Source organism: Hesperophylax consimilis, chromosome 6, assembly GCF_061612785.1.
Source record: "Hesperophylax consimilis isolate HC1 chromosome 6, BYU_Hcon_1.0, whole genome shotgun sequence".
NCBI classification, from domain to species: domain Eukaryota; kingdom Metazoa; phylum Arthropoda; class Insecta; order Trichoptera; family Limnephilidae; genus Hesperophylax; species Hesperophylax consimilis.
In genome coordinates this window covers 23169140-23241228 of record NC_142841.1, presented here as the reverse complement: position 1 = coordinate 23241228, position 72089 = coordinate 23169140, and positions in this window count along the sequence as shown.

Genomic DNA, 72089 nt, shown 5'->3' with positions numbered 1-72089 from the left:
GCGTACTCACAGGTTTGAGAAAAGGTAGCTTGAGATAGATTACGTTTCGCTTTTCATTTTTCCCATTTCTTTAGGAGAAAACAAAAAGATATTTCATCCAATAAATTGCGTTGAAAGAAAAGTGGGAACTGTACATCTTTTTTAACTGATAAAAAATGAGTGCAAATTCATATTTTTTCTACGTTCTTACTTTCTGGCTTAAATGGTCATCAAAATAATTCTCAACATATTCCAATAAATTTTCTAATTTAATAAAGGTTTTTTTCTCAGTACTTAAATAAACTCTTAAATGTTTTATTTTATTAAGATATTTCTAATAATGTATGCTTATAAACAGCTTTAAAATGTCTCGATTAAAAAATATTTATAAACCCTGCTTGCAATTAATAGAAATATTTTTTTCTTATGCAGCATAAGAAAATAATAATGGAGAAAAGAATGCTCTTCCTTAATTATTGAGTGATGAAAATATGATTTAAAACCTCGAATTTCATGATGGAACATACGTTACGAGCTGATTATTAGCTGAGTAGAAATTCGAAAAAGAAAAACTGTGTAACTTTTAAGACGCCAACATTAACAGTTCGCTAGTTTTCAGTCAGACAAACGAGAAAAAAAAGTTACGTTTCAAACATTCTTTTACTATCCCGCAGCCGAGTGGGGGAGTAGGTAGTACCCAAAATTACTATCTTCCTTATATTAGCTTAAATACTTGTCATATCATTTTAGTATTTTACGCATTTCTCCGCAAATACATAAGTTACTATTAATAATTGATTGAATAATTGGAATTTCTATAGTTTAAAAGCCCATAAGACAGAAAAATGCATGAGGTCGTCGGAAGACCTACTTGGTTACAGACGTTTTATTTGGCATCTTGGCCTGTCATTTCTTTGGCATCTTCATTAAATAAAAAAAAAGTTAATAATTGATAGATGACTACAACAAAGTCATAACATAACAATAAAGTCCTCGATCATAAATCCACATTACACAGTTTCCCGATAAACAGAAGATTCCTTCAGCCTAAAGCCTCCCCGAAGCATTTAGTCAGGACTGGACGTGATCAATAATGTAATGACAGCCTCCACCAATAAATGAAATAGGTTAATCTCGTTATCGGGAAAACTTTTACAAACTTGATTACATCTACAAAATTATTTTTCTCTGCGCCCTCCACAGAGGAATGAATCGCAAATTTACGGGACAAAAATATTAATTACATTTAAAAAAATTTTAAAATACCTTTCAGTGATAATTATTTATTCATTCAATTATTTATTTCTTCAAGTTCTGTGTAAAACGGCTATAGACCAGTATATTAAGGAGAAAATTACAAATTTGAGGTACATTTTAGTATAAAAAGGTCATGGTTTTACTTAATTTGTGACATGCGTCAAAATATAGTCACTGAACAGTCTGTAAGTAACGTTGAAAATGTCGATGTTCAATGCAGAATCTTTAAGCAGTTGAGTCGCTCTGTTGTTGGCGCGTTCTGGTAGGCAGAAGTCTTTGCTTTTAAGTATAAAAATGCATGGGATCTCCAACGAGTGTACTTGTTGGCATATTATGGCAAATTTGCAAAAACATTTTGAGCGATAGCTTTAATAATGTGCCAAAATTATAGAAACTAAAAATAAAATATAAGCGTTGAAATTTTGGTGGATTCATTGGCTTTAAACCGCAGTAGCAGTGCATATGTTTCAATATGAATATTTTGAGTAATGATACTAATTGAAGAATGTGGTAAATATAATAATATAAGGGGATTTAAGTAAATCTTTTTAAAAATTGGTAGAATAAGGAAAGCTCGAAATATTAATTTAAAACGAAAATATTTTTCGGCGTCCTTCTAAGGTTTTGATATCAAGCATTCCTGTTGATATCAAAACCTTAGAAGAACAAGAATTGACAGAATGTATAATATATATATTTACTCATATGCAAGTAACGCTTACACTTATTTATAGGATGCAGTTTTGTTCTGGAGGGCCCCAAATAATGGATCAATTTTCTAGGATACTGCGAACAAGTGCTTTACATGTTTTATTTAGTTTTACGCCCAGCTGGGCCTTAATACACAGTGAAACGATCTCTGTGTGATTTCACTAAACCGTATTTTTGACCACTTAATGGTGCAATTTGGACCTCTGTGCCTTGACTATTCACTTCTGGAAAACTGAGCCGGCCTTGTTATTACGATGAATGCTTTGTTTTCATGGGATTTGATTTTTACCTCTGAACTAATCGCATGAGATAAGTACCTTGTTATTCGGAATACTCAGATTGCTTTACTGATTCAGACAAGCGCCATTATTTCGAAACTCGGAGGGTAAAAGTTGTCGATAAGTTTCGATGTGTATTTTTATGCCCAACGAATTAGTAATGTTGAAAGATAAGTTGAAAAGTTCGACAAACAAAATTTACGATGAATCAATAATGATAGTCGTGGTAGAGGTTTGTTATTAATTTATTTACTTCTTAATTTTATTAATTAAACTAAATATGGATTTCTTCCTTGCGAAATAACAACATAATAAAAGAAATATATAAACAACAACAAAAAATGCTCGTAAAAAGTAAGTAAAACGTTAATTTTATGGAACTTATTCTATTATAGTCATTTATTTATGGGGTATTATAGCGTTTTTACCTGCCACATTCTTTAGCCAACATTCCGGATAGCATTACAGTGCTCATCATGACAGAAGTGTACACTGTAATACTTTCGGAAACGTTGGCTAAAGCAGGAGGTAGCGCAACTCGGCATAGTACCTCAAAAATAAATCACAGTGTACTTTTGGCCGTGAAAATCTCAAATCATATCCGAGCTTTTTCTGGTTTAATTGAGGATGTCGTATTAAGACAAGATTTCGTATTATAATATATATAAGACAGGATATAATATCTAAGTCCGATTCAGAATTATGTAAAACAACAATGACAAAAACTCACTCACGATAATTATACTTTTGGCCGTAAAAATCTCAAAACATATCCGAGCTTATTAAGGTTATTTGAAGATGTCATACTAAAACAAGATATCATATTATAATATATAAGACAATATATAATATTAAAGTCCAATTCAGAATTATATAAAAGAAAAACAATGACAAAAACTCACTCGTGATAATAATTCTTTTGGCCGTGAAAATCTCAAAACATATCCGAGCTTATTAAGGTTATTTGAAGATGTCATATTAAGACAAGATATCATATTATTTTATACATAAGACAGGTTATAATATTAAATTTCGATTCTGAATTATATAAAAAAAAAACAATGTCACTCTTTTTCAGTGTTTATGCTTATATTCACGGTTGTCATTTATTGGTAGCCATAAGTAGATAGGATGTACGTAAACCAAATTTAATTCTTGGAAGAATTACAAATATACATCAACGATCTCGTTGAATGTGCACCAATTCACTGCTACGCTGATGACAGCACCGTTCACGAGAGTTATCTTTTTGACAGGCCCCCTTCCACCTATGATGTCCGAACAGCTCGGGAAGTTTTGAAGCAAAAAATTGACCACCACCTCGAGATGGTTCGTGCCTGGGGTAAGGCCAACTTGGTCAGTTTCTACGTCTCAAAAACCCAAGCGTGTCTGATTTCGGCAAAGAGGGAGATCAATGACTGTCTGGTGCAATTTGATGGGAGCACTCTCCCCAATAAAGACTCCATTGAAATGCTTGGAGTTACTATATCAGACCAGCTCAAGTATCGGGGATCCATAGAAGCCCGAGTAAATCAGGCCTCCAAAAAGTTGGGCGTCTTGTACAGGGCTAGGAGATTCTTCAACAGTTACCAGCTGCTGACCCTGTACAAGTCTCAAGTCCGCCCAACTATTGAATTTGGGAGCCACCTTTGGGCTGGTGCCCCAAAATACTTGATAAACCTGCTTGAATCTGTGCAAAGAAGAGCGATCCGTTTGATTGACAATCCGTTGTTAACAGACCGATTGCCTTCTCTAATGCATAGACGCAATGTAGGCATGCTGTGTCTGTTCTACAGGTATTTCAATGGAGCCTGCTCCAAGGAGCTAGCAGCATTGATTCCTGATGCACCGATGCACGTGCGCGAAACTCGACGGACACGAACTGAACACCCGTTCACGGTTGACGTTGGCTTCATGAGAACGGGCCGTTTTTACGACTCGTTTTTGTGTAAGTCGGCTCGTATGTGGAACGAGCTACCGGCATTTGTTTTTCCTCCCTCCTATAATCCGAGCCTCTTCAAGGCCCGCATTAACAAATCCCTTCCTACAGCCCCTACCTTATTCCGCCTCACAACGCCACCCAACCGGGTGGTGACATAGTTCCCCTGTCTGTACACTGCACAGGCAGGGACACTCTTGTGAGGTGTCACATAAAAAAAAATAAAAAAAAGCAATAATTTTTTTTATAGTTTGTAGAATTTTGTTGATAATGTGACATTAATTAGGTTCTGAATGAAACAACGAGCTTGGCTAGGCTGACAAAACGGAAGAAGTTTATTACATATCATAGACAATTAAGTACAAGTACCTAAAGACTTGGTATTTTGAGCATATGATAATAGTTTGATTTGCATTTAGACTGAAGGACAGAAGAAGATATGAAGCGCGCAGTATATTGTATTGAATCTTATTTAGCAACTCCGGGCATTGAATATTATTGTTAACTATTTTAAACATGAATAATTCCCTTATGTGATGCCTTCATACACTCAATTAGTCTATTTTAAAGCATCAATCTTTTTAAATCTTACAAATAACCTATTAGTAAGTTGTTTTCGCCGGACCTTGTTAGTATCTACAGTGTAGATGTTTCTGTGTAGATTCTACACAGAAACATCGATATAATTGACCATAACATTATTTTTATGATTTTTATAATTAGAATAAGCAACGCCCCGATTTCACTTTTTTAGAAATGAATAAATTCAAATCTTGGCAGCAGATCCTAACCTACTTCCCGACATCCGATCGAGCTGTAACTCACGACAGATAGACTCGTTGTGAATGACAATTTATTGCATCAACATATTTCTCATTTTGATGGAATAAATTGTCACTTGACATGTACGCATTTCTCTGAAACCGGAAAACATTACAGCAGTTAATATTTTTTTTAAATATTGGTCCTACCCGATTGCCGAGCCTGGTAGAGTTGTCGACTCCAATTCCTGGGTAGGAAGATTCAACACTCAGGCAAATCAATTTATTTTTATATTTTAAAAGTCATTTTAAAATAGATGTATTGTGTAAAAAAGCTTTATTTTTCTATTTTTGAGTTTCACTACTGATGCACTAAACTGCCGCCTAAATACGTTCAACGAACTCAATTTCCAGCTTTTGACAAATGGCCAGCTTCCGGACACTTCCGTGTTGTTTGAAATTTACTTCACGCATCACCCGTGAGTGAAATTAACTAAACCTCAACATCTGGAATCGCAATAGTGTGCTACGCGAGATCTCGAGCAACTGGAACCAAAAACTACACTAATTTCTATGACCAACCAAAATAAAAGCATTGCCATTTAAACAACAAAATGGCAATCTAAGTTTTTCTATGTGAATATAAGCAATTGTAATATTTTACCTCATCTGCTGTCGACGCGACGGTTGATTACAATCAGGCCAATCCTGATCCTTCATAGTGCAGCCTAGAACTGAAACCAGTTACATTGATTTGGAAGCCATTAAAAGCAGCGTTTTCCTTTGCTCCCTTCTTCGTATTTCTATAAAGCGTTCATAGTAAATAATCTTAACCGCTTTTCTGTTTTTCTTCTTCTTTTTGGGCCTTCTCCAATCGACAATCGATTGCAATTTAATGTGCAATCTTCATTTAGCAACTGCCGCCTAAAGCTAAGCGAAACTCCACATTGTTTTATATCTACTTTAGATCACTTCGCATCTTTTGTCCATTCGGTTAAGAATTTCCTACAAGTCACCCAACGTATTAAGGATATGTTGGAGGAGTTGAAGGAACGTTGAAGCTGAAATAAGCGGAAGAGAGAAAGATTTGAAAAAAAAGTGCCTTGCTATTCATATATATATTAATTTAACTAAAGCGTCAAAAAGTATATATTATCATATTAATTACTTAATGTTGGTAATATGCAGTGCCTGTCTCAATAAGAAATCATGTGTTGAGAACAGACGCAGTTTATAAAACAATCAGTTTAAAGCTAAATTAAAAAGTAAATCAAGTTTACAAAACAATCACAGTTTACGACACAATTAGTTTACAACAAAAATATAAATTTAATCAAGTTTATAAAACAATAGCAGTTTATAACACGATCAATTTACGAAAAAACGGTAAATCAGTTTACAAAAAATAATAAAGTAAAAGGTAAATCAAGTTTACAACACAATTGAACACAATTGAAGTTAACTACATAATATTTTATTCAAGATAAAAGAAAATCAACATCGTACCATTGGTAATATATACTTTTTTAACACATTAGTAAGTACCATTTTGTTGTCTGGCTTAAAACCTCCACTAATGATGTAATTTTTGTTCTTTTCATTTCATCTATTGTTTCTACTTTTAGAACTTAATTTTGTATTATTTATCATCAACCAAAACGTCAACATTGATTTTTTGTTTTATTAATGCCACGGAATTGTTATAACATGTACTAAATACTCACACACAGGTATCGTCTTTGTGGGATTTTTTTATACACATTGCATCGTAATTTTATTTGTATAACTGTCAATTATGTAAATATGTATCAAAACATTCAATAATTAACAAAAATCAATTAATTACTGGTTTTAAAATCGTTGGTGGCTGATGCTGCTTGGCTGGTGATCCAAGATTTGGTCTCAAATTTATATTTAGAATAAAATTGTGTTCTGAATGATAACCAGTGGAAGTGCATTGGATAGCTTTGTGGCAAAGTATCTAAAATGTATTTGGCGAAAAGTTGTTTTAGCGAAAGGGATTAGCTTTGTAAGCAAACTTTCGAATCTTAAAGCAACGTGACGTCCACCAGTTTTAACAGCGTTGCCAACGAATCTGCCTCTAGAGAAACTGATAGTTTGCTGGTATTTTATACATTTACTCGTACATAATATCTATAAAAGCGTTCATTCCACCGGTTGCCGTGTCATATTATAATGACTCTCAAGATTATAGGTCGGACGAAATTAATTTTAAACTTTTCCCATCGACAAGCCAGAGTTTGTAGAAGCCATTACGTGAAAGAAAACTGGTACGTGACAGAAGCTTTTAGAACTGGCGGATAATGATGGAATATGTAATTTTGTGCCGTAATGGAAGAGGCGGCGGAACCGTGTTTCATAGTTTAATTAATTAATTTAACATAAAAGTTATTTTAAGATCGGTCTTACAACTTGTTGACCTACTTTGATCAAAGTACGTGGAATGAAATAATATTTCGTACGGCATGATACCAAAATCAATGTTATTTCTTCGCAAGGTATAATACTTAAATCACTTTTCAACTATAAATTAACCATATTGTTTATGAAGAGTTTTATTTTACAACTAACTGTACCTTTTTGTGCAGATAGAGACACAATAGCGCGTGTTGCTTTTACAACCAAAAGTTGGCGCCGTTTTTCAAAATAAAATGTTTTTACCTGTCACAGGTGACGTCTATATAAAACATGTGAAAAAGCAAGCGTATTCGAATGCAGTGTTCTTCGAAGAACTTTTGGAGATTTAAGATATTGAACAAATAAATTTTTTATTTGTACATATTGTTTACACTTGTTTATGTTTATTCTTGTCTATTTTTATTTGAATTCACTATTCGATAAGACTAACTTTAATTTATACAAGTACCGAAATAATTTGATGTCGTTAAGTCGGGGTAATTTTTCGATCACCTTAATACGGGCATAATATGCTTAGAGTCTGGTAGTCAAAAAAGGCTTGTTAACTTTTCTAGAAAAACATTTATATGGATAAATAAATATTTGATATAGTTAAATATTTCGAATGGTGGGTGAGAGTGGGAGAAGTCAAAATAAGAAAATCTATTTTTGATAGGTGATTCGCTTTGTACTATTTTTTTGTAAACTATATTCACTTGTGAATGACAATTTAAAAAACATGTGTATCATAATATTAGGATATTTAAACGTTGTTGTTTTCTCCTTCTAATCTATGTTCTTTTTCCAACAAAAAATTAGCAAACTCTGAATAGTTATTATTCTATAAACTGTGTTCATGTTCCTTGATCCTAATTTTATAGTTTCTAGTTATCATTCCTCCTATGTTATAAAAAAAACTCTTCTCGTGTGATTATATCTAAAATTAACAATGTTTGTTGGTTTGTTTCATTCAATAGTACCATTCCTCGTGTCATGATACGTTGTTCTAGAACATCTGTTCTGCCGTGTGGTATCTTAAACTAGTCACGGCGACGACTACGGCTGACATTTTCGGGCACGTATAAACCATAGCATTCCAAAAGGAATGGACTATCAATAGAATTATGAATTATGTTAAAACTAAAAACGGGTTTTTTTACAGAATTTGAACAAGTCATCAAATTTTAAACGTGATTTTCAAGTTCTGTGAACGTTCTATTCAACTTCTATTATTATTTTAGTCCTGTAAAACAGCTGGCTAGTAGTGATATAATAACAGAACATGAATAGAACCTTCATAGAACTTAAAAATCAACTTTAAAATTTGATTAATTTTTCAAATTCTTTGAAACGAACCGTCATTAGTATTGCAAGATTTGCATAAAGTATCTAGTTTCTGGGCTAAATCTATGTGTTGCCTCAAGTAATTTGATATGGTACATGAATCTTGGATAAGTTTAAAATACATACTTTGAAAGAAGTTTGAAAGGCTTGAGGCAAACCAATTTTTTTAATATCATAAATTCCACAAATTTAAAATCTCATGATTTGTACGTAAATATTATGTATGAAAGCTCCTATTATATTGATTATTTTTTATCCAGGATTTCAACCATCGTCCTCAGGGTCAAGGCCAAGGCAAAGGTTGTTGTCACTCAGCCACAGAGGTTTTGAAGATGATATGAACACAAATGAAGGATATTTGTTGTTTTTTCACGTAATTTGTTTTTTTTTTAATTCCTTTATTTTTCCCAATTTTTACATTAATTACATAATATAATGTTATATAAATCAATACGAATAATAGGAACCCAGTAAGGCGTAGCCTGTGCATAGGTAATAAGTTATTATATTATTGTACCTAGAAATAAAAAAAAACTGTGGGCATATAAAACAAAAACAAGATTACATTTTGTCTAAGCGGTTTGTATAAAAAGTGTTTACAATAGTTTATAGTGAAGTTATAAGTCTTTAGTGTAATATATGGTGAATATTTTATGAGAAACATAAATTGATATAAATTAAATAAAAAAAAATTAACTGCTGTATTGAAAAGCCATAATTTTAACTCTTTTAAATATTGAGGAAGTTTAGTAATCACTTGAATATTTTTCGGTAAAAGATTGAAAGTACGAGGTCCAATGAAACTGCAGTGTGTTTGCATTTGTTTTGTGTTCGTTTGGTGAGTATAAAATACATAATTATTTCTAATGTTGACTCTATTTTCAAATATTTCGAATTTATTTTTCGGAATAACTTTTTTGAGTAAAACCTTAAATTATAATATTTAATTATTGAAGACAATATTAGCGATTTCTAAACGAAAATCTGAAATAGAAAAACCAGAAAAGGATATGGTCACATCTAGGACACGAACCCTTCATTTTTTCACCACACATTTTTATTGGCAACTATCTTTATGTATGATCGCAAGATTCAACCAGAACTAAATGCAATCTAGACAGCGTCTTTTTAGATAAACCTATCATATATTTATCATCTATTGACTTTTCTGCAAGTCTAGAATGAATATTTATTTTTCAGAATAACCTAGATGTATCCTTTTCTGATTTTTTTGTTTCAGATTTTCGTTTAGAAATCGCTAATATTGTCTTCAATAATTGAATTTATTTTTGTTTTTAAAGATGTATTTCATAGTTTGCAAAATGAATAGCTTACGGAGACAGAATAGTTTAGATTATTTGTATAACTCATCTGTTGAAAATATTCTTTTCCGACTGTACATAACTTTGATGGTATAATTTTGAATTATTTGTAAAGGTTTTATAAGTGCATGAAGCGCACCGCCCCATCCTATTATTCCGTATATGAGTGAAGATTGCACCAAAGAAAAATAAATAATTTTTCTATCTGTAGTCTGTAAAATTTATATGTAAGATATCTTTATTTACAGACGGTATTATTAATTTGTGATGCGGTGTTATTATGACGGTATTATTAACTTTTACATGCGTAAAAGCGTTTCTAAAATTAACGCACGAAGAACGATATTTCGATGCGATGTATCACGTATATTATGCAGATTGTTTTGGCGGACTTTGATAAAATTACTAATAAGACTTTGTTAAGTGGTTGCGTAGGTGTACTAATAGTCACAATATGCCATTTCCACGGCTATTAAGTCTTAGATACAACGCACTACTTTGAAGTATGCTTTAATATTAAATATCAAATTTGTAATGATGATATTAAGAAATGGGGATGTTGAATGGATTAGCATTTTAAGTCACGTTGCGTTGTAAAATAGTCAAAAGATGAAAATGTGTATATAAGTTTATTTTGTTTTTATTCCGGACTTAACAGCCTTAATTATTAATACATACAGTTTTGACATTCTTATCCGAAAATTTGTTTAAAATGTGAAACATATTACGAAAAAAGAATTTTTTAATTATTTAAAAAATATATATATGTATTTTTATTTATTTTCGGAATAACTTCATGAGTAAATCCTCAAAATGTAATATTAAATCATTGAATACAGTACTTGCAATTCTCAAACGAAAATTTGAAACAAAAAAATCGGAAAAAGATAGGTCGCATCTAGGACTTGAACTCATCACCTTAGCCTTGCTAGGGATCCACTTTACCACTATGTTGGTAGTTCTTAAGTTGGTAATTCTTAAGTTGGTACTTCGAAGTATGATTCATTTAAATATGATCTAAGGCAATAGGGTAGGATTATCTCAAAGGTAGAACAGCGCCCCGGCAAGGCTAAGGTCGTGGGTTCAATTCCAAGATGCGACCTTGTCTTTTAACTTTTTTTCTTATTTTTCTGTTTCAAATTTATTTATTATTGTCATCTATGATTTAAAATTAAATTTACATTTCGATGCTCCATAAGATCACGATGGAAATTACTTTACTATCAGAAAAAAATTGATTGCCTAGAAGTTCTAGACAGAAAAGTTCTGAGCTGTTTTATGAAACCTGTTTTTTTAATCTCTATATCTATTGAGAAAGTATCATTAAAATCATATCCCTAGTGGAACTGGGCGGACTTAAGTAGCTTCTTTATTTATAGCTTTGTTTGTGAAAATCGGAAAATCAGTAAGGGTTAGTCTGACATTTAGCCGCGATTTATGCGATTTAAGTTTTGACTTGCGGAACTCAATACTTCGAGTATGGAAGAAATATGTAACAATTCAATACAATCACGCGATTAATGCACGTTTGCAAACATTAGTAAGAAGTCAACTTGAGTACAATTCTCCTGTCTGGAACCCACAAAAGAATATACATGTACATACAAGCTATTGAAAGAATACAAAACAAATTCTTACGTTTTGTAAATTTTAAAATGGGTATTCCAGCAATTATCTTGAAACAATTATACCAAGTCAGAGGACATCTTCAATTTATCTTTAAACAAATATAAATATTGTTAATGAAGCAATTCAGTTATGTACAATAAATAATATAGATTTCTTAATATTCTCATGTAAAAGCCCCGAAAAAGGGCGTTAATAAATAAATAAATCATACATCACATCGTAGACATGATTTCGAACACGGTTTTGACAGTGTTTGCTATCAGCATCATCACGGAAGTCAAGAAAGCGAGAAAAATAAAAAAGACAAATTAGAATAGAATAGATCACATGCATCTTTAAAAAAAGGTTAACATGTATAATACACGTGTGGTGATGATACTACAGGATTTTCCAATAAGAGGTCTTATTTTGAATAGCCCGCTATTTCGGTAGATGTTACTATTGAAGCTATCATTTTTTGACATTTGAATAGTAAAAACTACGAAATTAATAAAAATGGGACGATACACGCTTCAACAACGCATTGAAATGATTAAAATTCACTTGAGTGAATAAAATGCAAATCTTCTTGAGTAATAAAGCCCATTTCCACCTCATTGGCTTCGTCAACAAGCAAAATTGTCGCATCTGAGGCTCGGAAAACCCAAGAGTTATTGTTGAAAAGCCTCTCTATCCTTAATGTGTGACTTTTTGGTGCTGTTTATGTCCGGCGGAGTCATTGGACCTTACTTTTCGAAAATGAGGCTGAAGCAACAGTTACGGTGAATGGATTGCGCTATCGAGAAATGATTAATGCTTTTTTATGGCCGGAATTGGATGGTATTGATCTGGACAACGTTTACTTTCAACAAAACGGCGCTACGTGCCACACAATCAACGAAACCATAGATCTTTTACGATTGAATATCAAAATAACACTTCTTATTGGAAAACCCTGTATATCCGATGTTGAAGGATAACGAAGTATTTTAAATGATTTAAATGTTTCACGCAAAACGCGCGATTACAAGTAACACCTATTACAGGGACTTCTCTCACCATCATATTCGTCGCATAGGTATAATTCTTTAACAAAGCACGTTTAGAATCGTTCCTCATTAACACGGTCTAAAACTTAAATTGTAATGCAACTACTGTTTGACATTCGTATGGCTGAGGTCTCACAATACCAGCTCTTTTAGTACTGATAAGCAACTCATCAAGTAACTATGCGCTGGGTAATTAAGTATGTGTTATTTAAACGTGTATTACAATCTCTGGGGTAATTAATGGTAATAATGTTAGTCACAAGGTTCTAGTAACCTGTTTCCTGGCAAAGCTGCATCGTAAGTTGCCGAGGGGATTGTCACCCGGTTATTGCAATAAAAGTTTACATACATTGCACTGGTTAGTGTCATTAAGGTTAAAAACAGAATTTCAGAATCAGGAACTTGAGTAAAAAATAATTTGGCCTAAAAAAATAGAACATCTACCTACCTAGATCAAAAAACGCTGGCTCATAATATACATGGGTTTTATTGTATTGTTATGGGTATAATAAGTATACGTTCGATCAATAAATTGTCTTAAACTCCCTGTAATTGGTCGGCGGGTACTGATCTGACAGAACCTAGACCTCACGGATCGACTCCCTGGTCGGTCGACCACGTGGTAATGCAGACAATTTTGCGCGATGCGTCCTCTTTTCGACAGACTTTGAAAAGTATTTTAACTTTGAAAACGACATTTATAGTATTATTTTTAAAAAATTGGATTTAAGTTAGATAGTAAAAAATAAATTGAGTGGAATTTCTTATTGACTTGAAAAGTCTTAAGGCGATGCCATAAGTAGTAATGCAAAATCATGTGTTTTTGGTTTGAAAATTTGGTCGCCTAGAAATGTTTCAGATGCTTTAATTAAATACTGCGAGTAGAATACATCTTGGCCTTTCAAATAATCGAGTATTTTTTAGATAAGTCTTTTTATAAGCCCAGAAAAAAATAATGTATAAGGTCTATGAAAACTGCTTTAAAGTTCAAAATATCCTAGTTACGAACCCATTTTCGGGATTTATTATTAATGATTTTATTGTATAATGTGGCAAATTAAGGTATTTATAAAATGATCGAAAAAAATTAAATATTTATTTCTGAAAATCCACAAAATAAAATAAAAGGCACTTTATTGCCATGTTTTTTTCTTGCATAAATCAAAACAGGCGGATGGTGTTCAGCGGGAATTTAAACCTTATCGCCATCTACGTAAGGGTCGTTATTGATAGCGGCTCAATTTAAAATATTACACGACGTGGTGCATCGCCTTAAGCCATGTTGAGCGAACCATTAAAGCACACAGGTATTCACATTATTTTTTAGTAAATATATTTAATAAAATGTTTTTTTTAAATTTTATATTTCAAGTTTGATAATAAGATTTACCTGTTCATCTTACGATCAACCCTCGATCGTAATGCGTACGTTCGATTATTAATATGAGAGTATGGAAGGTATCGGGAGCATCTCCTATCCCCTTCCTATTTTCCTCTTCCTCTCCCCTTCCTTTAACATAATAAACTTCTGTGGCTTGATTTCAGTTAACTTGTATATTTATTTTTTTAGCTGTTTGTTTCTTACAAAATAAATAAATAAATCTCTCCCATTCCATCATGCCTCAATTCTTTTCCCAGCGGTTCGGTGTATTCAATAACTCCGGACATATCGGTCGGTGGCCGAGTTGACATCGTGTTTGGGTCCCACCCAGGCGTAGTGTGTTCAATTCCTCGGCTAGCTGAGTCCTCCATCAGAACACAAGCAACATTTTCAGCTTACTGTGGTGGTAGTAGGAGATTGTCAGGTTATTCGTGACCCGGGAATGTTTGTCTTTCTTTAAAAAAAAATATCTGAAACATAAACACACGGGTGAAATAATATATTAAAATGGATGTTTAGAATACAAAAGATTAACAAATTTTACATACAATGTACAAAACAGATTAATTTTTATCTAAAAAACTATGAACAAACTTAATGAAGTCAATATATAGGTATTTGTTCACAAAGTTGATATTGCCTGGAAGCATATTTTTTACATTAACTCTACACAGGAGGGCCTAGAGAAAATAATATAGAAATCTCATATTTAGGGATGTTGTTATTAAAGTATTTTTAAGAGAAGAGAGGAGAGGAAGTTCTGGGAAAGAAAAGGGTATGGGGAGTGGGTAGGAATCTCTGGGACTCTTTGTGTTCAGGAGTGACGTTTGAATCCATCCAGCCTACTGCGATGCAAGGCGTTGGGGTCGAAAGAGTGGGGCTAGAGAGGTCAAAGGGTCACCCAGCTGGCGCGCAGACGCATCCACCACCGAGACCTGCACAAACCTCACTCCATGAATCCGAACACCTGTGGTAAGTCATCAAACGTTGCTAACCTCTTGAGGTGACATATGGCTGAGGTATGAACATTTTATTTTTAAAAACAATCAAATCACTAAATTCAGTATCGTTTTTCCTAAGTAAGTCCTTCTCGGAATTAATAAATGCAATGGTTACATCCACACAAAGCCCGCAGAACGAGCTAAGCCGCTCCCATCTTCCAAAAGGTCAAAATAAAGTGTACGGGTCTTCCCGTCGATGTTAAAGCATGTATTACTTACTTGCTAGTATAGTTGTGCGAACGAAACCAATAAAGTTGTATCGTGTCGCGCAATATTTTTTATACATATATTTTTTAAATATTTTATTTTGGAATCTACATCGGGAGGAGGTGAAGATGTAAAAGATCCTGATACAATTGAGGCAATACGCTTTTCTCGTTCTTTATTGCCTTTATTTCCTGAAAACATCTACGAAGAACAGACTCGTGCTCCATCAATTCGCGCATTGTTCTGTTCCTATTAAATCACTATTTCAATTCCGTCCCTGACAACAACTGGTGTTGTTGCGTGTTTTCTGTCCGTTTCTTTTGGATTTAATTAATGATTAGGATCTTATTAACTTCTTATTTATTATTCAATGAATAAATTACCAAATATTTTTTTACGAAAACACGCCTGTCGTCCATTGAAATCTTAAAACGAACCATTTTAAGATTTTATCTATACACTATGAAAATAATTTTGCTCTAAGCTGGAAAAAAAATCATTCCTACCGCTTTACCATACACACTAGAATAATACGCCACACATCGCCAGATGTCGAGTAGATATAAACTTCTAGAAAATTCTAGAAGTAGTTCTAGGAACAGTAGACCTAGCGTCCAAAATAGTACCTTTATTTCTAATTTTCTCTTTTTTAATAAATAGAACTAAATTTTTTTCCGCAATCAAAAGATTTATAAGTAATTACTGAATAACCTACCTACTTAGTTATAAACTAAAAAAATAATAAATGAATGTTGAATTATACAATTTGTCAAAAGAATTGTCACTATCTCAATGACAATGTAGGTAATAATATTGATTATTCCGATTTGACAGCTCGTAGTAGGAACCAGTGGCGTGGCGTATGGTGACTTTGGATGTACTAGAGTTCTAATATTTAAAAAAAAAAGGCATCGGTTATCTTGTTGTAGCCGAAAATGTTTTTTTTTTCAAAAATTTCTGTTTTTGTATGATGATTTTCAGTAAATTTCCTGAAAATCTTTCCTGAAAAAAAAAACACTATCGGCTACAACATCAATAATGCGATTTTTATGATTACCACTCTAGTACACCCAAAAGTCACAAGCAGCCACTGGTAGGAACCACGATTACGTAAACTGTAGCGGGATAAAAAGGTAGTATCCAACAAGGTCACCATCTTGAAACGGAACCAAAACGTAACAAACAAATCTACAGACAGATGAAATGCCGGATGGTCGATTTAAAACAAAACATCGCATCGTTCAGTCAACAATTGAACCTGACGGCGCGAATGGGACTATGGCTTTCTCATTAAATTGGGATATGTTTTGAGGTTGAAGGAAGTGAAAAACAAAACACATCGAAATAAATAAAAATGTTTACATATTTACATCAAACATATGCAAACACCACACGTAGAAATGATAACACAATTGCGATGTGATTCATAATGAACAGTTTGATTTATTTTTATATATATAATGTATTATGCATTCTTTTTAATACGAAATGTGTTGGACTGCAGTCTGCACCAGCCTCCCCGCAAACGGGAATTAAGACCGCCCTTACCAAGTACATATTGAATATCATCTCCGTCCGCAACGATTGTATGTCATGGCGATATTTTATTCATACTGTAAATACAAAAACTTTTTGGACGCCGCTACGTTTGTAATTGAATTTAGGTTAATTTAACTCTTAATGAAGCTTTTGTCAAAGTGATACAAGGTCGGTAACAAAAGCACGAATTAAAAATAGTAGTTCTTAACAAAGTTACTCAAATTTATTTGTCATACCGCAACATTGATTTACGCGAAAATATAAAATTACACCATGGTGATAGAATTGTTTGTTGTTGTTTTTAATTTCAATTTTTGTATTTCAAGTACAAAATTTTTAATTTTACGTTCTAAGAACGAACAGGGGTTGGAATAGCCGCACTTTAAAGGGCTATTCCACACAGATAAAGTATAAATGAATTATATGGCTTGTGACAGGCGATGCAAAAACACAATACATAACGTTAATTCACAATCAACTTACCGGGAGGAGATGGTGAAATCTGCATAGTGAGCATCATCTGTCAGCACTGGGACGTTTAGCGTGATTGTTAGTACTCGTTATTTTAGATTAAATTGCGATAAAAATACGTCTTATGATTATTCCGATTAGACAACCGGCGATCGAGAGTTGACAGGACGAACCGTTTTTGTGCAACTGCTCGGCCCACGGCCTCCGTGGATCCAGCTGACATGTGCAAAATTTAAACTATACAGTTTAAATTCTGACGGTACGATTGGCTAGTACACAGCCTGTCAAAAGCAATCAGCGTTACGGAACATTCCGCCCACCAAAATACAACAACGTGTATTTTAAAGAAAATTTAGAAACCAAACGGGCAATGCTGTGGAACGTTGCGTGAATGAAGAACAGTGAAAAGAAATAAGAAAAAAGAAAAAAAATATATATTAATAATAATAATGAAAATGATAAGAAAGAATGCGTCGCGGAAGCGAAGATGATTAGTCACATTGACTAGGCAATGGACATAATTTGGTTAATGTAGAGCGATGTAGAGCGTCTATCACAAGAGAAGTAAGCTTAGATTCGCGAGGAAGTAGGGCAGGATGTTTATACTCGAATTCGAGCCCAGATCGAGATAACCTGCCACCCACCCTGAGCACACCGTGGTCGTCAATGAAGGGATTAAGCTTCCGCATTTGTTTCGACATAAGGTTGCCCTCTTTCAAGCGCGTGATATCATCATAAAATGTACATGTTGAGTACGTTTAACTACTGTCAAAAGTGGAGTGTGAATTTCGGCACGGTTTAATGGAAGATACAAACGACGAGATTCTTTATTCTGTAGGTTGTAGATGAATCTAAGACAGTAACCGAGAATGCGTTGGATCTTCTGGATCGAAGAAAATTTAATTAGTAATAGGTCCACCAGATTTTCGTCCTGTTGGACAAATAACGATCGAACTCGTTCCTCAGAGGGAAGTTCAATTTCGTCGACATTGCCATCGAAAGACGGCCAAGAATCGAATGACTGGATCCACCACGAAGGCCCCGCCCACCATAACGTGTGATCGATCAGATCGGCTGGGGATTGACCACAAGAAGCGACATCCGCTGGATTATCTCCAGATGACACGTGATGCCAGGAAGTCCCTTCGAGAGCATCTTGAATGTGACTGACACGGTTAGCCACGAAAGTCTTCCAGCGACACGAAAGAGAACGTAACCAGGCGAGCACGATGGTTGAATCCGACCAAGCAAAGGTATTGGAGATCGGAAGCAATGGTACGTATAAATCTTTGACGAATTTTAATAGATCTGCTAGAAGAACTGCCGCACACAGTTCAAGGCGAGGCAATGAAATCTTTTTTGTGGGGGCGACTCGAGACTTGGCGCAAACCAAATATATTTGGACTTTATCGTCAACATCCATGATTCGCAAGTAAACTACCGCGCCATATCCAAGTTCCGAACTATCTGAGAAGCCATGAAGTTGACATGACTCCATGTGAGGGAATGACACCCATCGAGGGATTTTGAACGACTTCAAGAGCGGTAATTGTTTAGTATAACGATCCCATTGACGAACAATGTCAACAGAGGGGGTGTCATCCCACCCAACCTTTAGAACCCACAACTTTGGTACTAGGGATTTGGCGAAAAACGTCAAAGGGCATAGAAAAACGAGAGGGTCAAAAACCCGAGCGACTTCACTGAGGATAGTGCGTTTAGTAAACTCGCGATCGAGGCATAAGACTTCGAATGAAAATGTATCATATCGTGGCTCCCACTTTAATCCCAATACCTTGAGAATGTGAGAGTTATCAACATCCATGGACACCAAGTCATTGAGGCAGTATTCCGGAGGCAGATCGGCGAGTAATTCTGGTTTGTTACTAGCCCACTTCCGCAATTCGAATTGACCTCGTTTGAACAGCTCGATAACTTCGGTTTTCGTTTGTTGAGCTTGTTCCAAGCTGTTACAACCGGTGACGATGTCATCTATGTAAATATCCGAAGTTAGCACACGACGCGCTAGCAGTAAATCATAACCTTCATATTTGGTCAACTGTTTGACAGTACGACAGGCTAAAAATGGGGCGGAGGATACACCATAGGTTACAGTGTTTAGTTGGTACTCTTGGATGGGTTCCGACGAATGAAAACGCCAAAATATTCTTTGGAAAGCACGATCTGGTTCTTGAACCAATATTTGGCGATACATTTGTCGTACATCAACAGTAAACACTACCGATGGTATACGGAATTTTAGCAAAAGCTCCAGCAGGTTCTTTTGAAGCTTTGGACCGATAAGCAAGGTATCATTTAACGAGGATCCGTTCACATCCGTCGCTGAGGCGTCGAAAACCACTCTTAACTTAGTGCTAGCGCTGCTTGGACGAAGAGTGCAATGATGAGGTATGTGATACTTTCCCTTGTGCAAATCTTTTCCAGGAACACGAGTCATGGGACCACTGTGTAAATAATCAGTCATGAAAGCAGAATATTGTTCACGTAAGGTTGGATTTGCTATGAGTTCGCGCTCGAGGGAATGGAATCTACATAAAGCGATCTCACGCGACCCTGGAAAAGAGATATCCCTTCCCCTTTCTCGGAAAGGCAAGGATACGATGTATCTTCCCGAAGTGTCCCGTGAGTGGTCAGTGTAGTACATTTGTTCACAAAGTTGTTCCTCAGGAGTGAGGTGTGAAGACTGGGGAATGGTGTCTAACTCCCACAGTGGCTGGACCTCTTCGTGGAGCCGGTCTTCGTTAGTAACGATGAAAGAATTCGTTTCATGAGCAGTGTTCGAACCAACTGAACCTAGAAGAAGCCAACCAAATGCAGAATTGAAAGCTGATGGCTGACGTGGACCACCATTCAAATTACCAGGTCTCAGAAGAGAAGAGAAAACCTCAGCACCCAAAAAAAGATCAATCGGTCCCGGTTTGTGACAGTCAGGATCGGCAAGAGGCAAGTCTCTCAACTGATGCCACGATGACTTATCTAGACGAACAGTTGGCATGTTGCCACAGATACTAGGCAGCGTAAGTGCCTTGATGTTGAAGAGAACCCGTCCCTTAACACCGATCTCTAATTGAATGATTCCTAACGTGGTTGCGGAAGATTGGCCTAAGCCGCTAACTCTCTGAGAACTGGCTTGACGAGGGATGCCTACAAGCTCCGCAGCACGATCGGTGATGAAGTGAGCTTGACTGCCCGAATCGATCAATGCGCGAAAGGTTTGGAAACGGCCGGACGAATCGCGAATGCCAACATTGGCGGTTGACAATAGTACTATCGACTTGTCTCCTAAGTTGGTGAGGACCTGAATTTTAGAGTCGGAAGAAGGCTCCTGGTCCGTAGACGTCGTGGAGTGTTGATACTGATCTTCCAAAGAAGCGTTTTCGTCTCGATGGAGCAAAGTATGATGTTTTTGCTGACATTTTTGACATGTAAACAAAGATTTACAATCTTTAAGATAATGAGAAGAATGAAGACAATTGAAACACCAACGGTGTGATTGAACAAACTGTAGGCGATCCTGAACTGACTTGAGTGCAAATACCTTGCACTTGGAAATGGAGTGGTCTTCCCCGCAACAGGAGCATTTCAGGTAAGTGGTGGAGTTCGAGGACCTATTTGTTTTAGGCTGTCCTTTCTTAAGATCGCAAAGAAGCGCTGAAGTGCGTTTTTTGGCAGCCTGATTAAAGTTCCGTGCAAGAGGTTTGTCAATAGTACTGCTATCGCGAGTCGAAAAATGTAAGTCTCGTACAAGAGCTTCGCATTTGTTATAAAGAAACTCTTTGAGTTTCAAATATGAAGGCAGGTCGGTAGGAGACTGCAGTTGTTCGAATGCGCATCTTGTAGGTGAATCTAATTTCGACAGAATTAAATAACAAAGCACGAAGTCCCAATTATCTATTGGGAGATCCAATTCTTTTAAAATTGTTAAATCCTCATTAAATACATCGAACACGCGACGAAATTCAAAAGGATCGGTAGACGGAAAATTTAAATTTAGCATTTCCCGCCAACACGTAAATGCGAGTTCACGCGCGTTACGATAGCGCGCGATTAATCTTTGATATGCTTCAACGTAGTGAGCTCCTTGTACTGGAAATGTCCGAATTAACCCTAAAGCTTCTCCAGATAAACATGAGAACAAATACTGCATGCGTTCGATGTTGGATAAAGATTTGTTTTCATGAATCAGAGCGTTAAACATGTCGTAAAATTCGGGCCATTGCTTGACATTTCCAGAAAATATTGGAATGTTTATTTTTGGTAATTTAACGTTTGTGCACGCATTCGCGGTTTTACAATCGAGAGGCTGACTGGTTAACTCCTGGTAAATTTCGACAATTTGATAATACATCTCGTCAAAGGTTTTGCGAATTTTATCCTCATCAATTTCGTTTGTGTCATCTAAAGCTAATATTTCCGCGTGAGACGTTTCAAATTCAAGAACTATCTTTTCCAGAGTAGTATAATGCGCTAACAGTAAGTTGCACTTAGTTGCATCGTGCAAAGCGCTTTTTGCTATTTCATGTGTCTTGACTAACCTATTATTCGCTAATGTCCGTTTCCGGCGCAATGTTTGAATGGCTGGGGCCATGTTGAATAAACACGATTGGAAACGTACCCAAAAACGAAACAAAATAAATGATAATAATTTAATCTATTATAATTATATGCGCGGTAGGTCGTAAATACTCAAGCGCTAGGTACCTACCTAATTACTGTTCGAATTGATTATTATTCAAAATTTAAGAAACATTCCACAGCATTATCCGTTTTGGCATAGATAGATTATAATCTTAAAGTTCCCTGGTTTTGGCACCAAAAATGTTCTAAGAACGAACAGGGGTTGGAATAGCCGCACTTTAAAGGGCTATTCCACACAGATAAAGTATAAATGAATTATATGGCTTGTGACAGGCGATGCAAAAACACAATACATAACGTTAATTCACAATCAACTTACCGGGAGGAGATGGTGAAATCTGCATAGTGAGCATCATCTGTCAGCACTGGGACGTTTAGCGTGGTTGTTAGTACTCGTTATTTTAGATTAAATTGCGATAAAAATACGTCTTATGATTATTCCGATTAGACAACCGGCGATCGAGAGTTGACAGGACGAACCGTTTTTGTGCAACTGCTCGGCCCACGGCCTCCGTGGATCCAGCTGACATGTGCGAAATTTAAACTATACAATTTAAATTCTGACGGTACGATTGGCTAGTACACAGCCTGTCAAAAGCAATCAGCGTTACGGAACAGGGAAGATAGATCGACATAAATGTTTTAAGCGTTTAAAAAGTAATTATGCATGTTCCGTTTTATAAATTTAATTTAAAAGCGCAATTCTTCTAGTTATGGTATGCTGTACTAGAACATCTGTTCTGCCGTGTGGTATCTTTAACGTGTGGTGGTGTCGACTATGGCTGATGTTTTCAGGCACACGGAGAAAAATTATGATTGCGAATTTATTTAAGTTTAGTATGGTTAAAAACGGTATTGCTGGCCGTTTCCTGATTAACTTTTAATAAATTCCATTTATTATCATTAATATATCAGAACACGTGTTCATACATCTCCATTTGCCTTGATAAAATATAATGACGAAATGTGAAAATAATAGGATTTGTATAAAATCGTGATATATATTCGTATTTTACTAAAATTTTACCTTGGACCTATCAATTCATTCTTTAGGACCCTGCAATCCCGCTTTAAACAGGAATACCAATAATTTGAAGAGATTCTTAATAAATAAGCAATATCTTTTTTCTCAGTTCACGTATTTATTATATGGATTAAGGCGATGCATTGCGACTAAGTAGTAATGAAAAATCATGTGTTTTTGGTTTGAAAATTTGGTCGCCTAGAGGTGTTTCAGATGCTTTAATTAAATACAGCGAGTAGAATACATCTTAGGACGGGTTGTTTCGGAGAATTTGAACAATTAATCAAATTTCAACGTTCATTTCCGGGTTCTGTGAAAGTCCTGTTCAAGTTCTGTTATTATATCATTATAGGCTAGTTGCTAGACAAAACAGAAATTAAAACAGAACTTGAAAAAATCTTTCACAGAAGTGGAAAATGAACGTTGAAATTTGATGAATTGTTCAAATTCTCCGAAACAACCCGTCCTTAGACTTTAAAATAATCGAGTATTTTTTAGATAATTCTTTTTATAAGCCCAGAAAAAAAATGTATAAGGCCTACGAAAACTGCTTTAAAGTTCAAAATTTCCTACTTACGAACCCATTTTCGGTTATGATTTTATTTTATAATGTTGCAAATTAAGTTATTTATAAAAGATCCACAAAATAAAATAAAAGGCACTTTTTGGCCATGTTTTTTTCTTGCATAAATCAAAACAGGCGGACGGTGTTAAACGGGAATTTAAACCTTATCGCCATCTACGTAAAGGGTGTTATTGATAGCGGATCGATTTAAAATATTACACGACGAAGTACACCGCCTTAAAAACAAAATTGGTTCTATGAACCAGTATACAATAGTTTCCCGCCAAAAATTATTGATGTAAGCACAAATCTTGATAACTTATAATTTATGGCCCAAAATGTTACGACTTATGAAATAACAGGGAATTTACAGCAAACTGCAACTATTTTTTGTGTCGCGACACGGTGTTATAACATATAAAGGAGATTGGGACTTGATTAAGTTGTTTGTGCGTCGGTACAGTAACGGTCCTGTGGCGAGTCTACTTATTAGCCCAGGAATTTTTACTCGTAAACAGTAGTGGCGCGGCGAGATTTTTACTGACCCCTCAAGCTTAAAAATCACTGAAAAAATAAAATAAACTATTTCATAGTTCGTTTATTTACGTAGTTATAATTAGTATACGTAGTTAGTTACGTAAATATAATAAATATATATATATATATATATATATATATATATATATATATATATATATATATATATATATATATATATACATGTTGTATCGGCACGTACCCGACAAACTTTAATCAGCTATTCCTTAGCACATTTGGAGTAAAAAATGTTATGGGCACTTAGCTGTCCGGTAACATTTTTTTTTATAATTGCATTGTTTCTCATGTTCAACAGCTGTTATTAGCAAGTGTATCAAAAAGTGTCCTCGCTCTTTCGTACACACTAAATAATAATAGTTAAAAATGAGACGAATGGTGCCTTGGCATTTCGTTGTGATTGTAAATTGTATATATATATATATATATATAAATAAGATAAAAGATAGGTCGAAATAAATGTATGTATATATATATTAGTATATATATACATATATGAACTAATATTAAGGTTTTAACGGGTGTAAGGTGTAGAATAATTTCCTCGGTTTACTCGCTTTCGTGTGTCTGCATCCAGAAATAAAAACTTAAGTGAGTGCTTATCAATTCTTATTATGTCTAGGACGGAGTACAAGGGTTGCAAGTGATTTGACGATGGAGGGAGAAGGGGCGGGGCTGGCAATATCAGGCGGTTTACGAAGGTACTTCTGAAGATTTTGGAAAAGCCTTTTGGATCGAACAGACACGCGAAAGCGATCAGCTTGAGACAAAACTCAAGACATGAGGCATCTGAAGATGGACAGTGAGATCTGTCCGAAACGTCAGGAGTTAAAAAGTCCTTTAAGGACTACGTTATGCGGGTAAACCCATAAAATTATTCTACATATATGGAGTAGACCACGTGGAGATGTGTTCTATTATAAAATATTTGTATCATCTTTTATATGATTACAAATGAATGAAAAACCTGGAGGTCGATTCACGATTTATTGAAAAATGCTATTTTAAGTAGTTATGTATGTAAATATATGTTTATTTTTTAATATTTGAATTTGACTGATTAGGAGAGAAAATGCATTTATTTGTCATTTTTTCATTAGTAACTGTGCTTTTATGGACAAAGGCAACTTCAAAAATACACAAAAACCATGAAATATTGAAATTTTCCTCGTGCCTCTTATGATATACAGCAAATTAATAATTTTTTAAATTTCCATATATTAAACACAATATTTAATGCCCCACGTTGGGCGTCAATAATCTTACCGTGGGATTAAGTGGCAACAAATAAAAGTAAGGATGGGTTTATTATCGAGAAATGAAAAAAAAATGTTTAAGATTTCCAAAATGTATTACCACAAAAAAGTCATAATAAAAAATAAATAAATTAGCATTTTACTATATAATCTGTCTGGCAAAGGGCTTGCATAGGTAAAATGAAGGTGTGATACCAGTTCGTTCTTGATGCGTACTGGTAGATTCCGGATCTTCACAGCAACTGTCCCAGTTTATAATTTATCCAAAAAATAATGTAGTAGTCCAATGTAATACAGCCTCGCGCTGCTGGTCTACAAAAGGGTCCCTCTTAACCAATCATTATCGGCAGATGCCATCCGATTCCATCAATCCAATGGTCAATGCTCCATATGCAAAGCTGGTGCTCACGAAAATTGGCGAATGTGTTCGTCGAACCTCAGCCAAAAGAAATGACCGCTGCTCTGGGCTGGTGATCAAAAACTGGCCATTGCTTCAAATGCAATTATTATAAATATATATATATATATATATATATATATATCAATGCAATCCATTATATAGGGTTTTCCAATAAGAGGTGTTATTTTGATATTCAATCGTAAAAGATCAATGATTTCGTTGCTTGTGTGGCACGTAGCGCCGCGCCGTCTTGTTGAAAGTAAACGTTGTCCAGATCAATTCCATCCAATTCCGGCCATAAAAAACCATTAATCATCTCTCGATAGCGATCCATTCACCGTAACTGTTGCTCCAGCCTCATTTTCTAAAAAGTGAGGTCCAATGACTCCGCCGGACCATAAACCGCACCAAACAGTCACAAGTTGAAGATAGAGAGGAATTTCAACAATAACTCTTGGGTTTTCCGAGCCCCAGATGCGACAATTTTCTTGTTGACGAAGCCACCGAGGTGGAAATGGGCCTCATCACTCAAGATGATTTGCATTTGATTCACTCAAGTGAATTTAAATAATTCCAATGCGTTGTTGAAGCGTGTATCGTTCCATTTTTATTATTGGCGTAGTTTTTACTTGTGAAATGTTAAAAAACGACAGCTTCAAAAGTAACATATACCGAAATAGCGGGCTATTCAAAATAACACCTCTTATTGGAAAACCCTGTATATATCATCTAATGCAATTATTATATTATTATACTATCTGTTATAATATTATGTATCTTTGTAAATAAATGCTTAATGCATTTGAATTTACGCAAATTAATTTTCATATGTCTTTGTTATTACAAATGACCGACAGCTAAATTATTGAAAATAATACACAAATCTACATAAATTAAACCGAAAAATAATTTGCTGCTTAATTATTTGCGATTTTTTAAAATATCCTACTTAATTCTAACGTATACTATTGTTTCTTATTGTGAAAAAGAAAAACTAATGCATTTCTTAAACGTATCTGGTCGTTCTGATTTTTTATATGTCATCCCAGTGCCCACAGCAGTTGCCCAAAGCGCTCCTCTGTAGGCGCAACGCCACTGCACGCCCAGGTTTGCTTATTACTCAATCCTTACGATTATGACGCCCCATTAGAGCATGATGGCCAGCCTGCCCCGGGCCCTGCCCCCCGGACTCTGCCCCTGGGGCCGTGCCCCCGCTGGTCCCACGCAACCCCTATAAATTTACACCCTAATTCATTTCCGACACGACATTGTTCTGGGGGAGCGTTTATTCATTTAGGCGAACTCCACATGTCGATTAAATGTAGGAAAAATAACGGGAAATCTTGGTTCAATCAAGGGTTTCCATTGTTGCAGACAAAGGAGTGATTGGGAAGGCTTGGTTTCCTATAAATCTAACAAAGCTGGACACCTATTTCGAAAAATCGTTTTTGTAAAACACATGCACAAATATTTTAAAAAATCCGGTAAGTCTAAAAAACTTTATTTTCCAAAGTTTATTCAGAATCTATCATTTTTTTTAAAGAAATTTAAAATAAATCAAATTTAATAATGTTATAATAATTATGAAGTTCTGTAAAAATAACAGAAATACTTGCAGAACTTAATAATTATTATAACATTATTTAATTTGATTTATTTTAAATTTATTTAAAAAAATTAATTGGAGTTCTACGAATTAAACACCAAAACAATAAATACAGTATCTATCAGTTCATTTAGTATCTTTAGTAAATCCCGAAAAAAGGTTCGTCAGTAGAAAAATTTACACTTCAAAGCATTTTTACGGATGAACAAAGGGTCCACATGTGATGTTCTACATGCAACATTTAATAACATCCTCTGTAACGTTTCAAATAGATTATATTTTAAAACTAAAAGCACTCATGATTTCGCAACATTTTGTAATACATGTAAATTTCAATGTATCTTTAACTAACATTTATACCAAAACGTCGCACCGATTTCATATGGTAGATACATAACCAAATGATATAGGAGGAATGAAAATAATATTGGAGCAGAGAATGGCACAGAATATTCCAGATAATATTCGAATAGAAGCGGCGCGTCGTTGCATGGCCAAAAGCATGTATTATATTTCTGAATAGTGGTGCGGTACATTAAGGCAGTTTAAAAGTACGTTGCTCCCTGTGTGCAATGTGCAATGTGCATTATCAAATAATGCACAGTCCATTCCTGGGCGTGCGATATTCTATTGAAAGCCTTTGCTCGGTTTTCTTAACTAAAAGCAGAACACCAGTTTGCTGAAGCAGAAGAAAGCCCTCGATCGGTGAGCTGAATGAATTGAATAAATTGTGCACATGTAAAAAACATGAACATCACAAAATTTATTTATTTTAATATTTTTTTTAGAGAAACGCAACTGCCTCAGACATCTGGAGCTAGAAATACTATGGTATTCCCAATCGAGGTATGTTGTGAGGCTGAAGGTAGTGGGGAGGAGAAGGAGAAGGAGATGGGTAGAGGCAGTTGAGGAAGTACCTGGCTCTTCTATCTAAGCCATTTCAAGCAACGTCTCAATTCTGAATGGTGATATTACATCAAAGCGATACTTAGAGTATCTTCCACCAAACGAGAGGAACGTGCCGCAAATATACTATATATTATTTTATTTGAGTAAATTGTGAAATAACACAAATTAATCAAATAAATTTGACTTGTGCACACCGGGATTTGAACCCGTGACCTCAGGGTTAGGGTTAACTTACCACACTCTCACACGTGACATGGTGTGAAATCATATGAAAATCTGGCGAGCCAAGAAGTTCAGTATCTGTCCAGAATTACTTACGCGGTTAATTCAGTCAGAAAATTTACTGATTGAAAATATTGAACATTAATTAAGGATCTCTTCAAATTATTCGTAAATCAGTTTGAAACGGATTTGCAGGCCCTAAGAATGAATTAATAGGTCTCCTGATTAACTACTAACTTTTAGTAAAATACCAATGTACTCGTATTGTCACGATGTCAGATTACGCGTTCATAAAAATCCTACCATTTTCGCATTTCTTCACTTTACATTATTAAAACAAACGCAAATGAATGAACACGCCCGATACAGGAGGAATTTACAGAAAGTTTATCCGTTTTCAACCGGATTACGAATAATTTTAAGAGATTCTAAAAAATTAGCAATACATTTTTTTCCGTGCCGGCATAGGATACGATACAATAAAGAATTTAAAAATTGACGAATCGTTGAAATTCTGAGAAACAACCAGTTCTTAAAGAATATATATTACAGTTATACTAACATTAAGGAAAGTTGAAAAATAAATAATTAAATTTGTTTTCCAAGAGATAGGACAAGGTTTTGCGAAAACATATTCACAATTCGTGTATATATATATTTTATCAAGGAAGTGCAGGAGCACGAACACCTGTTCAGATATATTAGGAATTTATTAAAAGTTTATCAGGAAACGGCCTGAAATCCCGTTTTTTTTCGCGGCTTGTTTTGACATAATAACATGAAAAAAATTTTAAGAGTAGTTTTTTTTGTTCCTTTTTAATTCAACCTAAATTATATTAATTTTTTATTTTCGTTTAAATAAAAGATTAAAAAAATCTAATCTTTTTTTTAAACTAAATAACTACATGTTAAAACTTCTTTTTCATTTTTGACGACTAAAATATGGAGTTTTTTTTTATTGTTAAAACAATTCAATTGAATATGTAACGTTACCTAAAAAACCACTCTTTCTGAAATCCAGTTCAACTTGTATTTAGTCTATGAGTTCAACCCTTTAAAAATTCCCCGATATTCTCATCCGACATTGTTCTGTCATTGTGAGATCTTATGAATGTATGTATCTACTTCGTCTCCTGAGTGGGATGCTGTGTTCAAGTACTCAGTTCCATCATCTCATTTCCCACTACAATACAACCAAAATGGATAACTTGTCAGATAATAACCAACATTAGGGAGGGTGAGAATAGTAGAAACGGGGCAGAATAGGGACATTGACATATCTGGATAACCGATAAACTAGTCAAGGTGACTTAATAATTTGAAATATTAACTGATTACTTACAGCAACTGCGAAATCAATTATTAACACTGTCACAGTTCTAGGAAATTTGTAATGGATCGTATTGAAAATTTTATTCTAAATGATACCGAGAAGCTTCTTTTTGTAGCGCATTAATAACATTTATAAATTTTGGAATACTGTTTTCTGTCACTAGGATATTTGTATTTAATGTTTTTTTTTAAATTATTTAATTATGTGTAAAGTACGTTTATCATTGATTACTAGCGCAGACCCTTGAAATACACGGAAAATTATAATTGTAAGATTTGAGGGTCTCATTGCCGTTCAATAACTTTCTTGTTGATAAATTGAGTTTTAATAAATTTTACAATATCAATAGTAATAGTGTTTTTATATAGTGTATTCATGCAAAATCGAATCTCCGCCAAGCTTAAACTTTCTAATAAAAGTGTGTCTATCTGAATGGACCTGCAAGACAAATCTCTCAAAAATTTTAACAAAACAAAGACACTTTAATTGAAATTAAATAATTATATTTAAGTACCTACTTTATCGCTTGTCTGAATAATCAGTTCGAATTTTGAAAATGACATTTATACTCACCGCAAATTTGAGTTCATTAAACAGGAAAATCAACACTTTTTGCACAACATCACAGCTAACCGAAATTAGTATGTTTGATGTTGAGTCTATGTTTATTATTGTTTACAATAATTGTAAACGTACATTGACAAAATATAATAATTGTAACATCAGGAATACAGATGATTCGGAATAAAAAATAAGATTTTATAAAACTTAGATATTATTATTAAAAAAAAGGAAAATAATTATTTACTAGCAGTTAAAAACCCGCTCCGCGGGTTTTTGCTGCTAGGCCCTGCGGGCGGCACTAGGTTGGGCTGCGCCCAGTTTAAGTGATATTAACAACAGTTACATTTAATAGATAGATATTAGGTCATTCACAGAGAGAGGGTGAGTATATATTGTTAAAACACGGAACAGGAAGGAGTTAATGAATAATAACATGCTCAATTTAGGCATAATAAGAATGACAGTTGTTTGAATAAATGAAATTTTACGTATTTGTGATGGATTATTTCAAATGAAACACTATTATTGACTACATGTCTACAACTGATATTAACTGTTATGGTACCTAATATAATTTGCTCATAGGAGACTTGCAGTGCTTAAATATGTGTTACAACCGTCAATGTCTATAAGTTGAATCAATATCGTATAGTTTGTCACAACAATTAAAGATAGTTACAACAAAGTTGACTGAAATAATACATTATTACATATTGATTAATTGTACCCGTGTTTATGGATAAAAGGAGGGTAATGGTGCAATGTGATTAGCAGTCGGTTTAATTAAAAGGTGTGAATTTTACTCCAACTGGTGGTAATTCTTTTCCTAAAACTGTTACTGTATCTAATAAAGTTTAAAGTTAGATTATATATACACCTTCATCAGGAGAGTAAAAATCTATATATAAAGGTAGATTATTACAATATAGCGCCCCTGAGGTAATATCTCACAAAAGCGGCGCCATGCAAATTGTCCAATTAATAAATAAATATAATTTTTACATTTTATTATGTACGTATGCATTGATATACAATGGAAATAGATAAAATAATGTTATCCGATTAAACTTTATTTTATTAAAAAACAAATAACTTTTTTAACTTCACTTTATTATATACAACCAATACATGTTTCATGAACGAAGTATACACCGAAGTCAAAAATTAAATATAGATTACAATTGGAAAAAAGAAGTGGAAGGAGGGGGGAGGGGTAAGAGTAGGCTGGGTTTATAAGAATTATGAATTACAATATGAAAGACCAGTTAAGTGGGAAAATATTTAAAAGAGAGTTTATAAAAAAAAATTCTTGTTAATTACATCTACTTTTATAAACATGTTCTCTTATTTCTAAAATTTCGAAATTATTTATTTGTGATGCTTTATATCCTGTGTGAAGTATTTTAAGACCTGAAATTTTTTTTTGCATATAACCATAAAACAATATATTCATAAGACAAATAACATTTAATAACGGTTATTCTAATAAATTGATAGTTGAAATACTAAATAAAATAATTAAACATATTATCTTCAAACGGTATTTTTACCCTAGTTCTTAAGATATAAATAAACAATGGCGTAGAATTCTGTTTGTGGATAACGACACTTCTAAAATGATATATATAAACATTCCTGGTACTATTCAACCGGCGTTTTACACTAATAACAGAATGAATAAATATATTCTTAATAATATAGATTGCGAAAATCAAACAAAAAAATCAGGAGTTTATAAACTCAATTGGGCTGGATTTGTAATTTATTTTACAAAGGTAGAACCAATAGAAACTTTGAAGTCAGAACTAAAAAATATCTCAGGGTTCTAAATGGAAATAGTGAATATGAGTTTGCAAATCATCTTTTGAATCACACTTTCGATAAAAATTCAGGTCTTAAAATACTTCACTCAGGATTAAAGCATCGCAAATAAATAATTTAGAAATTTTAGAAATTAGAAAACATGTCAATATAAAATCAGATGTAATTAATAAGCAAAAAAAAATTATAAATAATAATGATAAATGCCATTGCAAAGTAGAACTAAACTTCCAGAAGAAATCTTATTATTAAATGCTTGATGTTCAAGTAATTTTGCATATTTAAATATACGCGCCAGTCATTTGATTCGTTTCTTCACCGCCAGAGGGGCGCTCTGTCGGCCACCTAGCCGCGATGCGTATCGGGAATCGGCCATATTGAATTAACGCCTGCTTTTTTCGTCAAACGTCAAACGTAATCACGTAATTGTGGATAATTTTCACTGTAATGTAATTAATCCAATGGATTATGAACTTTCTAAGACATATTTTCTTCGATATTATCCAAAAATTGTATGAGCAGAAACGATATTTTTTAAGAAATATCGTATTACATGTGGCGATTCTATTTCAGTATGAAATGGTGTCTTAATCTTTAAAGTCTTATTTAAACACAATTTGAATTTGACCAATCACAGGGCCTACACCGTCCAGACGCTGGAGTAATAATATTATCAGATTATTGATTACTTTGAATATTTTAACCAAATTTATTTTATAGTACACCTACCAAATCCCATTTATATAGCTCCATCAAACGATAATGCTCACATTTCAATAACCAAACTACATAGCCTGGGAATCTATTTTATGGGCATTTTATATTCATGAATATTGTTTAGTATTGAAACAGTTTTGGATAATATCTACCATTTTTCCCATCATATACCTACTATCCATTTCCTTCCTTAAAAACAGCCTTACCCACATTTGAAAATAAGGAGATTTTTGTTGCATTGTAAATTGTCGCGAGTACAACAATTCGAATTCGTGTCGTGTAGCAAGAAGGTGCAATCGTAGTGTCCTCGTTGTATTATTCACATGCTTTGTGCTAAATATCAAAATCATATTGAAGATTATCTCGTTGTGGAGGAAATTTTACACGTGAACAGTGCAAGTTCATCGAGAGCCTTATTGCCCGGTTCATGGGAATTCAAGGTAGGCTGTTTCCTTCATTCCTTTTCCCACTTTTCCCGTGATTTATTCGAAACCAATTGAATGAGCTCTTTACTGTCGTATTTTATTGTAGATTTGATTTACGGTTCATTTACATGTAATAGAACACGTTACAAATATAATGAAAAATACAAAGCTTGAAATGGTAACTACTCGTACTTATTTGTAAGTAATAAAATAAGTTTTGGGATTGTCAGCGATAAAATGATGTAAAACACCGTATTAGATCTATGCCCACAAGTTTCCCTTCAACTTTAATTCAAAGGTATTATGTAAATAAATCACAACCAAACATTTACTAGGGACGATCATTGAAACCTTAACTCAACTCAACCAACCCTGCTTTATATTTAGAAAACCCTTCGAAAGGGTAGATGCTTTCCGATTCTTTTGATCGTTTTAACTCGTTGATTAGGTAGGCAACATCGTAATTGTCTAGTGTTGCGAAATTTCACTGCATTTCTCTCACCCCAAGCCTTACGGGCTGCAGCTCATTCAAATCCATTTAAATATATCGAACAAAATAGACCACCTCTTCAAAATCAGCCAAATCACTCCTTTGATTTGTATTGTTGAAGACGGATTGATATAAATCTTTACAAGAATCGGTTTTACTAATTTGCTGGCACTTGTCATTGTAGCCCATCACGGTCTCCAAACTAATTGTATTTTCCTCTTTGTAAGTCGTTTTGTAAAAGTGTACACGATAATCGAAAACCCTGCATCTACGTGGCGGAGAAAAATTTGTTACTTTTTACTTAATGGAACTCTCGCAATTTGTGGATAAATGCTAAAAGGCAGAGAGAAAAATGGATTTACGTCGAAGGCTCGAACTCCAATTTGATTACAGCGAGCTGCCTACAAACAAATTGGTTCGTGTTTTATACTACAACCTTCACCGGGTAGATACAAGATATATCAACCGGTGATACATTGCCTGTCACTGATGAGCAAATAAACTCGTTAAGTAACGGGACACTAAGCCTTATCGATCGAAGGATTCATGAAAAAATATCATCGGTGTCATATTAAATATCAAGTAGATAGCTACTACGCATTTAAAGGCCTATGAAAACCTTAAAAAAACATCACAAATCATGTTTTCCGTTTGAAGGCATAAAATTGTTTTTCTTTGTGTAACAGAAGAGAAAAGCTTTTGTATTAAAGCGTTAAAAATATCGTTGTGTTATTTTGATACCTACTTACATAATATTTCTGTCAGTTATTCAGGTCTTCAAAATCAGTTACTTTTTAGAGAAGAATGTTATTTTTTACTTGTCTGTCCTCGGGGATTAAGATGGGGAGATTCAATCTTAATAAAAAATATACTTTTAGATCACTTTAAACCGGTTATAGAATAAATATTTGAAAAAAACTGGTGACTTTTTGATTTATTACTTCAAATATTCTCACGAAACGTGCTTTTTAATCTTGGAGAAAATATAATTAGGTGTATCTAGGAGGAAATATTTTTAGGTTTATACATCTTGAAGGAAATATTTTTAGGTTTAGACATATTGGAGGAAACATTTATAGGTTTATACATCTTGAAGGAAATATTTTTAGGTTTATACATATTGGAGGAAATATTTATAGGTTTATTCATCTTGGAGGAAATATTTTTAGGTTTATTATAGAATATATGTTTGAAAAAACTGGTGACTTTTTGATTTTTAACTTATTAAATATTCCCATGAAACGTGCTAGCTTCCGCTGAAAGTCTAAAACTGTATATACATATATGGGTTATTTAAAAAAGATAACTTTTTTAACGAATGCTGAGCAAGTTTTATTTAAATTGAGTAGTAAGAAGTAATATCGGAAGATATATAAACCAGGCGTATGAATTTCTATCATACTGAACAATATCGTCGTCCTTACGACTAAGACGTCCTTACGACGAAGGTTAGGCCATTGGCACGTTATTTTTCCACATACGGCCGAGCCGAGCCATAGCTCTTTTACTTAGCTTGGTGGTTTTTGAGCTTGCCGAATATCTATAACAAGGCACGTCGAGCCAACCCACACACGAAGTTTTCCCACACACGATGAGCTTTGGCTGGGCGCGGAGTTATTTGGCTCGTTGGTTTAGTCGTGTGTGTCCAGCTTTAGATTACAATTAAGTCAAAATGTTGCTCTCAAAATCTTCTTAAAAGTTTATGTTCTCCCCAAAGTCTGTATTTAGATATCAATTTCAAAGTTTGGCAAATTGCTCGACGTGAAAGCCGATGCTTACGAACGCGAGTAAGAAGATTAAAACTAAACTAAACTTTGTGTTTCGCATTGAAAATATAAGTATCAATATTGACACATTGGCAGAAGCAAAATAGAAAAACATTTTCATTACGCATAATTACAACATTAAATTACAGCCTCATTACTTGTAACCTATACCAAAATGGCGTTTCCTTATCTGTGAACAAGAATAATCAAGTATTAAATACAAAATTAAATTAAATTAATCAAAGAATATTTATTTAGTTTTATTTAGTTAACTTAAGAAAGTTACCTTAAGCTACAAAACTTAAATTCCATCCAAGTGTACATAACTTGACAATTATATTAAATGTAACAATAAAGGAGATCAACAAAATTTACTAATAAGGACGGGTTGTTTCGGAGAATTTGAACAATTCATCAAATTTCAACGTTCGTTTTCGGGTTCTGTGAAAGTTCTATTGGAGTTCTGCTATTTTATCATTAAAGGCTAGTTGCTTAACAGAACTGAAATGAAAACAGAACTTGAAAACATCTTTCACAGAACTTGAAAAAACGTTGAAATTTGATGAATTGTTCAAATTCTCCAAGATATCAACACTTATTTAAGTTTTGTGAAACAACTGACCAATAATCAAATAATAACAGAACTTGAATAGAACCTTCACAGAACTTGAAAATCAATTTTGAAATATGATGAATTGTTCAAATTCTCTGAAACAACCCATCCTAATAGTGTATATTATCCTTATTATATTATCTTGGAGGCAAAGACGGAATGTCATATATAAAACAAACAATTGTGTCAATGGATTTGTTATTGTTTTACACATTCTTTTTTTTTCTTGAATGTACCCACATAAAAAAATAAATATTTATTGACTTAGTTCAAATAACATTATACGTATTTATAAACAAAAACGTAAATGGATATTTGATTATTACAGTAATATTATAAATGTTCAGTGAGAATAACATTTTTTTTTTAAATAATTCATTCTTCAGACTTTCGGGCAATTCATTATATATTTTAGTCCGTTATACATTAAACGGTTCAGTGACTCCGTTTTTCTCATAATCGGCAATCTAATTTCAATTACATTTCTGGTTTCATAACTATTTATATTTTTACTAAAATCATCGTTAAAATGTTTTCATATTTAGTTATTCATAATTTAAGGTAAAAAATTAAGTTTACTATAGTAAGGGATATGTAAGACCCGGCATAGTTGGCATACGGACTTTCTCAGAGGAAAAATAATTCAAACCATAGTTGACGGCTCATTGCGGGGGTGCCACAAGGATCTGTGCTGTTGCCGACACTGTTTTTATTGCACATTAACGATTTCGTTGAATGTGCAGCGATTCATTGCTATGCTGACGATAGTACCGTTCACGAAGGTTATCTTTTTGACAAGCCTTCTTCCACTCATGATGTCCCTGAAGTTTTAAAACCTCGGGAAGTTTTGAGACAAAAAGTTGACCACCACCTAGAGAAGGTTCGTGCCTGGGGTAAGGCCAACCTGGTCAGTTTCCACGTCTCAAAAACCCAAGCGTGTCTGACTTCGACAAAGATGGAGATTAATGACTGTTGCAATTTTATGGATGCCCCTCCACAAAAAGGCTCCATTGAAATGCTTGCCGTAAGTATATCAGACCGGCTCAACTATCGGGGCTCTATAGAAGCCCGAATAAATCTGACTTCTAAGAAACTTAGCGTCATGTATAGGACTAGCAGATTCTTCAATAATAACCAACTGCTAACCCTATACAAATCTAAAGCGCGCCCAACAGTTGAATTTGTGAACCGGCTCTGGGCTGGAGCCCACAATACTTGATAAACCTTCGGTAAAGGTTCTGTGCAAATGAGGGCAGTCTGTCAGATTGAAAATCCATTTTTAACTGACAGATTACCATCTCTAATGCACAGATGCAATGTAGGCATGCTGAGTTTATTATACTGGTATTTAATGGACTCTGCTCTAAGGTGTTTGCAGTATTGATCCCCGGTGAACCGGTGCACTTTATTTCTGTATCATATTTCTAAAATTCACCAAATGATGATATTCACTTAATTTTCGTAACATCGTTCCTATTTAGTAGCAATATTCACTGAACTGAAATAATGAACTAGATTATGTGCACAAAGAGGTGAAATTTTTAAACCGAAAAGCACAAAACCGCGGAAAAAATATTTTGAACTACATGCTTTCGCAATACCAACAACTTGTGCCAGACCTATTTCAAGCCCGATGCAAACTTCCCGATTCCAGCGTTTTTAATTTGAAATAATTTTCCGAAATGCACGGAGCTATTCCGCACATAGATCTGAAATTCTCATCTGATTTTTAGCCATTGAATTATTATACCCATAAGCCTGCATCGTGAGACAGCTTAAACTTACTTAAACCAGAATTTATACTTAAATCCGAAATGTTAAACGGAGTTTCAGTTGTTTAATCTTAGAAAGTTGGCACTGCCGTTTGCGCTAAACAAAGAGAATGAACTGTCCCGTATTTGGTTTTCGCTTTGTTAAGAAGTTACTTATTATAATAAATAATACGCTTGTATTTGCAGTTATCTAAAACGGGGCTTTGTTTCCATGTGGTGGAATGCACGTTGGATACTGGAATTTTGAAATGAAATAACGTTTTGTGAAATCCAATATGCAAGAATCGCATATTAAACGTTTGTGTGTTATGATAAATCGCATTACGAAAGTACGCTGCCATAAGTTTAAAAAGTCGGGTATTTTGGGTAAAGTACTGCGGTAATTAATATGTATACCTTTGAGTGACCGGATAAATCATCAAAATGATAATTCATCACATATTTAAAAAGTTATATAAAGCCATGGAAAGTGATGAAACAAAAACTTTATTAACTGGGTTAAGTAGGTTAGGTTAGGTAAGGTTAGGTTAGGTTAGGTTAGGTTAGGTTAGGTTAGGTTAGGTTAGGTTAGGTTAGGTTAGGTTAGGTTAGGTTTAAATTAATTTTTTTTCATGGTTTCTAATGACTTTATATCACTTTTTTAAAGATGTGTTGAATTGTCATTGTGTTGAGTTATCATGGAACCGAAAATGCCACATTTCAAACTAACAAGGTTGGCAATGCCTCTAGATTTTGTGTCTTTTTAGACGAACTTTTCGACTAGCTCTAAATAATGGGTATTATTATTATTCATACAACGATGATTATTAATTAACATTACGATGATGTTGATCAATTTTCATGCATTTATTATATACCTATGTACGTAATGAAGATTAATAGATCTGTAAGGTGCGACGGTTACAGTGGGTTCTTTTAGACAGCGTATCAAAATTATTTTATTTTCTACTTTGTAAAGACCAAAATGAGTACTGAAACTACGAAATGAAAATTACATTATTTTGGCTTTCAGTGGCTGGGTTAATGTAGGTCAGGTGAGGTTCTGTTTCCTTCGCATATTCTCATCTCCGTCAATATTAGCCATCCATAAAAACCATCCCTTCTCTAACGGGCACACTTCCCAAAAACACAAACTCATTCACATGCTCTAAGAATATGATAACAAATAATTTACATAAAATTAGATTCTACATTCTAAGGATACACAGAGCCAGATTTACAAAGTCCTGAAAGTCTTAATTAATTGCGAGGACCCTCGATAAATTTTAGATGCTCTCTGAATCCTTTCATAAACTAAACGTAGTAATAATTGAGCAGTAATTAGTGATCAGAGCTAATCAGACAGGTGCTTCTAAACCTTTCCCTTTCACATCTCTTTTCCTTCCCCACATCCTTCAGCCTCACAACATATCCTGATTATTGACCATACACTTCCCAACCTACATCGCCCTCATATTTTTCACCTCACTTCAAATAACACAATATTCCCCAAACACTGGGGATACCTTATACTCCGGGCAGTCAGGACTTGTGCAGTACCGTTTCGATTTTTTTTTTTATGTCACAAGTCTTCAATCTAATAGCGTAGTCTGAAAATGTAAATAAACCGAGACAGCATGCATTTAGAAAACCCCGAGACGGACATTTTCGCTTTCGTGTCTTATTTCTATTGAGACGGGCCCTTTTCACAATCAATATGCCCTATAAGAAGTAGTTTTATATGTATCTATACCATAGACATATGAATATTAGTAGACCTGCCCTAAGTGATTAAAAGCGTATTATTCCTCACTCCCCATACCGGTTCCATTGGAGCCGGCTGGGCTCGCGTATGGCTTCCCGTGAATCTTGAGAATGTGACGTCATCATTCTTGTTCGAACTAGCGTCGAGCTATGGTCGAGGCATTTTATGAAATAACACGGCAAAATAGTGGCTTGTGATATGAAAACTTGTAAAAATAGATGTGAAAAAGAGAATAAACCCAATTGTCGTATTACATTCCATATGTAAGCATCATTTTAAGCTTATTCACGTCGTATAATATATGAATCAGTTGTAGAAACATATACTATCACATCGAGCCAACATTGGTCGAATGTAGCGATTCTCAAGTGTGCGCATCGTTGTTACTGGGAAGTAAATTATGAACACTTATAAAAGTGTCTTAACTAAATACGTAAACAAAATATTCGACTCTGAAAATAGAAGAATTTTTTTTTGCCGAATTTGGACTTCGCAAATTTGTTCATAACGTGGCGAGTAATTTGCGCTCCAATGTAAAAATGTCTATTCATTCAAAAGCAGATTTTACTTTTAAGAACTAAATGGTGATATTATAATGCGAGATGCCTATATACTGTCAGATTGATTCATTGACGAATCACAGTCAGCTTTACCCCCTTCGTTCTTCAACAGTTGATTTTACCCCTCACCTTTAATTTCTAGTCTATATATTCATATGTCTGTGATCTATACTAATAATCAATTTTATTAGAGATAATTTATTAATGCTTATAAATCTTATTTAATCATTAACGAAGATATTATTAACTTCTTCTAATGAACATATGAAACAGACAGACACAGAAAATAAAATAATATATTACGTTAACCGAATAAAATTAAACATTAATTCTGGATTTTTCGAAAAAGTCAAAAGTTGTCTGATACAAAAAAAAATGGAAACGTATATCCGAGACACCATCAAGATTGTAAAAATATAGGTAGAACATTACAATTACACCCAAAAATAAGGCGGGTAAAAAAATGTAGTAAATAATTGAAGATAATCCTGATTCATGTGTTGAGGACTATCTAGTCCTTGTCGATAGTCGGTGGATGCGTCGGATCTGGATCGGAAGACACTGGTTGAGGGAGATACTATGGACCATCGCCATGCACCTCAGTGGGAGAAGTTCGTCACTCCTGGACACACTGACTTCCAGATTCCAGTTTCCTTCTCAGAACCTCCTCTCCTTAATTTCCTTAAAAGATCCCCCACACAACCAACAAAAATAAAATAGGCCCTAAGGAAAATAAATGAGATTGCGAAAGGGATGGTTTGGGCATGTAAATCGAATGAACGAGGAAAATAATGTAAGAAGAATTGCAGAAGAAGTCAAGAACGATCAAGCGGACCAAATACTTGAATCGGGTTATGTCAAGAGTCAGAATAACACAATGGTATCTATTACAATGCATGAATGTGACTGAAGCAAGGAGTGTGTGTATCAAGTTTCGCTAGCGCCGTAGCTTCGTCAGTGCAGTATGAATAATATTCTACTAAACTCTAATATCTATTACATGTGTTACAGATGCTTTTACAGAGGGTTAGAAAAAACGGGCTGAGCTCCAGTGGACAAAGTAGGTAGAGTGGGAAGTGAGTGTTCTGTTTCAAAAGGGAAAAACTTAGTACCGAACTTTTATTTAGGTTTATTTGGTTCTTAACCCTTTCATGACGTGTGTATATTTGAAAAAACATAAATTTCAGATTTTTTTCAAATTGCTGGTCTTCGCGCGCTATTTCTTTTACTGAATTTTAACTACTAGTTCAAGAGGTAGCTACATTTATATTGTGTTTAATCTCGATAAAAAAAATTCTACCAATTTTGAAGGTTTTTTTTTAATGTTTATTTTTCATGTTTTTTTAATTATATTTATTTAAATGTTAAGTTTTTGGATTACAGTGGATTTGTCATTATAATTTTTCATCAAAAAGTATCTGCTTCGTGTGAAAATATCTTGACATTATATTCGTCACTGATTAAAGTATATAATTTCTGAGATTCCTCTACCTGAGGGAGTATGGCTACTACCCCTGGCTCTATCCTACTGACTTTTTTTTGGAAATGCTCGGTATGAACCATCTACGGGTCAGAAGAGATGTGCATATTGTATCACACTTCTTCAAACTAATTCGTGAATGGTTTGAAAATCCGACTATCATGGAGAGTATTAGTCTCTATGTTCCTGATGGTTATCTCCGTCACCGACAGCATAGACTGTTTTATCTCCCGGCCTGCAGGACCAACTTGCCAATGGTCATGCCGGTGGGGAGAGCAGTCTTGCTGTTGAACAGAATAAATTCGTATATCGACATATTTAGCATCGGTGAAGCTGCCTTTAAAAGACAAGCTCTATTGATGCTGGTATAGTTGATACACATTTTACAAATAATACCATTTTACAAATGTATTTAAAAACAAATTAAAATGTAATTTTGTAATGTTTTTAAAGGAATAAACTAATTGAATTGAATAACAATATTTTTTATAACATATTATATTATAGTTAAATAAATACAAGTATTTCACTTTCTAACTACATATAAGCTATATAACAATGAACACACATATAAGCTGTAGAGTTATTTATATTAACACGACCTTAAATGATGCCTGCTGAAATACGTCCGCCTGATGAGACCGTGGGTTTTGGGTCGGGGGGTATATTAACAGCGCGGCGCATGTTTCACGCAAAGGGGGCTCGCCGACGTGGAAGGATTAGTTCAACAGCCAGGTAAACGACCCCGAGCCTTTTCAAACATTATATTCTACTAGTTGCTAAGGTCTATGACTTGTGGAAGGATGAGGGAGTGTTATATAAGACTATTCAAAGATGCTTTTAATGTCAGCTTTTTTATATGGTACGAAAAATACGAAATAACCCAATTGGTGATCCAGGTAATATTGATGAACGGTGTAGCAGAAGATATTTTACAGAGATGTTCAAGATTTGTTACCGATATAAGTTGAAGATTGCCCTGATTATTTCAAACCTACGATAGGAGAGAGCGCCAGTATTAGGGGAGGAAAAATATATGAGAGTAGTTATTCAGATGTAGTCAATAAAATTTCAATTATGAATGACTGAATTCAACGTCTTTTACAATCGCGATACTGGATTCCTTTTGCTGTATAATTACGTCCGAATTATTTATTTTTTCTACGTGGATCCGTGAAAAATCACACAACATTTCAATTCCGATTTTGAAAATGACAAAAACATTTTTTTTTCGTATAATATTATTTTTTAGGTAGGTGCCTAACTAGTTTATAGCTTTTCTTTATTATTTGCACAATCAATTTCAATTTTGAAAAGGACACTTAAACTCAAAGCAAATTTCAGTTCATTGAATCAGATTTGTATTATAAAATGAGTGTGTCGTATGAATATGAGCTTTCCCGGTCCTGAGTGAAAGAGCTTACCGCTTACAATGGATGTCGTCACAATAATAATTTGTTGAAAATCGTTTTACCTAACCTAACCTAACCGTATCGTCAGGTACCTGATTAGAATGAATTCATTAAAGTAATAACACTTCATTTAAATCTGCTCCACTTTAATGACTTCACCTGTGAATAATTTACATTTAGATTATCTATTCAAAGGTGTTCACCTTTCGTAATATTAATGCACAATCGTGTTAATACATAATATACGCAACCTAATTTACGGAAAGGATTAACCATTATTAAGGCGACAATAATGGGGATTTTAATCGAGGCTCACATTTGAATTAATACCGGGAAATTCGTAACTACAATATATTTTATCTTTTAGACCGGTACCCGCGGATGTAACTTATTTATATTTAGGATTAAAAAAAACAGTACCTTACCATTAAAGTATTTTACGTAAAATAGATAGAAAAATTTATAAAACGTTTTCAATTGTAAAATTAGATGTAAGCACGAGTCATACGTTTATCAGAATGAATTAAAATAAGCCTCGCGAAAAGAATATTTTTCTAGGCCTGCTAGGATAAATTCGACCGTAATTCCGTCCACTTCGCCGGGTTTTTCACTTACGTCGTTAAGATACCCACGTTATTTTAGAGCATTGCTATTTTATTATTATTATTTCTGACTTGATTTTAGGGTGTTGTCTTCTTTTAATTAGGTACGCAATTTAGATTAAATATTTTTGGTAGATCGTCGGTAATATAGAGTAGCGTGTTTTGCTATATGACCAAGGTAATGCTACAGTATTTTCGATTGTTATTGTTTAAATAGCATTCAATATTTTAGTGGCTTTGAAAAAGGTTATTCAACGGCTATTCAAACTTTTATTATTATCTTCTGTTGATGGTTATGACCAGATTGACAAGAGAGAGTAAACAGAAATTATTCATCTGATATTATATAACATTCCAATTCAAATATTATCATCAAAAAAGTTCTCGGGACAATAAGATTTGTTTATGGAAGAAGTTTTTTTTACAAGCGTTTATTACAACTTTTAAATTAAAAATATTTTTATTTTATATGATTTTTTTATTTTTTATTATTTATTGAGTTAGTTTATACAACATTTGAATATAAACTAATATACACAAGATAATATTTCATTTTGTAACAATATTTTTACAATAAACATAACATTTCTTTTAAATACATTCATTCTTCAGACTTTCAGGCATTTCATCATACATCTTTAGTCCTTTGTACATTAGGCAGTTCTGTGATTTTGATTTCTTCATATGTGGCAATCTAATTCTATTAACATTTCTGGTTTCGTAATTATGAACATCTCTATTAAAAACGATTTCATCCTCAAAATATTTTGGCATTTGGTTGTTCATGACTTTATGCACAAAAATTAACACGTTAAGTAACAGTCTATTTTTTATTGGAATCCAATTTAGCTGCTCTCTCATTTGATTAATGCTTGCGTATTTGCCTTTTCCCAGTATACATCTCATAGCTCTATTCTGTATAGCATCTAGTTTGTTCAATTACCTTCATTGGCCAAATATAACATAGTAGAGCAACAATCTTAATGTGGAGCAACTATAGTTTTATAAATAAGCTCTGTAGTGTGGCCATTTAGTTTATTTCTTAATCTTCTAAGAAAATTAAATTTTTTGATACCTTCTTTAGAACATATTCAAAATTTGTTGTGCAAGTGAGTTTTGAATCGAGTATAAAAGGTATATATAAGAATATATATTATATATATTATAATCGAGTATAAAAGGTATATATAGGTATATCTAAGGTACTTAATTTCATTTACTTTTTCAAGTTTTTCATCATTAATTGTCAATTTTAAGCTTGTGTTATGAGTATTGTTGCCTATTTCCATATATTTTGTTTTGTTTACATTTAGTTTTAATTTGTTTAATTTCAGTCATTTCGTTATATTTTGTAAGTCTTCATTTAATTTGTTGTAGGAAAGAAACAGTAGTACATTTAAGCATAAACATTAATTATTCATATGTTCTAGACCAGTAAAGTTCCATTAAAATTAGTTATTGATTTACTATTTGTACCTACACAATATATTTATAAATGACAAGAAATAAGAAATAAGTAAACAATATAAGAAATTACAACATTTTATAAAACAAGTAAAGACACTTAGTAGTAATACAGTTTTCGCATGATTATACTAAAAACAATAAAATAAACTACGATTATAGTATTATTTAACAAAATAAAAAATTAAGTTTTAAGTTAAGCAAGCTGCATTTTATATGTTTTTAAGTAACAGTTGAAAATGTCTGCATTTTGTTTGGCATTGTGAATTTAACAGATACGTCCTGTTAAAGAATTTCGCACATATTTGGATTTCCAGGGTTGTGTCATAAATAAGTAGTTCAATCTTGTGTTGTGTTCAGAGCAACGAAATGCTATATTTTCTAACAGATATGATGAATCAACAAGATTGATCACGATTTTGTATAAGAATTGGGCATCAGAAAATTTTCTGCCTTTATATAAAGCGGTAGGGTCAAACTGATGATCACTAAAGCGATACGATAGGCGTTTAATAAATTGAATATTTTTAATACGATCAATGAATGTTTGATATTGAGGATTCCCAATAACTGAGCTATACTCGAGTTGTGACCTTACAAATGACATATATAGCAGAATTAGTATGTGTGTGCTATAGTGAAAGGCTTTGTATTGCCTAATTGTTTTAAAGCTCTTTCTAAAATATTTTCAATATGGTCCTTAAATAACATTTTAGAATTTAGCAGTACTCCGAGATCTCTGATTGTTTCTACTCGTTGTTAGGGTACTTGGTTTAATTTGTAAGTATAATGAATTGGCTGTTTTTACGTGTAAATGTAATAACATTACACTTTTACGTATTTAGATAAAGTTGATTGTTATTGCAATATTGCTTAATTTTGCTAACGTCTTCTTGTAATAGGTTGCAGTCATCTGTAGAGTCAATAAATTTCATGTAATTTGCGTAAAATAGGGAAAAAGAAAAAATTATAACACGTTTCATGTCGTTTATATATAAAAATAAACAGGATGGCCCTAAATGAGATCCTTGAGGTACTCCTAAGGGAATAGTTATAATATGTGACACGTAATCTTTTAAGACAACAGCTTGACTTCTATTTTTAACATAAGAAGAGAACCATCTCTGAAGATTACCATATACACCGATTTAAAAGAGGTTGTTTAACAGTACGTCGTGATTTACTTTGTCAAATGCCTTTGAAAAATCTATGTAAATGGAATCAACTTGTTTCCCACTATCCATCCCACTGATATATAATATTTTTTAAATTATAATAAAAGTTTAAGTATTGTTAACGCAACTATATGCATCTCACAATAACATATGTTTCTGCATTCCCTCACCAAAACTCTCACCTAATTACCTGCCCCTTTCTGACAGGGTGGAGTACTAACCTCAGTGACAATTGCCACAATTTATCAATACCTCGTCACTCTATTATGAAAATTTTTGTCAAAAAAAGTATGCACGTTATGTGACCTTCAGTGTGTATAATTTGGAATAAATTACGAAAATATTGTGCAGTGAAACACCCGCGGTGTTCCCCAGGGTCAGAATATCGATTCGGAACTAGTCGGGTTTTAAAAGACTAGGGGTAAGTCAGACTCCTTTCCAAATTCTAACTACCTGTTAACCAGCTATGCCAAGTGGTTGTGTCATATTAAAAGATTCAAAATATTAATTATAGTCCACCACAAACTGAGACCACAAGTATATTTAATTATATACCAACTTCTTATAATTTTGCCAGCTCTAATATTGCTATTCATAAAAGTTCAATCAACTCTGTACCTACCAACCTATTATCGCCTATAGATTAGGTAAATTTATTTTTGTTTATTTTTACTATATTTATATTCTTGTTTTATTTCTTTTTCTTTGGTTTTGTAAGGTTTAATAACTACATATTATGTTATGTAAGCTTATTACTTGAAGTTTGTATTTTTCTGTATAATATTTATATTTTTACTATGTTATTTCAAATTTATTATTTTTAGTTTTTTATCATGTTTCTGCTTTTTAAATTTACTTTTTATTTTATTTGGTTTTAAACCCAGCTAGGTTTTTACACAGATTATAAGAACAGAATATTTTTTTAACATTAACCCCACTCAGGAGGCCCTAAGGAAAATAATTTCCCTCAGGGCCAATTTCGTCTTTAGGGATGCTGTGTGGAGGGTATTTTTAAGAAAAGGACGGAGATGAAGTCCTTGGAAGAAAAAATGTACGAGGAGTGGGTAAAGTAACTTTTATGTTATTTAAGTTTATTGTTTAGTTCAATGTAAATAATGATTTTTTTACCTTCCCTGTAAACTATAATGGCGCTACTCCACATTTCCAACACGAGAAATCATTTCTTAATTAAGTTGGGAAGTTTTGACTTGTATTTTTAAATGTATTTTAATATGTATGTATATTCAATAATATTAAAATACGCTGAAATCGTTCATTGAATAACATATGGCCGGTCAGCGGCAAAGTTATCATCACTTTCGGATCCCACACAGACGTGCGTCATGAATTCAATTCCTCGGCTAGCTAAGCCCTCTATCGCGATAAAAGCAACATTTTCCGCTTACTGTAGTGGTGGTAAGAGATTTTCAAAAATCAAAAAAAAAGAAAAAAAGTTTAGGTATAAAAAAACATACATTTCAAAAAATGTATTTAGCCGGAACAAACAACATAAAAAGCTATTTAATACCTAAAATAGTTTTAAGTAGACAAGAAGGACATGGCAGAAGAAATAATGAGGAAAATAAAAGAAGAAAAAAAACAACGTGTGCCGAAATGAAGTTTAAAAAAAACTATGTCAACCAAGTCGGTATAATTTACCCGGCCCCTTTTTTCAATGTTCTGTTTTTTTTCAAAGATTAATCGCAATCGTTAAAAATCTGTCGAAATCAAATGAAATATTGTTCACATTTCTCCAACTGTCAAAAATTTGTCCTAATCGGAGAATAATGACGGGTTGAGGGTCGTTTGGTTCAGCCATATTTTAATGAACATTATTTATTTTCAGGATGGCGCTAGCGAAAGTTGAAACAAATATGACTCACCTAATATTTTATTGTGATTTAGTAGAAAACAAGTTGTTATCAGAACCAATATAAAACTTTGTGAAATTGCTTCTAATTATATCGTGATTAGATATTCATTACGGCTTCGACACATTTTATACTTTGTTATTCAAATCACTAAAAAGGGCTTTAATTTGACGTAGTCTGATTCTGGGTCAATAATATGTAGTTTTATAACTAACATAATGATTGTAATAAATAACATTTTTTAATCATTTGTTTTGTTTTTACTCTATAAATAAAGGTAATAAATAATACAGAGTTTTCCAATAAGAGGTGTTATTTTGAATAGCCCGCTATTTCGGTAGATGTTACTTTTGAAGCTGTCATTTTTTCACATTTGACAAGTAAAAACTACGTCATTAGTAAAAATGGAACGATACACGCTTCAACAATGCATTGAAATTATTTAAATTCACTTGAGTGAATCAAATTCAAATCATCTTGAGTAATGAGGCCCATTTCCACCTCGGTGGCTTCGTTAACAAGCAAAAATTGTCGCATCTGGGGCTCGGAAAACCCAAGAGTTATTGTTGAAAAGTCTCTCTATCCTCAACGTGCGAATGTTTGGTGCGGTTTATGGTCCAGCGGAGTCATTGGACCTTACTTTTGTGAAAATGAGGCTGGAGCAACAGTTACGGTGAATGGATTGCGCTATCGAGAGATGATTAATGATTTTTTTATGGCCGGAATTGGATGGTATTGATCTGGACAACGTTTACTTTCAACAAGATGGCGCTACGTGCCACACAAGCAACGAAACCATTGATCTTTTACGATTGAATATCAAAATAACACCTCTCATTGGAAAACCCATAATATGCACGTATTTTATATTTAAATTTTTTGGAAGAAATTCTCAAAATGGAAGTAAAACCCTATCAAAAATAGTTGCGTGGTTTAGAAGAACTAAACGCATAAATAGACAGACGCGGATGGCGACTATATTTTATACTATTTAGAGATTAGAGATATTATTAATGGTATTACAGACAGCCCTGAATTACTTAGCTGAATTACCTTCCATCGACCAACTGGAAATAATCGATCAATTTTATTTTTTTAATTGTTTCAACAATATCAGGACTGAGTCATCAGTATATAGTTATACTCGCTTGTACCTAGATTGAAAACCTTAATAGTTGGCAATTCTTTCTTAGAAATAGAAAAGTAGATGTGTTCAACTGCAGGGAATTTAGTTATAAGAATGCTATAATAACATACCTACTAAATAAATATTAGCTTTTATTAATCTGCTTGTGTTCTTTATTATATTTTTTTAAACCAATTTTACTTATTTAATCACATATTTGTAAAATCCCGTATGAGCGTATAATACAAATAGAAAATTTCATTAACAAATTTTATAACATAAGAAGACTTTCTACCCCCGGAAAAATCTCTTAACCAATTCCTGCCCCTTTCGAGTTATTTTCTTTATTTCTTCTAAAAGCCCTTTTATTACAAAGAAATATTATAATTACATAACATAATATTATTTCATTTCTTATTTCTTGGTATTCCGGATTCTGCGTGATTATATTACTGCGACTGCGGCGAAAACAGTAAATGTGAAAAGTTGTATAGCATTCGTAAAATGTTTCTCCATGTCAATGGCTGATTTTGAAACCGTAATAACTGTGAATAACTGTATCGTGTTGTTTCACATTTCTCAAAATATACTTACAGCATACGAGAACTTCTTACTGTTTATTTTAATTAATTAACATTTCAATATATTCCCTTACGAGTCGTAACGATTCTTTCTGTATAAATCATGTCATTTTAAATACGTTTAGTATCAGAGAATGTTACAGTGCCTACGTTTTAAGTCATTTGCTAAAATCCTTTTTACCTGCTTAAAAAACTTGGTTTTACTATATTTTATTTTTTAATATCATAATAGTAATGTTGAAACAGGATAATTAGAGTTGTAACTGGGTTGAAATAAAACATCGACTAATAATAATAGTGCAATCCCACACGTCCCAAATAGATATACATATTTTTGTACAATAGATATGTGAAAATGCAAAAACACATAAAGAAAAAAAAATGCAATTAAAAAACACTATGTAGGGTGTGGTCTTGAGTGAGCTTGGTACCAGCGCTCACTCAAGAGTGGCGCTTGGTTCTGGTAAGCTGCAGTCACCACCATGTTGGCGCGGAGGCCATTAGCCGCATCCTGGCTCTAATGACCCGGTGCCTCATCAGGCCGGCAAATCCATTTAGTCCTAATTCCGTGAACATTGCCGATGGGCTGCTGTATCTTCTGTATCGAAATATGATTCTACAGGCGTCATTATAATATTGTCTATGGAGTCGTTCCATCGAGCAAGTTCGGTAGTGACAACAATTCCCACACGTATACAGGCCGGTACAGAATGCGTTGAACAGTGTTTTTTTAACAGAATTACTGCATTTTCAAAATCTGCGGGCAATCAAATTAGACACTATGCTTATGCTTAGGCTTCTCTTTTGTCGTTCGATATCCCCATCGCGGACGATGAGTCCGATAAGTCTTGGTTAATAATGTGCCCCAAGTATTTTTCGTTCGTACATGTATTTATGCTTGCCTCGTTAAGGCGAAGCTTAATGCTAAATCACTATTTTGATTAATCTTTATAACGAATTGGTGTACATTATGAATACCAAAAAATATGTTGTAGATAAATTGAAGGTTATCCTATCGTTTTGCTTGAGTAGAATAAAAATGAAAAATAAAAAATTACTCTATAAAAATTATAAAACTAAACTACTAAAAAAAATATTTTTTCAATAGATATATGAACGCGTAAAGAAAACAACTTTTAAAAAGTACAATACTAAGCTAAGATTATTTGTGACAGTTTCACTTGATTAACTTTTTTGCTTTCTTATAAAATTATTTAGAAAGTGAATAAATACCAGTTTTGTGCTTGAAATCGAACGTTTCTAGACTCGGTTTGTCAAGAAATTTTAAAGCCTATTATCTAGAATATAAAATACCAAGAATATGCACATTTTTGGCTTCCTCTTAAGGTGTACGGGGAGCATCTTACTTGCATCTATGTTCTTCTTCTTAAAAAAGGTTATATTTTTATTTGTTACGTTTTTTAAATGTATTTATTTATTTTGTAAGAAACAAACAGCTTTTATAAAATATACAATGAAAGATATAAATATACAAGATAATTGAAGTCAAGCCACAGAAGTTTCTTATGTTAAAGTGCATTAGAAATGAAGTTTTAGTATCTTAAAATTAATTTGGTGTTAAAGGAAGGGGAGAGGAATGGGGAAAATAGGAAGAGGATAGGAGATGCTGCCGGTACATTCCACACTCTCATATTAATAATCGATCGTACGCATTACTTCATATCGATATTTCTTTAGGTTATTACCAAAAATGTCAACGCTGTAAAATTTTGTATTATATTGTGCACATATACGAGGAATCGGGGAATTTTTTCGAATGTTTGTTCTACAAGAGGGTAGATAAAATAATAATAATCAGATTGTCGGGTTGATCTAGACGGAATATGAAGATTTATTAAATTGGTAAGTTCTGGTGAGTCCAGACCATTATTTAGAATTTTAAATAATAAGATTTGATCAAAAATTAGACGTCTTGTTTGGAGGGAGTTAAAATTATGAAATTTAATGGATTCGGTAAAATTTGAGTGTAAGTTTAGTTTATAATTTATGTGTTTAAAATTTTTTTTTTGAATTCTTTAATTTTTTCGATATGGGCTTGGTATAAAGGAGTCCAGATCGGTGTACAGTGTTCCAGGTGCAGGCGAATATATGAGGTGTAAAGGGAATATAGAGTGTTTATGTTGTGGAAGGGTTTTGCTAAGCGAATTATAAATCCCAGCATTTTATTGGCTTTGTTAATGATGTCATCAGTGTGTTGGATAAAGTTTAATTTAACATCCAGTGTTACCCCAAGGTCCCTGATATATTTTACTTCATTGATGTGTGTGCCGTTTAGTGTGTATAAGTATTTATTTATGTATTTATTTATTTATGTATTTAGTGTGACAAAGAGACGATTGAGGTCCTATTGAAGTTTAATGCAGTCTTTGATTGATTTAATAACTAAGTATAATTTTTTATCATCTACATATGCTAGGTAATTAGCATGTAAAAAACATTTGTGAATATCGTATATATACACATTAAATAATAATGGGCCTAAATGAGAACCTTGAGGTACACCGGATAATCCATCGATATAAACAATTAATTTGCTGTATTGAGGACATGTTGTCTGCCAAATATAATTTGCGGATTCGAAACCATTCAGTAAGAAAATTGTATAGGTTGCACGAGTGGTACGCCTCATTATAACGGAACACACTACTTGATGGAAATTCGTGTACATATGTGAAGCGATTTCCGATACTGAGTTTGTTTCACAGTTGGGAAGCGGCCTACACTATTTGGAGTTATTCCAAATAAACCTCTTATATTATATAAAGCGAGTGCTGTTACACGGAACATAGAGGCTTAAATGTAATTTCCGACGAATTCAAGTGTCGCTGTGGATATTAAAATAAGCAAAACTCTCGACATTTTTCCTATAAAACGTTCTTCTTTATGGCAACACTGCAAACCACTGAAGAAAATCAAGAGACACGTGATCTCGCCAATTTAAATAAGACATTTGGACTTCAGAGTTAGGAAATTAATTATTTTGTTGTAATTTTATTTAAATTTCGACCATATTTCTTACGTTCTTCAAGCAGTTTGAAGAATGGTCTCTTTATGCTGATAAAAACTATGTTGTGAGCTTGGTCGTGCGCCAGAGGAAACTATTAATTCCCGTTGGCTTGTATGTTTTTCTCGGAAGTTTTTTTTAATTTGTATGTGTGTTTTAGGCTATTAATTGTTGCTTATAATAATTTGTTATCCTTCGTGCTATGCATGAAAAAAAACCTTGTCTCGTAAACGTAAAAATAATAATATTTGGCAAGTCAAAATATTTCAACAATAAGTAATGACGATATAATATTTTTTGACGTTATCTTCCAAATCGTTATAGTTCTTTGGATTTTCTTTTTAGTGGGTCAAACGGACACGCCCGCAACTAACTTTTATCGGTTTTATTCATTCAGTGCTACAGACAATATAAATTCTCAACCCCCGAGTTTCTCTCTGTATCGTCTCGTCAAATTTGTTTTCCGGGGAAATAAAATTGTTTTCATTCGCCGTCGGCGGCAATCAAAAGAAATTAACGACATCATGGAATACAATCGAAACTGTATTACACAACGTGTTTTATGCTCGGTGCTAAAATTTTAAAAAAATCACATAATGAAAAAAAATTTTTGCTCTCTTCTTAACACATTTTTTACTTTTCATAATTGACGGAGCGGAGCCCTATTTTAACTCGACCATTTTGCATTTTGTCTGCATGTAAATCTGTTAGTAGGATCCGTTTCCGCACCGTCTTAAGATGGTGACCGTTTTAATGGTTCAATAAAGATTATATTTTAAAATATAAAATAGTTGTCTATTTCTGAAGAAACTCTTAAAAAAGAATTGTCGTTGAAATAGCAAAGTTTCTTGGAGGAAATTGTTTTAAAAACATGTTTCATAAAAATAAAAAAATATATATGTATTTAAGTAGCTACTTACAAATCATATAATTTCAAATGATATTTTTAATACAATTTCCTCAGAGAAACTTCAGGGGATTGTATTAAAAATATGTTACATAAAATATGTACGTATGTAAGTAGCTACTTATAAATCTTATTATTTGATAGGATATTTAGGTTTTAATTTAATAAATAAGAGAAAAAGTTATTTTTTGACGTGGACAGAACAACTAGTATATTATGAAGTAATATGTCTATGTGATAAGCAGGGAAATACTCATAAATGATGAGCTCTGGCTTCATAAATATTGTACATGCGTTTTTCTGGGTTAGACTGTCGCAAGTTCCGCTTGCAATTTCATATCAATTATGTAATGGAGAATCGATAAAATATTTAGATAAACTAAATAAATAATCATAACTCCGTTTCTCTGCAGTAGGAGGCAGACAGGACGGACCGCTGAACAACTAGACCTTGGCACACACTCCTTGCTTTGGTCACATTCATACATACCCTTCTGTTACGTTGACTCTTGACGTTACTCAAGGATTGGGTTCACTTTGACGGCCGGCGTGGTCTAGTGGTATACGCTTTTGACTACAGATCCGAAGGTCGCGGGTTCGAACCCGGCGTGCGCAAATAAATTTTATTTGATTAATTTGTGTTATTTCACAATTAATTAATTTAAAATAATATATAGTATATTTGCGGCACGTTCCAGAGTGGAAGATACTCTCAGTATCGCCCTGGTGTAAGACCACCATTCAGAATTGAAACGTTGCTTGAAATGGCTTTAGCCGTGTTTGGTGACCAGATCTGAATAGCCAGGTACTTCCCCACCTTCCTCTTCCCCATCTCCCTCCCCTCCCCAATACCCTCAGCCTCACAACATACCCCAATTGGGGATGCCATAGTCTCACTCGCTCCAGACGGGAGCAGTTGGGACTCTTGTGCGGTATTACTGTAAAAAAAAAAAAAAAAAAACTTTATTGTGACATGTCTTCCTCAGGCATCCCTAACATCTTCTACCATTCACACTACCACACTCCTTTTGTATTCTGCATCATCTACAAACATTCTAAGCGATCCTTTTTCAATCTTACTAATTTCGCTTACATCATCTTTGCTTTATTTGAGAATACTCACTTTTTTACACGGTAATCAATAGTTTTACCGCGCGTACGCGTTGGAATATCATAAGCACAAAATTATCTTTCATAAAAAATACTAACTTAGGTCCTTCGTAACTCTGGTTCAATGACCACAAATATGCTTTGAATTTAAGCGTAAGTTTCATATTACCTTAAGCACTTATTTCTATTTACAAATATTGAACTCCTTTGTACAGGAGAACTCTCTGCACATTTGTATTGAACCTGTTTATATCGTTTGTACTCAGTTTATAATGTTATGTACTGTAAAAATATTATTGTACTTGGAGAGGCAGTCGATTTAAAATTTTATTTATAATTAATGGGAATTAATTTTTATAATATAAACATAAATTAATTAATTAATTTTCAATATATAGAATGGACATAAAGAGACATCTCTTGTCAATTTCGGATAGTATTTTCTCTGCAGGTGAATGATAAACAAATTACAGTCACCTTTTGCATTTTGATCAGTGGACTCATCTGGGATTGTGTCATTTCGTCAAAAGAGGTCTATTTAAGACAAAAATGACTGAAATATATATTTTTTGTCAAAATAAATGTCACAAATCACGACAGTGTGTATTCTTACAATCAATGTGCTGATTCATCTTGTACATTAATAATTCTTCTCTCTTGTGAGCTGGTTGTTCTTATAACCTTATATAGTGCAAATGCAAAGTGATTGCTAATTGCTGCCTGCCACCGAATCGGATGACGAAATAGAAGACCTCAATTGCGAGTGCCATTTTTGGGTGAGTCTTTCAGTTCAGATGTATTTTGGTGATTGGTTTTAAGTTATTTTTTCTCCCTGCAGAGATAATTTATTAATCAACAATTTATTTTTCATAGGGAAATATAATATTCCCTGGATGGTCTGTGTTATCTACACGCCAGACCATCAACCAGTACTCCTGAACTACTTACAAATAACAATGCATACATTTAAACGCCTTCAAGGTGTGAGTAAATAAACAAAATGTATTTAATTATAAAAAAATTGTACATCAGTGTTTGCAAAGAAATCCACCAAGAAAACCACTGCTTTCAAATGCTGCTCTTTAAAAAAACATAATTTTTAATTGTAGAAGTTTACACGGAAACGAGTAATGAGAGCGGAAAATGCATACAAATTGTACCTATTAAAGTAATTTATGATCTCTTATATTATGAATTTCCCTTTTAATAGTGCTGTGGGTAGCAATTACACAATAAAACATTTTTACCCACGAGTAAAAACCAGCGTGGTGGTTAGTAAAAACTGTACACTGTGCTTATCCAAAAAATACCATTTAGAACATTTTTATTTATTTTTTTATTTATTAAAAGTATACAATACAGAATATAGTATATTATATAAAGCATCGTACTCCCAGGAGTTAATAAACTCATTGCGGGAATGATACGCATTACATGAAACATATAGTTGTATGTATTAAATGGACATATGATGGGACATACACAACATTATTATTTCAGATAGTCATTAATAAGTTGAAGTTTGAGCATGTTAGTTTGGATCTTTTTACATTGACTTGCACATTTGATCTCGTTGGGTAGTTGATTATATTTTGTGTGAGCTATGTATTCTAGGGATCTTAGTCCATATTTTGTTGATTTGATTTTTGGTATATGAAGTTTGTTGTGATTTCTTGTGTTGTGTTGGTGTACGTCGCAATTGTAATAGAGTGTAGTGTTGGAATGTGCCGAGTGTTGAATTACTTGTAATATAGTTTTCGTTATTTCAAAAGTGGGAATGGTATTAAAAGGAAGTATTTGGGTGTTTCTGTAGATGTCTTTGACATGTGTGTCCCAAGGTAGACTGAAAATATTTCGCAGGGCTCTATTTTGGACGACTTGGATTTCTGAAATCATTTTTTTTGTAGCAAATCCCCAGATTCCGGCGAGATATATTAGATGTGAGTGAATCATAGCATGGTAAATCGATTTTAATAGAGAGGGAGGAAGTAACCCGCGAAGTCTATATAAAACACCAGTTATAGGAGTAATTTTGGATAGAACATGTTTAAATTGGTGATTCCATGTGAGTTGTGAATCAATGAAAAGGCCAAGATATTTTGTAACATCAACCCTTTCAAGGCGGTTATTATCAAGACTTATATTAAGACTTACATTTTTTTTATTTGCAAACAGTATGTAATGTGTTTTTTTTATGTTTAGGCTAAGTTTGTTTAATCGCAGCCAGTTTGCCAGGCAAGCTATATCCCTTTCCATTTCCTTTTCAAGTTCGTTTAAATCATTATTGTGATAAAGAATCACTGTGTCATCTGCATAGAGTTGTATTGTACCCTTAAGTCCCCATTTAGCAATATCATTAATGTATATTAAAAATAGCAATGGTCCAAGTACGGAGCCCTGAGGCACGCCACATTTTATCGTTCCCATGTTGCTTGTCCCTTTTCCAACAAAGGTCTGACAGTGTCGATTAGAGAGGTAGCTACACAGTAACTTCAGGGGAGTGCCTACTATGCCTAGGTGTTCTAGCTTCTTTAGTAGTATCCCATGGTCAACCGTATCGAATGCCTTTTTTAAATCTATAAATAAGCCTGCAGCATGCTTACCCTGGTCTATATGCTTTTGGAGGGCGTATACAAAATCGAAGGCAGCACATTTTGTGTTAGATTGGTTTCTGAATCCATACTGTTGGGATGCGAGTAAATTGTTTGATAAGAGATATTTAGTGAGCCTAAGCTTAATAACCTTTTCAAAAACTTTAGAGACGACAGATAGGATGGATATAGGACGATAATTAGAAGGATTTTTTTTGCAATCATCTTTGTAAATCGGAATTATTTTTGCTATCTTTAGTTGATCTGGGAAGATTCCACTATCCAGGGATTGATTAATAAGAAAAACAAGGTGGTCAGCTAATATATCTTTGCAAAAGTTCAGGTACACTGGTGTAATTCCATCTAAACCTGGAGATGCATTAGACTTTAGTTGAGAGATGATACTGAGAACTTCTGTTTTATTTGTTTTGGCCATGTATAAGGACTGGATTGCTTTTTGATCCGTGTTTATAGTGATAGAATCATCTGGATATGATGCAATTGTGGCTGCTAAGTTTTCCCCAACTGATATAAAGAAGTTGTTAAAAGTTGAAGCTATCTGTGTTGGGCATGTTATTTCTTCATTCTTAATGAGAAGACATTCAATTTCATCTTTCTGGGGTGTCGAGCTATTTGTTAGAATTGCATTTATTATTTTCCATGTCTGTCGCGGATTACGCAGGTTTTCTTTAAATATAGTCGTGTAGTATTTGGTTTTAGCATATCTTCTATAGTTGGTAACTTGATTTCTTGTTTTATTTCTCAGTGCTGTGAATATATCACTTTGCTGATTTTTTTTCCAGAGTTTAAACGCATTGTTGCGCTGTTTGATAAGTGCATTTAATTTTGCATCAAACCATGGAGTATTACCCCTCCGTTGGTCTCCTATGCGTAACTCAGATTTATGTTGGGATGATTTTATTGCTGTTTTGATGTATTCATTAAAATTATTATAGTTTTCATTGGCATTACTGGTGGTTTCGTGTGGAAAGTTGTGGGATTCTAAATATGTTTTTAACATGTTTTTATCGGTTTTGGTGTTGTTTGAAAAAGAATGTATTCTATTATTAGTGTGATGTTTCAAGCTGTTTTGGTAATCTAATATCAAAATGTTATGATCACTTAGGTAGGCATCTATATTTGCAGTAGTTGAGGAAATATTTTGTCTGTTTGAGATGATATGGTCTATTAGAGAAGTAGAGGTATCTGTTACTCGTGTAGGATAGGATATGTAACATATGAAACAGTTGTATGAGTCTAGCGTGTTGATGTACTTAAGAGATGTATTATTTTTTTGAAGAATGTCAATGTTGAAGTCACCAAAGATAAGGGTATCATTTCTACAGTTATTTAAAATAGATTCAAGATACATTAAGAATTCGTTAATGTTTGAGGTAGGCTTTCTGTATATAACATAAATATTTAACGGTTTAAAATTTCTATTACGGATATTAATTCCTAAGAAAGAATTTTCACTACAATGTTTTTCGATAGTTGTAGCATTTAGTGAATGGTGTGTGTAGAGAATCACCCCTCCTCCTCTTTCATTGGTGCGAGACGCGAATGTACTTTGGTAGCCGTCGATGTTGAAGAAGCACTCCTCACCATCTTCCAACCAGGTTTCGGATATTGCAAGTACGTGTACAGTGGGTTTGATGCTCTTTAAAGTTTCTTCAATCTCGTCAATTTTATTTCTGATACTTCTCGCGTTAAGATACATTATTCGAAGGCTATTTTTTATTGGCTTATAGTCTTCAATTTTCTCATATTTGTATTCATTTATACTGGCCTGGGTCCCGGATGCTGTAGTTACAGTTGAGTTAGCCATAGTCAACTCTCTGCTGGTCCCGGATGCTGTAGTTACAGTTGAGTTAGCCATAGTCAACTCTCTCCATTGTGCGTGACATCATTATGGCACGGTAGGGGCAGTCCCTATCGTTTGATCTGTGTTTTGGTGCCTCAATTTTGCCTTTGGCCATTTTAAAGCAGTTCCAGCAACGGAATTCTTCTTTTTGTTCCTTTTTTGAGCATTCAGATGATTTGTGTTCACCAGCACAGTGTAGACAACGATCTTTTGATTCAGTACATCTCGCGGCGGAGTGACCGTATCCCATGCATTTATAGCACTGCATGATTGGGCAGCTGTCTTCGACTCGGACTCGTTGGAAACCTATATTTATTCTTTCTTGTTTTAACATAGCTGAGTGTACTTCTTTTTTGACGATCAGAATAACGTTTCGTAGCCTATCATTTTTCCTGTTGTTTGTGAATCTTAGAATTTTAATAGCTTCCTTATCATTTCCAGTGGCTTCGTAGATAGTATCATTTTGTTGCACAATCATGTCTAATATTTCGGAATCTTGTGTTTCTTTTTCGATCCCCTTCAAGATAACATTAGGTCTAAGACGTTTGCCCTCATGAGCAACCAAGTTACCATTGGTCAGCCCTGGAATTGCTGTTAGGATCTTCTGTGCATCTGACTTTTTAGGGCAGGTAATTATGACCTTGTTATTTTTGGCCTTTGACATACCACTGACACCCACTCTGAGGTCGGCTGGCTTGATAGTATCCTTTATTGTTGAGGTGATGGATTCTGACGTCGCTTCTTGGTCTGATGACGACACTATTACGGCATGTCTGGTGCGATCTCCTCGATTCCCTACTGCCGAGGCGTAACTGAGTACGGGCTCTTTTTGAGAGTTGGCGCAGAAAGCTGACATTTCCCTACAGTGTCTTTCTTCCATCTTCAGTTGACATTCTGCATTCTGCACCTTGGTTTCAAGTAATTCGACTTCCAGAGCATGAAGTTGTTTTCCCAGTGTGGCTCCTTTCTCAATTATCTCCAGCAAAGATGAGATTATTGTGTCGCGGACTTCTTTGGTTATGTTATTTTTGAGAGGTTCGGCTGCTTTCAGTGCCAGAGTGGCAATTTGAACAATATTCATGGCTGTCTCGGACTGTTTCGTTTTCTGGAGAGAAATATATTGGGGGATTTTAACAGAAGGCAGAATCGGTTTGGTTTTGAGAGGAGGAATTTTGTCTTCGTTGATAGATGGAAGCGCTGGACTGGACTCGTGTGTTATTGGTGAGGATCTTGTAGTAGAGGAGAATGTTGTTGCGGTGGTGGTAGAAAGAGCAGAGTTGGTGTTAGTGGGGATTGACGCTTGTTTATTAGTCTTAATTTCCTTCTTTTGTCGTTTGTCCATAACTTTTCTGCTTTCGGCTCGGGTTTGTCTTGGGGACTTAACTAGTTCTGGACTGCTAATGCTCCGGATTATCGGTGACCTCGGCGTGGTTCCCGATTTTTTAATGACTACAAAAATTAAAAAATCGGGAACCACGCCGAGGACTACATGACTACAAAAATACTACGGATGCAATTAATTTTCATTAGATTTTTATTACTGTTTTACAGTACACCATTTCACCTTCCAGTAATTAAATTTACCTACTAAACGGTTCTGTAAAGCTGTGAAGTAGATAATAAATCGGTTTATTTTTAAATGTTTCGTTCAAGAATTCAATGCATGTAGTGGGAAATCATTTTAAAGGGGACACTTTTGAATGTATTTGTTTACACCGATAGTATCGAAAGTTTCAAAAATGTTTTTTGAACCACTTTGAAACATCCGCTCCCAGTTCTCTGTCACAACGATAATGTCCAAAAATGCGGTGTGCGTTTGTCGATTACGTTTAAATTTAGATTCACGATTAAATTCGACAGTGTTTTTGTTTTTATTTTGACCTTTTCCACAAACAATATTCAAACATTAGGGCAAACGTATAACACATTTTGTCTCCTTCATTTGCTTAAACATTGAGGTGCGGTGGGCGAAGCCAGACATTTTGTAATTTTTTGTAGATGTCTGATGAGGAAATCGGGTGTGCTTTCAGTTTTTTTGCTGACAACTATCAATATGATTATATTTCAGGCGAATAATTATAATAATTTGCTATCCTTTGTGCTATACTTAAAAAATCTAGACTTATAAACATTAGTTTATCAGTAAAAAATAAAAAGAGTTTTGACTAGGAAGATGTTCTTGCAGTTTTAGCAATACCAGAAATTACTGTACCAGGGAGGAAACACCGATTTCGGGTTCGACCTCGAAATTTTAATTTATATCAGTGTGGCGTTGAGAGAAGAATCCAGACTAACTCATTAATAGTAAACAGCTCGACCTACTTAAGTACTTGCAAGTTAATACCGAGATCAAACAATGTGCACACAATCTAGCCTTACCCCTTTCTTTAATTTTCAATCGTTCCCTAACCGATTGCACTGTCCCTGTTAAATGGAAATATGCTTATGTGTCTCCTATCTTCAAAAATGGTAAAAAACAGACGTTAAAAACTACAGGCCAATCTCCAAACTATGTATATTTAACAAAATTTTTGAAAAAATAGTCTTTGACCAACTATATTCTGCTCTTAATCCCAGCCTGAACTCGACCCAACACGGTTTCAGTAGTGGTAAATCTACAACCATAAATCTTTCAACCTTCACAGAGTACCTGGAGGATAATTTGGATAACAGAATACAAGTGGATACTGTCTATACCGACTATAGTAAGGCGTTTGACAAGGTCGATCACTCAACCTTGTTGAACAAGCTTTTAAAGATTGTTATTCACGGCAATCTTTATCGTTAGCTCTCTTTTCATATCTCCAACCGTAGTCAAATAGTAGTGGTTGCTGGATTTAAATCCGACTCTGTTGCTGTTACATCGGGAGTTCCTCAAAGCAGCCTGTTGGGACATTACTATTTAATATCTATATCAATGATATTGGTCACTGTTTTTTATACTCGCAGACCATCCTATATGCAGATGACATGAAAATTTTCTCACGTATAAACTCAATCGAAGACTGTCACAAGCTGCAAAAGGATTTACAACGTTTAAACGCGTATGTTAATGCCCATTGTCTGGAATTAAATATATCCAAATGCTTAATCGTACGCTTTACTAGAAACAAAAACATATTTATACACGAATACTCAATTAATCATCAACCTTTATCTACCAAATCAGAAATTAAGGACCTTGGGGTTATACTTGATAGTAAACTGAATTACAATAAACATATTGACCACGTAGTCACTAACGCATCTTCTATGCTGGGTTTCATAATCCGTTCCTGTAAACAATTCAAAGATATTACTACTTTCAAAATACTGTATTTCTCATACGTTCGTAGTATCCTTGAATACGCATCACAAGTGTGGAACCCAGGCTATGCAGTACATAAAAATAGAATTGAAAGTGTTCAAAATAGATTTTTAAGGTACTTTTATTTCCGCTCTTTTCGATCACATATTAGTAATGAAGACTCTGCAAAGTTCTTCAATATACAAACGTTAATTTTCCGAAGGAATATAGCAGATTTGGTAATTTTATTTAAAATTACACACAATTTAATCGATAGTCTTGATCTTCTTCAACGCCTATTATTCCATATTTCCAATCGCAACAGCAGACAGTCGCTTACTTTTAATCTCCCTCATTGTAAGACCAATTCCAAACAAAACTCATTTATCTACAGACCCACACATTCATTTAACTTAAATTATTACCATATTGACATTTTTAACTCGACTTTACGCGACATAAAACAAAAACTCAATAATCAACAAAACTCCAACTAGAAGTTCAATTCCTATATATTTCCGTCCCTTGCCTCTTAATCTTTATCCTTTATTTCCTCCTCCTCCCCCCCCCACCCTCCTTTATTTTAATATTTTCTACCTAAACTAGAAATTAATTTAAGAGAATATCTCTACGACATTGTACACCTTACCATTAACTATTCATCAGTGGAAAGTTCATAATTGGCATAATTAATTATATTATTATTGTATCGTTGTGTAATTAAAGATTTGCTGTCAACTTTTCCTAAAATATATAAATGAATTAACTAAAAACGTAAACAACACAACCTACCTGTCTACGAGCACCTACTTGCCTACCTACGACAATACGATTGCAAGTCGGTCTGGCACATTACGCCAACTCGCTAGAAGGTTCTAGCCTATCACCTTTGCGTAACGGCAGCGCTGCCGAAAGTTCCCGAAAGGCCCAGACTGAGCGAGTGTCTCCAATTTATTTGCAATTCCACCTACCTACTGTTGCCGTCGGCCGTACAGTATAAATAAGCCCGACGCAGCGAGCAGTCAGTCAGTCATCAATCCGCCGTCAGTTTACAAGGATCAACGAGTGATAATCCACGCACCTTTGCGCGAAGGACAATATTCCCGGCTTCGCCCGTACTCATCATGGACTCCATTGGGACATCATCCTAGCGCCTTGGCCACCATCCCTGGCCAGCGCTACAACGGATTACAGCGCCCTGGTTCCAGCGCCTCTGACCAGCGCTTCATCCACGCACCATGACCACCACTAAGACACGCAGCTCCCGCTCAACTGCCTACAAGGTCCACCGCACCTTCGGCCTTCCCGTCAGCTCTGGAGTATTGATTCCCAAGATTGCCAGTGCCTGACAGTCAACGAGTCCGGTCACCAGTGCCCGGCGTCGACTCACTGACCCACGCTTGACCAGCCATCACAGCCAGCATCCGGAAAGTACAACATCAGTCCTAAGTCATCTCATCACGGCAAACTGACTCAATAAACACTGTGACCTTCACGACCCGTCTTTCATTTCGTGCCTCTCACCAGATCTCTATATCAGAAATTGAAAATATAAGACAAATTTGGTTTAGGTAATTTATTGCGCTTCTCGGAAACTGATTTCGAGGAATTAGTTTATTTATTCGGCCAGATACGAAGACTTGGTGACACATTACGATTTCTCTCAACATTATGAATCCCCAATTCATACACAAGCCTGATGTACCACTTGAATGTTGAAACAACAACTGTCAATAATTGTTCCGAAAGTTTGTTGGGCTCTCCACAATAGCCTTTATTTAAAGGTGAGTTCGTGATAGTAACAACCATCTTATTACGAGATTATTTATTTACAATTTATTAAATTCATAATTATTAAACTCCCTCAGTGCATATAACCTCAAAACTCGTTCAATTTACGCCTTTGATAGAACACACAATAACATAGAACAGTTTGTGGCTTGGCCTATTTCAGCATATCGCTCACCATACATTCCCATCGCTTATATATTATTTCGAACAAAAATGTAGACGGGGACGCCCCCATTTTGAAATATGGATAATTTTGTTAAACAAAATTATCCATAAAAAATCAAAATTATGATATATCGTATCTCAAACATAGAAATGTAGTTTGTTTATGATGATGTGCGTGATTTGAAATATTCCTGCATAGTCCTCCATAATGAAATGCGTAAAATTTTTCATTTAACCACCTTTTTATTTTAAAAATTGGAAATTATAGTTTTTGAAATTATAATTATAATAAATATGTATTTATTTTGTTTTAAATTTTGGCAGATCTAAATCTGAATCACTAATGCTTTTTAAAAATTACCAACGGTGTTCGTTCGAAAGGTAAAATTCTCCCGATCTTACTAATATTTTTTTTGGGAGAGTAAAATATTGTATTGCTTCACAAATCCTGATTTTTCACAGGTCTGCGCAAATTATCTGTTTTTGTGTTTTTTTTTAATTCTCTTCATTTATTTTTATTATAAGGAGGAAATCAATAAGTGGACGAAATTAATGTATAAAATTCAAATATAGTTTTCCCAGAGATCAATCAAAAAATAACCAAATTATTGAACGAAATTATTCTTTGATCCAATCCGCTTACCACTACAAAGAAGAGCCACTTTATAATGATTTCTGTAACTAATAATATTTATTTCACGTGTATTTGGACATTCTTTTTTTTTGATTACCATGGTGTCTACCCGCTTGAAGAAGGTTTGAAAAAGGAATTGTCATTGAGATACAGACATTTCTGTGGACAAATAATATAATTATATTTGAAATGTTTTTTTTTCATAAAATATTTAGTACGCAAGTACTTCAGTAACTACTTACAATTTTTTTATTTATTTATTTATTAAATTATAAAGTTCACAGAACTACTTGATTATATCGGAAAAATAACTCACAATTTAAAGTTGAAATTAAGTTTTTGCGAGCCTATTAAAATCATAATTAATTTATTTATATTACAACGTAACTTACTTTTCCGGATGATAATTAAGAGGAGCGGCCTTTTCAAACTAAACTTAAATTTAAATTTGAGAACAAAATACAAAACAAATTGAATAATTTTATTGTAATCAAAAGGTGTCAATCTCTAGTACGAATTTGGGTTATTTTATTAATTTGTTTTTTTAAATTATGATAAAACCATAGGTCATTAAGGAATTTAATATTGCTCAATTTAAGAGGCAATTTCCGTGATTTTGGCACGTTTTATTGTGTTAATTTCAACAAATACCCACTGTGTTATTATTATGTACTAAAAAAAATAAAAGTAGTAAAAATGTGTGTTACAATGTAAATCAGTGGTTTGTAATTTATACGTCACGCCCATCAAAAGCTTTTTTAAAATGATTTAATTTTTACCTATTTTATTGAAAATATATTTTTTTAAATAATTATCATTCACTCACACATATTTTCAAAGTTGGCTCTAAAATCATGTAAAATGAAATTCTGTAATAGCTCATATTTTATAATTTAAAACATAAAGTAACACATTATATATGTGCTAGGTGTTTGTTATACGCTTTGATTAAAATAATAATCATTCAATTTGGTAAAGTATTTTGGACCCAAATGAAAATTTAAGTTTTGTATGAAAAACGATGCGTAACTTTTCCTATAGAACGTGTTCCTGAATAGAACGACGGTTAAAGTTAGGTGAATTAATATTATGCAAGTAATTTATATATTATAACTAGACAACGCAAGCATTTCATGCAAACCTTAATATAAGTTCGATATTCAAATTCATCGAAAGGCCCTTGTGAAACAATAAGTTGTTTCGTCCAAGTTTACCCATTGCGAACTAATGTTGATGTAAATCAAATAATGTGGCTTTTGCTTTGTTTTGCAGGAACTTCTGTACAAGGGAAGAGGAGAGAGGTTAATATGGTACAAAATAATGATCAATGTTCTGTTTTATTAATCGTATTCAGAGCAGATCGAATATTGTACGGTGGAAGTTTGTTTGGAATTCGTTGAATAATTACTCATTGCTTTAAGTAATCGCTGCAGTTCTGGTAATTGAATAATGTCTGACTTGAAAGTTGCGCAACTCATAGTTGAGTTATGTTACGTTAATAGGAGTTTTAGGTATGGGCATCTAATTAAATTTTCTTTACTAGTGCTTTTTAATTAATATTGTAACAGTGCAACTGTAATAATAAAAAAAAAACTGTAAATTTTTCTAAATTAATATTATCAAACACAATTTAAATAACATTTACGTACGAGTATTTTCAGATTTCTATGACCTTTTAATTCCACGTAAATCAGGAAACAAAAATAATTTATTTTATGTAAGTACTGTAATGGTTCTCCCGTCTCCCCTACGTTCACGTTAACGTGTTAATGTTTTCGTCACGTTTGTTTTGGCTCTTCTCGCGGTTTATCAACCCTTCAATCTTAACGAATTAATATGTCACGTTGTGTCAATTTTTTTGTTTCGACAGGGATTAATTCATTGAAGGATCCTTTTAATTGGTTGTGGTAACTTTGGTTCTTTTTAGATGAGGCGTGTTACATTCTGTATGGTTTGAAAATAAGACAATGGCCGACTACCCTGATTTTAACTACCTTTTCCTACCTTGTTTGCTCGCCCAAACGTTTCCGGTTGCTGCAGTTGATAATGTGCTAATATAATGAGACAATTAATTACAAATTAAGTACATGAAATTCACTATAGACAATTCAATTCAAGATGCACAAGATTCTAAGTTAATGATTTGACTATGGATTGTTAGTTTTGTGAGTTATTTCTATGAGTAGGTATTTTCGGGAATAGCTAGAGACAAAACATGTGTTGCTTTCGATTGGTCTCCGTCCAAATCCCACCCATCAACGTGACCAGCTCGAGAGCAGCCAAGTTGATGGTCCAATCCCAACACCTCCAGAAATGAATTGAATATCGCTCAGCGACAGATGAGATAATGACATGTTTTGCCTCCTGCCGGAGGGTGATGAAGGTGGAATGTGGGTCCTTGGTGGTAGCTGTTGATGTTGATGTTGATGATGAATGATGAAGATTCATCTTATACCGTTAGTTACAAGGAGCTTCTCTGGTCCGGTGGCATGATAGCCTGGTGTCAGGAACCATTTGGGCCACGTGGGTAGCGCGAGGTTTAGGTCGCGTCAACCTCCCCCAAATCGATGATGAGTTGAGCTTCGCCAGCATGCCGAAAATTAGGAGTCCACTCTACTAACCTCAAACATAAACATATACTGAAGTGGTTTGCATCAGCAACGTCAGGAGTTCGGGAGTCCCGTGAACACCCCTCTGGTTTACGCTCGTAAGGATAATGATGAATTCAGCTTCAGTTTGTTCGACTTCGCCTCTGCAGTCACGCTACTCCAAATAGCTCCTGGCTCCAGTCTATACAGCTTCTCGTTCCAGTAGAGGTAATGACACATATTTATCATATGTACAATACAAAACATACTTCAAGTCTTTCGTCCACACTCAAAATAGTCATGTCAATATTTAATTTGAACGGGGCGTCCATCCGACATAACGAATGTTTCCTAGACGGGAGATTTTACCCCACTTCAAAGTCATGGTCATTCGCTCTATCGTTTGTTACCCTCCGTTCGCCTCAAATATCAAAGAATGGTAGAAATTGATATCCTCGACTTCCGGCGCTAAGGATCAGGGATACTGGAATCATCAGGTCGTGAATCTGAAATCATCCGATCTCCGTCAGCTCAAACGGTTTCAGTCGGAGTCAATTTCCAACCTAATTCTGGATGACTTCTCCTCCTATAGTGGGGTAAGTACTTATTGGATTTGACAGGAAGGACGTCAGAAATCGCCGAGACAACTTCATATTCGTCACGATCCCTTCGTTCTGTCAGCGAGAAAATCCTCCTCACACGCCAGCCAAGAATAGCATAGCCCTTATCCGCTTTGTTCCTTCGTCTACCAGCTAACTCAAGTAGGAAAGCCCACTAGCAATTTTCGTTCCCTTCGATCTGAACTCAGTGAAAGCGTCCTCTCACCAGCTGAAAATACTCGAAACAGAGGTCTATTCCGGGTGACTATCTAAGGCTGGTCCGCCAACACCTTCGACAGAAACCGGTGCTTTTACGGGAATAACTCAACCACACCAATAGCAGGGGAAAAAGCCGGCGCTGCTATACTAAAATAGACGTTATATCGGTATCCAGGGTTATCGACTTTGCTAACACAAGAGTCCCTATTAGGCAAGCCAAATTACAAATTTCGTTCCCTTCGCTTTTGTCGCTTTGGTAAGATAGGACAGCCTACGGAAAATTCGTACACTCCGTCCCCGTCAAACTTATGAAAAATGAAAATCTCACTTCATAGAATAGGAATGCCAGACAGATGAATTCTCCCGGCGGCTAGCTGTAACCCGCTGCGTTATCCCGATTCAAAATGAATGAAAAGAGTGATGTTTGAATAAGTTATATTTAATTAAATATATTTTATGAATTCCGTATAACCTAATCGTTAAATATTATTACTGGAGAATTATTAAATCATCTTAAATTGCAGAAAACAAAATTGTCTAGCTCATAAACAATGTCTATTGTTGAATGATCTTAAGCGGCTTCAGGGTAACCGCTCTTAGTCCTTTTGTAATCGCCAAGACCCGGTCACTTCAACGCATTAGGTGATTTATGGCCTCCCTTGCTAACAGGTCCGGACCTATAGTGCTCAAGTTAAATACCCTTACTTTAAAATACAATTGGACTATTCGGTTTACATTAAGGAAATAAGTGTTAATAATTAGATTATAATAGACTTACCGATACATCTTAGTGTCAACAATCCAAATAATTATAAAAAAACAAACACAGTCACATGCAGAAAACTCATGCTGTTAGAAAACCGCACCTTCTACACTAAAAGATTTTAGCCGTGTTTGCGTCCCGACGATTAATTCTTGTTGACGCGCTTCTTAGTTTTTACTAACTCGACTATCTTAAAACGCTGACCGATCCTGATTATTCCTGACCGTCTCCCACCGTTTTCAAAACCTGACTATCAAAACTGACTACCCGCCCGCGCTCCTTAACCACGACTATCGACTTGCTTCTTCCGCCCTTCAACGCTGACTGCCTTGACCGTCTCCCCGCGCTTTCAAATCCAGACTCCCCCTTCTCAAACCAACCCCCCAAATCACCATATGCGATTTCTAATTTATGTTCTTTTGAATTCTGAATGCTTTTTGTTTTCAAAAGACAGAAATGCACTAAAAGAACACATCAATTATGGCCCTAGAACCTGTCACATTAATTTAAATCGTTTGAAAACCAATAAATTGTTACTCCTCGAGTAAAATATCCAATTATTTGCAAAAGAATGAAACACGACCCCCCTAGATCCAGTTTCCAGCCCAAATTCGCTCTCCACTCAATAAAATCTAAGAATTCAAACCACATCCCGGAGGTCTCTGACGATACAGTGCACGTTCCCATTTTTTTTTCTCTACCCTAATAAATCTAAACACTTGTTTCTAAAACAGCTTTAAGGCCAACATCTGGAAGTCTCCATCTCGTGAGACCAACTGAAAAATTCCTTTCCCACCATAATAAATCAATACTTAAAAAAAATGTCCCAGGGCAAGTTCATCACAGACTCCCTTCTGGAAAAATAATAGTGGGAGTAGATACGGAGATAAGCTATTGTCAGCTATTATTGTTCCATCAACTTAGCAGCAGAACACGTTTGAACTCGCCAATAATACATTTTTTTTCCAAACCTTCCTAGGTTTCACTTGCTCCCCACTGCCCTGTTCTTGTTGCTAAAATTGTTAAAACTCCTAATCCCTTTTACCTTTTATTTTTTTTTTTTTTTTTTTATATATTTTTTTTCTACGAAAGATTTCCCAATCCGCCCCTGTCTCGCTCGACGTTCTTATTTTTTTTTTTTTCTTGGCCGCACGCTATCAGTTAAACCTCTGGTAGGTCCGTTATGGGGCCCTCGCTACCTTTTTTGTGTTAGCGCCGTTGTTAATTGTTTTATGACTGAGCATACAGTAACCGAAATCTTGAGAGTTATTTCGCATTTTTAAGCGTTGGGTATTTTGTTTAGATTTTTTTTTTCTATTAATTCTTTTCGTTTTTTTTTTTTTTTTTTTTTTTTTTTTGTTGACCGTGCTCGATCTTTGCAAAACATTGTAATCACAATAACTATCGCGTCTGGAGTGCATGTTTGCACATACTCCCAATGGAACACAAGGCCACACCTGGATAATTACAATATGTGCAAGAATGTATATAAATTTATTTTTTTTCTTTTTGGGTGCGCACCCGCCCGCGCTAACCCGATGGCTTTCTACCTTTTGACCAAAGCCTCTCGTACAATGTTTTAACAAAGATCGTGCCACAATCTCGCGAGTATAATTTAGTGTTCAGCGGTCGCCAGTCACGCGTGCCCTCATGGCTATTTGTAACCCTTGTGTGTTTTTTTTTTCCGTTATTATTATTTTCATATTTTTTTCTCTGTCAATATTAGTTTGAATGCGCTGTTCTCTAACGACCGGTGTACAACTTGGCAAAAAAAAAAATAAGACAATTGAAATATCTGTTGCTTAACTAACACATTGAAACTGTTAACATTCATTTATCGTTGACTTAAGAAAGACTTAAAATTAATGTTTTTTTTTTCTTTAATGACAAACTAGTGCCTACAAAACAAAGTATTTTATTTTTCTCTAGCATCTTTTCCAAATAATTACTGCTTATCAGCATTTCTTAAGATAATCATAATTACAACAATATTTATTCTCAAGTGCATTTATGAAAGGCTTTCAATAAAGAGTCTCGCCTATTTGTTCTAACGGAACATCCTGCCTTATATAACCTTGCACAATAAAATCTTAACCTTGTGTAAACTGCCCTTACTTTGTTAAATCCAATTTTTCTCTTAAAAGAAACACAATTATTAATACTACTACCGTCCTACTGTCATAAACTATCAAAGCCATTACTCTGCCCTTTTGACTCCTAACTGATCCATTCATACGCTCTCCCCTTTCTTTCTCTTAGTCGCACTTGTCCCCGCTAGTCTGTGTCTCGCCTTTGTTAACGTAATACCTCGCTAGATGTATGGCACTGTAATTACCCCTAATCTTCCTAGTTTTTGGGTCTACCAGTGTATAAGTATTGCTATAGGGGGTGGCCCCGATGACGTAAGGCCCCTCAAATAACAATGAGAATTTTTTTGTCTTCTTTTTCAAAAGGTCCGACTGTGTGAAACGCCTCAGCTTTACTATTGCACCGATCTCATAAACGGCTAGTCTCTTCTTCATGTTAAAGTAATGTTGCCTTTTCGTAGCATTAGCTTGCAGATTCTCGTA